Source organism: Carcharodon carcharias, chromosome 7 (genome assembly GCF_017639515.1).
Source record: "Carcharodon carcharias isolate sCarCar2 chromosome 7, sCarCar2.pri, whole genome shotgun sequence".
Taxonomy (NCBI): Eukaryota; Metazoa; Chordata; class Chondrichthyes; order Lamniformes; family Lamnidae; genus Carcharodon; species Carcharodon carcharias.
Genome location: NC_054473.1, coordinates 156,847,933 through 156,908,880, shown reverse-complemented (window position 1 = coordinate 156,908,880; position 60,948 = coordinate 156,847,933). Strand labels below are relative to the sequence as shown.

Here is a 60,948-nt window from a genome sequence, read left to right as displayed (position 1 = left end):
GCACCTACCCCCTCACATGGGCTTCAGTATTTCCTTAAATGCAATCCTTCCCTTTGGTCTGTCTATTATCTCATTCAGTCTCTTCAGAAATGCTTTATTCCCAGAATTGATTAAACCGTTCTTTACTTTAGCACTTAGACTTGTAAAAACAAATTTACCCTATTTCTTTACTTCCTTACACCTTTTACAAACTGCATATATCAACCCTCCTTTGAACTACAATAACTCAATTCAAAAACACTCCTGTTATTGCTTTGTGTAAAGCTCTGATTGAAGTTCCTCTTGGTTCATTAACATATCAAAACAACTTCGTACTGTTGACTTTAGACCCTTGCCTTCATTCCAGCTCTTAATCCAATTACAGCCTGACTTCCAGTGCATAAGAAAATATGCCAGGGTTATTACTAGAAGAAAAATATTAGAACTTGTTTTCTTGACACTATATCTCCCCCAAAAGTAAAAGTCTCTGCCTTCATTGCTGGTTCACAGGGATAAACATTGTGATGGTTTCACCAATCTCACTGACTTTGTTCTCATCACTCTTGGAGGTTGCATTGGATTCAACTTCTCCATGTTCTCTCTCAAACACTGTGCAGTAATGTATGAATCTTCAGAAACTATTGGTTTTCTGTTCAGGTTGTCTTCTTGATCATATGGGTAGTTAGTCCATTCCAATGATGATCTTCTTCTTCTAGATATGGGGCTGAATTTCCCCCCCTGTGTGCCACCTCTGTGCCTCAGGGAGATTTGTTTAAGGTTCAAACATTTAAATAAAGAATTGAAAATATTTTAAGACATGTCCCCTCATGCGACAGTATCACATGAGCGGGTTTGTTCACATGCGGTAGATTGGGTAGGAATTCCCTACTTGATTGAGCATCCCCATGAAGCTTTGGAGCTCAGTAACATTGCAGGGTGGTGGAAAATCCTTGACTGCCTTGGTCTTTTAGGGATCAGCCCTGAGGCCTGGTGCATGAACGATGTGTCCCAGAAATTTAACGGTTGGCTGTGAGAGCTCACTCTTATTGTTGAGAGTTAATCTTGCTTCTTCTAAGCATTGCAACACTGCTCTCACTCTCATATCATTCTCCAGTTAGGTGGACCTGTGGATCAGAATGTCATCCATGTGACACATGAACCCCCCCTAATCCCTCCAAAATGCCTGTCATTGTTCTCTGAAAAATTTCTGGAGCCGATATTATTCCAAAGGGTAGGCGATTGAAGCAATATTTCCCAAAAGGTATAAGTGCAGTCAGTAGTTTGGATTCCTCTTCCAAAGGTAGTTGTCTTAAGCCTCTGTTTGGATCCAACTTTGTAAAAATGGTGCTTTTGCTAGCTTTGCCAGACTCTCATCCACAAATGCCTTTGGGTGGATCTGCCTTTCCATTGCCTTGTTTATCTGTGTGAGATCAACACAGATTCGTATTGAGCCATTCAGTTTCAAACTTGTGGGTTTGGTTACAGGTGAAATGACTTCCTGATTTGATTTAATTTCTTGATTCTATTTCTGTAAAAGTGGGCGTGGAGCTTTCCTTGAGTTGAACAAGCACACTGGCTCTGCATCTGGTCTCAGTATGATGTGATAGGCTGTTTGCAATTTTCCCAGACCTCTGAGTAGTTTTGGGAATGTTGTCCTGAATTCTGTTGACTTTTCTTGGCTTCCTAATTCATCTACTTATAGATGAGTTGTAGATCTGTGCAAGCTTTTCAGCCTAACCGTGGACATTCTTAGTTGTGGATCACATACAGTGATTTCTTTAATTTCTCTTCCTTTGTACTAGAGTTGAGCAGTGAACTGTCCCTTGACCTTCAACTGAATGCCTCCTGGGTCGTGGAGTCTTACAGTCGATGGCTGGAAGAAGTCTAATTTTAACATCACTGTGACCAATATGTAGGAAGAAAAACAGAATGAGCAGTATAGATGAATAGTGAGCTTGTTCTCTCTGTAAGAAACAGAATAAACCAATGACCATCAATAACATCAGATGGGAGTTGAGAGGGAGCTGTTCAACTCCAAAGAACGAGAAAAGAGAACTAAGATCAACCAACCAAATGCCAGAACGATTACATCCAAAACAAAATCAAAGTTTACCCAGTACAACAGAGTCTACCACTTCAACTGAGATAAAGACAAGAACTGGAAGAATTATAAAGCCTCCAGACCATCTGAACCTGTAAACACAGAGACTTGAGGGGGGTACTGGGGAAAGAAGGGGTCATAGAAGTAATGCAAATATGTTGGGTAAAAACAAATGCATTGTACGAAAATATGAAGTAGGAGCAGGAGTAGGTCATTCAGCCCCTTGTGCCTGCTCCGCCATTCAATAAGATCATAGCTGGTCTGTTTGCATTTTGAATTCCATATTCCCATCTATCCCCGATAACCTTTGATTCCTTGCCTAACAAAAATCTATCTACCTCTACCTTAAAAATATTCAATGACCCTGCCTCCAGCACCTGCTGGGGCAGAAAGTTCCAAAGTTGCACACCGTGTTGGGAGCAGCGAATGCAGTAGACAATGCAGTTTCCTCTACATTGGAGAGACCAAATGTAGACTGGGTGACTGCTTTGCAGAACATCTTCGGTCTTTCCGAAAGCATGACCCAGACCTCCCTGTCGCTTGCCATTTCAACACTCCACCCTGCTCTCATGCCCACTTGTCCATCCTTGGCCTGCTGCATTGTTCCAGTGAAGCTCAGCACAAACTGGAGGAACAGCACCTCATCTTCCGACTAGGCACTTTACAGCCTTCCGGACTGAATATTGAGTTCAGCAACTTTAGATCATGAACTCTCTCCTCCATCCCCACCCCCTTTCCGATCCCCCTTTTTCCAATAATTTATATATATTTTTCTTTTCCCACCTATTTCCATTATTTTTAAATGTATTTCCATTCATTGTTTTATCTCTAACTTTTAGCCTATTTCGATCCCTTCCCTTCACCCCACCCCACTAGGGCTATCTGTACCTTGCTCGTCCTGCTTTCTACCCTTAATGTCACCTATTAGAACATTCCTTAGATAATATCACTACCGTCAACACCTCTTTGTCCTTTTGTCTATGACATCTTTTGGTTATCTCCACCTATCACTGGCCCTCTATCTAGCTCTACCTGTCCCACCCCCCCCCCCTTAAACCAGTTTATATTTCACCTCTTTTCTATTTTTCCTTAGTTCTGTTGAAGAGTCATACGGACTCAAAACGTTAACTGGGTTCCTCTCCACAGATGCTGCCAGACCTGCTGAGTTTTTCCAGGTATTTTTATTTTTGTCCCACATTCGTTATTCAGACTCCACACACAAAATTCCTTCACATTGTCAAACTGAGCTCCCAGTGCGATGGAAAATTATCCATTGCTGCACTGCTCACACACACTGAGCTCTCCCCATGCCCCTCCCCTTCCCCGCCTCATGCCCCTCCCCTTCCCTGCCTCATGCCCCACCCCCTCCCCGCCTAATGCCCCTCCCCTTCCTCGCCTGATACCCCGCCCCATTCCCGCCTCCGGCCCCTCCCCTTCCCCACCACATGCCCCTCCCCACGCCTTCCCTCTCCCCAACTCTTGCCCCTCCCCACGCCCCTCCCCCTCCCCCACGACCCATGCTCCTCCCCTACCTGCCTCCTCCCCACTTCCGGCCACCTCGCGTTCTGAGAGGCGGGGTTCCGGTGGGAGTGACGCAGGCGCAGTGCCGGTTCGGAGTCCGAGTACCGAAAGGGAGGGCGATCCGGATTTTGGGCCCAGGCGGCACCATGTCATCGCGGGTTCTGCGAAAACTGCGCGGGCAGCGGATACAGGAGCCGCTCAATCACTTGCCCGGAGAGGAGCAGGAGGACGACGAAGAGGAGGAGCGGCCGCTAGAACCCGCGCCGCGTCGAAAACAGCAGAGAAGCAAAAAAAATAAAGCGGCATCTGGAAACCTGTTCCAGCTGGTGAGAGAATTTGGGGGTGGGGGTGGGGGGTATAGGGAGGGATGTAGTGGATGGGTTGAGGGGAGAGTTGGGGATGAGGGGTGCAGGGAGAGTTAGGGGTGAGGGTGGGGACGGACGGGGGGTTGATGCGGGAGAGTTGGGTGGAGAGAGTGAGGCGAGGGGTGGGGAGAATAGGGTTATGATTGTGGTGGGGTGATAGGGGGCAGGGAGGGAGGGGAGGGGTGAGAGGGGGAGGAATTGGGAGGTGAAAGGGTGAGAGATGGGAAGTGTGAGAGGGTGAGAGCCGGGGGATGAAAAGAGGAGAGGGGTGAGAGGGAGAGAAGAATGGTGGAGGGGATGAGAGAGAGGGGAATGTGGAGGTGAACGGGTGAGAGAGATGGAGGGACGTGTGTGAGAGAGGGAGGGAGCAGGACCTTTTGATTGGTTTGTGACTGTGGCACGAGTTTGGTTTATCTTGACATCCAAAAACCTTTTCCAGAAAGTGCCTCTGTAATTGAAAGTAGTGAGGATCAGGGTTTAGAGGTGTTTGAGGAATTATCACAAAATGGGGGAATGTTATGACTAGAGATTGGAGTTGGGATTCTAGCACTTGTAACTTTTTACAATGCCTGGTTATGTCAAAGCACTTTGTAATAATTAATTACTACAAACATACAAATTAGGAACAGGAGTAGACCCCTCGAGCCTGCTCCGCCATTCAATGAGATCATGGCTGATCTGAATGTAACCTCAACCACACACATTTCTGTCCACGCCCCAATACCCTTTCACACTTTTGCTATCAAAAGTCTATCTAGCTCTGCATTAAAAATATTCAAAGACACTGCTTCCACCACCTTTTGAGGAAGAGTGGTCCAATCCTCTGAGAGGAAAACTTTCTCTTCATCTCTGTTTTAAATGAGTGACCCCTTATGTCTAAACAGTGATCCCTAGTTCTAGTTCCTCTCACAAGAGGAAACATCTTCTCTACATCCGCCCTGCCAAGTCCCTTCAGGATCTTAACGGTTTCAATTAAGTCACCTCTTACTCTTCTAAACTCCAGTGGATACAAGCCTAACCTATCCAGCTTTTCCTCATAAGACAACCAATAATAGTATTATTCTAGTAAACCTTCTCTGAACTGCTTACGCACTTACATCTTTCTTTAAATAAGCAAACCAGTACTGTACACAATAGTTCAGATGTGGTCCCACCAATGCCCAGTACAACTGAAGCACAACCTCCCTACTTTTGTCATCAATTCCCCTCACAATAAATGATAACATTCTATTAGCTTTCCTAATTACCTGCTGCATCTGCATACTAACCTTTGGTGATTCATGCACTAGGACACCCAGATCCCTCTGAATCTTAGAGCTTTGCAATCTGTCACCATTTAGATAATCCTCTTCTCTCTTCCTGCCAAATGAACGTCTTCACATTTGCCAGATCTTTGCCCACTCACCAAACTTATCTGTCACTTTGTAGCTTCCTTACGTCCTCTTCACAATTTATTTTCCTACCTATCTTTGTGTCATCAGCAAATTTAGCAACCATTCTTTCAGTCCCTTCATCCAAGTCATTTATATAAATTGTAAAAAGTTGAGGCACCAGCACTGATTCCTGTGGCACACCACTTGTCACATCCTGCCAACCAGAAAAATTCTAATTTATGCCAACCCCCTGTTCCTGTTAGCTAGCCAATCTTCTATCCGTGCCAATATGTTACCCCCTACACCATGAGCTTTTATTTTCTACAATGATGTGACATTTCTAAAAAATTCATTCATGGGATGGGCCAACATTTATTGCCCACTCTTAGTTGCTATTGAGAAGGTGGTGGTAAGCTGCTGCCTTGAACCGCTGCAGTCCATGTGGTGTACGTACAGCCACAGTGCTGTTTGGAAGGGAGTTCCAGGAACTTGACCCAGTGACAGTGAAGGAACGACGATATATTTCCAAGTCAGGATGGTGACTTGGAGGGGAACTTCCAGGTGGTGTTCCCATGTGTCTGCTGCCCTTGTCCTTCTAAATGTTAGTGGCTGTGGGTTTGGAAGGATCCCTGGTTGATTCCTGTAGTGCATCTTGTAGATGGCACATATTGCTGCTGCTGTGCAATGGTGGTGGAGGGAGTGAATGTTTGTGGATGTGGTGCCAAGCAAGTGGGCTGCTTTCTCCTGGACAGTACCAAGCTTCGAGTGTTGTGGGAGCTGCCAGGCAAGTGGCGAATATTCCATTACACTTCTGACTTGTGCCTTGTAGACGGTGGACAGGCTCTGGGGAGTCAAGAGGTGAGTTGCTCGTCACAGGATTCCTAGCCTCTGACTTGCTCTTGTAGCCACAGTATGTATATGGCTAGTCCAGTTCAGTTTCTGGTCAATGGTAACCCCCAGGATGTTTATAGTGGGGGATTCAGTGATGGTAATGCCATTGAACATCAAGGGGCGATGGTTGGAGCCTCTCTTGCTGGAGCCGGTCATTGCCTGACACTTGTGTGGCATGGATGTTACTTGCCTCTTGTCAACCCAAGCCATATGTTGTCCAGGTCTTGCTGCATTTGAACATGGACTACTTCAGTACCTGAGGAGTCGCGAGTGATGCTGAACATTGTGCAATCATCAGCAAACATCCCCACTTCTGACCTTTATGATGGAAGGAAGGTCATTGATGAAGCAGCTGAAGATGGGGGGCTGAGGACTCTATTTTAAGGAACTCCTGGAAATCTAAGTACAGTGTGTTCACCGCACATGTGACTACTTCAAAGAACTCCACTAAATTGGTTAACCATCATTTTCCTTTTACAAAACCATGTCGACTCTGCCTGATTGCCTTGGGTTTTTCTAAGTGCCCTGCTATGACATCTTTACTAATAGCTTCTAATATTTCCCTATGACAGATGTTAGGCTAACTGGTCTATAATTTCCTGCTTTCTGTCTCCTTTTTTGAACAAAGGAGTTATTTTTGCTATTTTCCAATCTAATGGAATCTTCCCTGAATCTAGAGAATGTTGGAAAGTTAAAACCAGTGCATCAACTATCTCATTAGCCACTTAGGGTGAAGTCCATCCGGACCTGGGGATTTGTCAGCCCGCAGCCCCAACAATTTGCTCAGCACCATTTCCCTAGTGATTGTAACTTTACCAAATTCCTTCCTCCCTTCCATTTCCAGATTTGCAGCTATTTCCAGGATGTTACTTCTATAGTGAAAACCGAAGCAAAATACCAGTTTAATTTATCTGCCTTCTCCCTACTTTCTATTATCAATTCTCCAGCCACGCATTCTATAGGACCAATGCTCATTTTGTTAACTCCTATTTAAATATCTATAAAACTCTTACTATCTGTCTTTATACTTTTGATGTGTAGTTGATAGCTCAATGCGTTAAGGTCTCAGAAACAGCAAATTAATGAATAATTGCTTTTGTATGAAGTGTTGAATACGAACCAGAGCACTCGGAACTGCATGCTGTTCTGTGATTACTGTAGGACATTTTACGTCCACCTATGTAGAAAAACCTTGACCTAAACTTAATGCCTTTCCCAGCAAATAATTTTTGTGTCTACATTATTTTGCATTGCAGAAGTTATAATTGTGCAATCCCAAGAACCAACCCTGAATTTTCCTAACAAGTGGAGGGTCTGAGTATTTTTGTTTAATATTGTTTTCTTTTAATGCTGCACAATACAATTGAACCTACTGCTTATTTCTTCCTTTTTGACTTGGTGAAATACTCTGAAATTTTGTTTTGTTATAACTGAATAGAAATTAATTTTACTCTGCTTCTGATAATGAAACTAGGGGTTGAAAAAGTTGTCCCTGGGTTGATCCATAATTTTAGTATCATCTACTTAAGAGTATCATTAGCAAACTCAGTGTTTATTGTGTGGATTTCAGTATTAGCGTGGCTGTTTTAAATTGTTTCATGAAATACATAAAAATGCAAGCATTGAATCCAGTGATGCTGATCAACTGATTGCTGTATATGTAGTTCTAGAACTACATTTACCATGGAAGATTGATAAATGTAAGAGACAGTGGATTTTATGGTTGCAACATATGGAGGTCAATAGAGCCCTTCTATAAGTTTTTGTATTTTTTCTATTCCTGTAGATAAGTGAACCTGATGCTGAGAATGATGAGGTGACTGAGGAATACCCTATAGAAGAACCAGATGGTATAAACCTGAGGCTCAATGACCCTTTGACTGAGGAGAATGATCAAACTAAAGCAACACAGAATGTAGAAAATGAAGAACTAGAAAAGAAAAATGAAGAATTGGGAAATGAATTTGACATATTGCAGGTAAAATTTAAATATTTCCATGTATGGGGTTTAGCAACTAATTTCAAACTTTACATGGGTTTTGTGAATTGTCCTTCATCCCTGAGCCCTTGAGGAATTGTGCCGTAAAGCTTTTGGTTTTTAACATGATTTTTAATAGAAAATACCTTAAATCTAAATAAAGTCAGTGTGTTTGTTGGACTCCTTAACAGAAAAGCTTTAGTCTCAATGCATTGTGCCAAATGTCATTACAACTGGTGGTGGTGTCATATATATTCTCGAACAAGGTTATGATTTCCTTCAAAAATGGAGCTGTGTTTAGCCTAATTTGTACCTTTAAATTCACTACTTAAGGGATTCCCCATTGGGAAACAGTCTAAATAAGCAAATAAAATGCATTTCCTTAAATTCAGGTCCATTGTAATTGCCTATAAAATCCACTTCAACGCTAGCTTTTTTTTTGGAAAAAATAAGTATGGTTTGCACCTGTAACAAGTGTGGTAGATGTGCATGAAGTTCAAAACGTCTTACCAACCCATTTGTTTTATTGTTAAATGGATGCTACGCATGAAATATTGCTGTTTTGTATTTACATGTTTAAAATAGACCATTAGTTTTTATTTCATGGAATACTTTTCAAGAAAAGTATATTTTTTGATTCTCAGACAAATTCAAATAACAAGCCCAAACGGAAAAAAAAGAGAAAGAAAAACCGCAACAGTACTCCTGCTGATACTCAGGTGATGTTGTGAGTGGTTGTTGTGAATAGTGATTAAGCAGCACTTTGCAATTCTGTTACTACACGTAACTAGTTTTCTATTTTAGTGTATCGTCAAAACGAAGTGAGCGTAACGTTTGCTTATAATGCTAATCTATTTAGTTGCAGGTTATTTTGAACTTACAATGACCAATCTGAAAGGGTCTCCTTTCTTGTTCAGTCTTAACAATAAGTAGAGTTTGCCTATAAAGTCTTACAAAATGTTTGTCCTTTTTCCAGGAAGGTGCTACTGATGACATTGATAGCATTCTGCAAGAGATTGATGGATCCAATGGTTTCCATTACCAAACACAAACTGTCAGTGCAGAAACGAGACCATTGCTGTATGTTGAACATAGGTGAGTAATAAAAATCACATTTTGATCATGTAAGAGGTCTAATGTCAGTTTTGATGTTTTGACAAACTGGGTGGCATCAATTTGTTGCTTTTTTATGAAGTTAAGTTATTTAATGTAGTTATATGCTGTGGCTCAGTGGTTGCACTGTCGCCTTGGAATCAGGAGGTTGTGGGTTCAAGTTCCACTCCACAAACTTGAACACAAAATCTGTGGAGTATTGCGGGAGTGTTGCGCTGTCCTTTGCATGACGTTAAACTGAAAACCCATCTGCGCACACAGGTTATTTTAAAAGATCTTATGATACTAGAGGAAGAGCAGGGGAGTTCTCTCTGGCTAATAGCTATCCTTCAACTAATGTCACTGTGGAAGTTTGCTGTGTGCAAATTGTCTGCTTTTTTCTGATATTACAATGCTTCAAAAGTACTTAATTGCCTGTGAAGCACTTTGGGACACCTGAGATTGTGAACAACATTATATAAACTCAAGGCTTCCTTTTTTATTTAATGTTCACTATTCTCTATCTCCTACTTAGCATAAATTTACTTTCATTTCCTGCAGGAATCTGAATCCAGAGACTGAACTAAAGAGATATTTTGGGGCCCGAGCAGTTCTTGGAGAACAAAGGTTAGCTGGTTGTGCAAGTTATGTGAACTAAGATATATCTATTGTTTTCAACCTATTTAAATCATGATATTCAGTGATACGTTGCATTACCTGATTTCTATTTAGTGCTTAACTCAATGTTTTTGCGTAACTGGGAAAAATGTTTTCAGTTTTGATTTCTGCTCAAATTATGTTTGATTTTAAGTGCTATTTGTTGAAATGTTTTTCACTTGTAAATTAAGAACTGAAACTTTCAGAATTTACTACGTTTTCCACTTAAAATCTTTTAAATCAGGTCAAAGCAGCGGCATCGTTCGTTGCACAGGAGTACGTGGCTCACAACACCAAAGGATACTTGGCCACGGTACACTAAAACAGGTAAATATATGCTAGCTACCTATACTGTTTTATCACACAAATAGCTGCATAGTGCAACAGTTAGAGCTGATTCAGCTGGGCTATGTTTAGACAGTGAAGAATGGTGTGAATGTCTACCGAACTACTGAAATTTCAGTAGTGCAACAAAAGAAATTATGTGGTAAAACAATTCTCATTTTTGAAATACATAGTTTTAATGTTTGCTGCTGCTTCCCTTTTCTCCCCTCCCCCCTTACTCGAAATTATGTTTTTTTTCAACTATGTACTCCACATTATTACCAGTAGTGTCCAAACTTGGAATCAATCCAGAACTTAACTTTTGCTTTGTTGCTTATAGGGATTTCTATGCAGCTGCTGGAGACAAAGGGAGGAGCTCAGTATTTTAGCTTTGAACACAATCGTGATTATCAACAGGCCCAGTTCAAGTTCTTGGATGCATTAGATTCTATGGATCCAAATAACATTCTGGTAGGTCATGAATAGATTATCAGACAAGCAGAAATTAAGTAAGTGGCAATTAAATTGCCTGATTTATGTAAGAAAGGAAAAAGGTTTTAGCAGCGTCTAAATTGTCTTTAAAGATTTCACTGTATGTAACTACAGTTGTATTGCTGAGTCAGGCACAAATAGGCTAAATCTACTCATTCTTTTAGCCAGGTGCACAAGAACCTTTTGTAAAAAGGTTGTTTTACAAAGATCATGGTCAAAATATCCAATTGGTATGCCCACAATTCTGCCATTATAGCAGTAGCATCTAACCAATAAGAGCTTTGTATTCTACCTTTGAATAAAATTGCTTAAAGTTGTAATCCCGCGCTGTAGTATACATATGGCGTTGAAAGAGTTTAATATTGGTTTTGTTGAATACAGTCTGTGAACATTAAAATCACGAAGACCCTGGACTGACTGGTTCTCTCCCGCCCTTGCCCTCGCCCTCCCACCTTGTTTAATACCCTGTCCAGTGGTATAACTACTCCCACCAGTGTTTTCTGACCCTTGTTATTCCTAATCTTCATCCATACTAATTCTACTTCTTGGTTTTCAGCATCATCAGAAAACAAGCAGTGAGGAAAACACTCCTTCACCAGTGCCTCTTAACTGCTTGTGGCTTTCAAAAAAAAAAGTACTAAAATGAATAGGAGCTGAATCCCCTGCTAAACTTGACTTGTCATTCGCATGTTGTGCGACATTTTAATCTACGGAAGTTGTTACTGACTATCAACATAACTGATGATTCTTTCTTCCCTGATTCCAGGCACTGCTCCGTGTGAACCCACATCACATTGACTCTCTACTGCAACTAAGTGACATCTGTCGGATGCAAGAGGATCAGGAAATGGCACGTGACTTAATTGGTGAGAGGCAGGCTGTAATTTCAAAACAGAATTGCTAACGCATTGCCATTGAAAAGAATAGTTCCACACCGGTCAGCAGTGCCTTTTCCTTTCCCCCAGCATTTATGGCCTAGCGAATAGGATAGTCCCTGCCTGTTTTCATCTGGCTGCAATTTACAATTTACCTGGTTGAAATTAGGAAAACTTCTGTTCTTAAACATTGTTGTAAGCTTAAGCTAGGATTTGAACTAATCTCCCATCAAGCAGCCACTTGATTTGATAAAGCTATTTAAATAATCTAGATATGTCTAAATGTATTTTCTTCATTTGTTCGCTTGATGTGGGTGTTGCTGGCTAGGCCAGAATTTATTGGTCATCCCTAATTGCCCTTGAGAAGTGGGACCTTGTACTTCAATTTTCCACAAGGTTTATTTTGCTATTAATGTATTATCTTGCATAAACTCATGTTTTTATGTGGTGAATTATCTGTAAATGGTGTTGATATTTTCAAGTTGTAACTGATCATTGTTGGTATATTCTAACTTGATTGAAGTTACTGTTCTATAGGCAAATTTGGGTAATCAAATTATCTCTAATTTTTAATGGGTTTGTGAATTATTTGGCTGAGTTTTATAGCTCAGTGGGCATAAGTTGACTTAGGGTTGTAAAGTGTTACAAAAGCAGGCCATTCAGCCAACAAGTCTGCACTAGTGTTTTTCTTGTAAACTTCTCACTCCCCATGCTTCTTTAATGGTTCATTTTTCAAGCAACAATCTAATTTACTTTGAAAATAATTTATGGACTGCTCCAGCAACAGTTTGTCATTGAATTCCACATTTCAACCACCATCTAAAGTAGCTTCTTTTAACCTCTTTAATTCTATTTGAGATCTTAAATTTATGTCCTCTTGTTATTGTCTCATCAATTAATGGAAACAATCTCTCAATATTTATCTTATAATCTTGAATACATCAGATTTTTCTAGCTGGCGTTAACTAAATCAATATATGGGGGAAATGTCCAGCTGCACTGTTGTGTAGCTGGAAGTAAAATTGCTTTATAGAAACATAGGCAAATTTTCTATCATGTTTCTTAGAAGAGCTGGGATGGTTTATCAAATATGTCAAAGATTATATACATCAGTAAGTTTTTTTTTCTCACTTTCCTCCATTCAGAAAAAGCACTATACTGTTTTGAAAGTGCATTTCACCCAGTGTTTAGCCTGACCAATGGAAATAGCCGGTTAGATTATCGACGAGCTGAGAACAGGTTTGTACTACACTTGTTAAAGTGTTGGATTTAATCTTAGTATCGCGAGCTTCTCTTTGAACTTTGAATTATTAGAAGCTGTGCTTTTTCTGTATTAGTTCTATGGTGCTGTGAAATGAATGCAGACAGGGTAGAGTTGTCATTGTCTAGGTCTGTTTGACAGCTTAAAAACTAGTTTTATCAAAGACAAGTTTTAATTTAATTTTTGCTGTTAACTACAGGGACAAATGAAAGCCTAACTGATCTTTGTGAGCCTTCCTTGAACTGTTCTTTTAACGTCACTCTTGAACAAATAAATAAAATATATTTATACATAACTTGCAGTAGTAAACCAGCCTCTTGTTTAAATCCACATGAATATTGGCCTAAAATAAAAATACAGGTGCTGTAAATTAAGCAGGTCAGGCAGCATCTGTGGAGAGAAAAAGAGTGTTAACATATCAGGTTGATGACTTCCTTCATATTAGCCTACCTTAATCCCATCCTTGTTATCCGCACCTACCATACTAGCAACACAAGGAGATATGTTTGCATGGAGTTGGTAACCTCGCACATTAATTTTTAAGTACAAGCATCTTGTGCTGATTCAAATTGGGACTAGTATTGGGTTTAACCTAACAGCTGAGCAGGAACAGGAATAACTGCCTTGCTGAAGTGCTTGTATGTCTTGATGAGAAAACATTGTGCTACTGAAATCGTTTACTTGTTCCTGTGCTCAGTGCTGAAGTCAACACCCAGTGTTCCCTTCATTCATATCTTCTTATTTTGGCTTTTCCCATGTTACTTGGGGTTGCTACAATGCTGGTTGGTCACCTTGATGTCAGCCATCATTTTTTTTTGGATTTGGCAGGTGGTTTTACAGCTGGATGTCCTTCCTGCCTCTAAGTTTCCCCATATATCTGGGGCTGGGTACTGGAGCATGGCTGACCAGAAGTCTGTCCTGCTCTTGCATATCAAAGGCAAATTGAAAGGATTTACAGGTTGGCATCTGTCCCATTCAGTGATATGGTGCTGTGAAATGAATGCAAACAGGGTAGAGTTGTCATTGTCTAGGTCTGTTCGACAGCTTAAAAACTAGTTTTATCAAAGACAAATTTTAATTTAATTTTTGCTGTTAACTACAGGGACAAATGAAAGCCTAACTGATCTTTGTAAGCCTTCCTTGAACTGTTCTTTTAATGTCACTCTTGAATTTTTTGGATAATTTACATCACTTAGTATTTGTACACAAGGCAATTTGCAATTGTGATTGACACAAATTGAATTGGAAGAAATAATCACGCATTTGTTATGCATGCATTTTCTTGCCGTCTTAAGTACAGCTTTATAGTTTAATTCCATTCTAGCTTATTGCATAGTCCACTTTTCCCTCCCCTTCCTATAGTTTAATTCCATTCTAGCTTATTGCATCGTTCACTTTTCCCTCCCCTTCCTCCTCCAAATGAGAGTGCTTATTTTTACTGTTTAACTAATTTCTTTTATCTGATGCAGATTCTCTCCCCTTTGTATTTGCACAGGTCATTCTTCCTTGCACTCTACAAGCATATGATATTTCTAGAGAAAAGAGGCTGTCCACGCACAGCACTGGAGTTCTGTAAGCTTATCCGCAGGTAAGAATCAGAAATCACTAGTTAACACACATTCCACTGATATAGCTTTGTCACCTTATTAAGCCTGAAATGTTCTTTGAGGGAAAGATGCACTAAATTAAATTCAACAACTGAGCAGAAACAAATACCTGTAAAATTACTAGCCAGTCCCAAATTAAATTTACAGTGAAAATGTACATGCCTATTCCACAAACCTAACATTTCATTGCTGCAAAATTTAAAAAAGCTTATCGTAAGGAATGTCTTCAGGAGGAAGTTGAAAGTTTGATGTGCAGTGAAGTTTAAATATCAGTTACTCTGATGTTCTCTATTTCAAGTGATTAAAAATATATATTTAAGTAACAACGTGAAATAAAATTCTGCCACAGTTCCTAAGCGGATAAGTGTGTCAAACATAAATCATTGTGTTACGATCCCCATAGAGAGTGATAACTTTTTGAAAGAAATTTGAACCACTGGTTAACAGCTGAAAAAATGACACATCAAGATTTCATGTTTTAAGTTTACTGCAGCAAATGACTAAAAACACTTATCTAAATAGTATCTTTGTAGGCAACTTTTACTTTAAACCACAGAACAATACCCTCCTTATTCTTAGCCCAATGACAAAACACATTTTACAGGTATACCGTACACTATCCTTTACGTAGACATTCAATTTTTCCACAATCAATTTAGTGATTCTTAGCTCCCGAAGGTTCATTCCTGTTCTTTTCTTTTCTCAGCCTAGTAACTTACATACTTAGAACTGTCTTTCACAATAAGGTTTTCTTTCCCAAAGACTCTCTCTAGCCCAAGCTGGGTGATATTTTGCACCTCGTTTTAACTCCCCATGAATTTGATCTTTTCAATTCGAGTCCAAGCTTCTACCTGCATTTCTGCTCGGCAAGCCATGAACAATTTCTTGGCCTCCAGCTGCTCCCCCTTTCCCAGATCCAGGCAGACTCCAAACACTGACAATGATGTTCAGTGATATTCTAGGAAAGCCTGTAACCTGATCTTAACAATGACTTGCTCTGCACCCTTCCCCATGGCAATGTGAATCGCATTGGCCTTATATCTGGGTAGAAATGCTATTGAGCTATCCTTGATAGCCAACTCTCTTTCATCTTTGAACTAAATGGATGGTTTAAAGCACAACTTTTTACAACGAGACATTCTAAACCCTCTTCTGGGACTTAGGAAACTCTGTCTGCACTGTTAACACACAGGCTGCTGCCATTGTCTCCAAGAATAAACACCTTGCACTTCCCAGTAAAATAGCCTAAGCCTTCATTTGATCTCTAACAAGAAAACCGCTCAGACTTTCTGTGAGGCAGACTTCAGAACATGTCACATGACACCTTTCATTTTACCTTAGAGACAGTCTCAAAACAACTATGTTATAAACTTCATAATTGTAACAATTATCATGATAAGCTGCCTATTCTAATCCATAAAGCCGTTGAACAGGATCATTGCAGATTTTCTTGCTCTTAACTCCAAAAATATGAACAATCTGGTGAACTGAGGGTGCTCCTATCCCCCATTTTCTCCTAGTTCTGAATGGTATTTACTGCTACTTTTCCTGAGCAGATTTTGAGCCTTCTGCAGCCAAAATGGAGGTGAAAGAACTATTTCCAATCCAAAAGCAGTCCTGCAATCAGAAACCCATTGACAAACCTTTATGTAATTTCACAGTTATTGGAAATGGAATGGAAAGAGTGATTGAACTTGTGTCCCTTCACCTTGATACCTGCTTTTAATAGAATGTTAAGAATTAAATATAATGTTATCATTTGATAACATGTGGTAAATGCGGGCTCACTCTTAAGTTTTAAGAATAAATTGGATAGATACGTAGATGGGAGAGGTCTGGAGGGTTATAGACTGGGTGCAGGTCAATGGGACTAGCGGAATAATATTTCGGCACAGACTAGAAGCGCTGAATGGCCTGTTTTTCTGTGCTGTAGTGTTCTATGGTTCTATTTCTTTTGATTAAGGTCTTTAACAATAGAAGTTGATGAAATGGGTTTTGCGACCATCAGAAAGGGAAAAAAATTCTGTACTCAGTCTTAAAGAACCCATCTCCTTCAGCCTACGTTAGGCCTCAAAAAATGAATATTAAATTCAATTTATGATTACTGTTAAGGAGGTCTTCAATTGCTCTATTCTATGGTACCTAAATATGTTTCATAGAAGATGCAGACCAGGACAATATTCAGGCTTGGGCTGATACATGGCAAATAACATTCATGCCACAAGTAACACAAGTGCCAAGCAATGACAATCTTCAACAAGATGGAATCAAACCATATTCCATTGGCATTACCATTTCTGAATCCCTCACTACCAACATCCTGTGGGTTACCATTGACCAAAAACTGAACTGGACCAGCCATATAAAAATTGTGACTGCAAGAGCAAATCAGAGGCTGGAAATTCTGCAGCAAATAACTTGCTTCCTGACTCCCCAAAGCCTGTCCACCATCCACAAGGCACAAGTTAGGAGTGTGATGGAATATTCTCTACATGGATGAGTGCAGCTTCAACAACACTCAAGAAGCTCAACACCATCCAGAACAAAGCAGCCTGCTTGATTGGCACTGCAGCTGCCATCTTAAACATTCACTCCCTTCACCACTGACTCAAGGTAGCAACAGTGTGTACCATCTACCAAATGCACTGCAGCAGCTCACCAAGGCGCCGTTGACAGCACCCTCCCAAACCTCTGACCTCTACCACCTAGGACAAGGGCAGCAGAGACGTGGGAGCACTACATGCAATTTCCCTCCAAACCACACACCATCCTGACTTGGAACTATATCGCCATTCCTTCACTGTCGCTGGTTTAAAATCCTGGAACTCCCTCCCTAAACAGCACTGAGTGTACCTACTGCAGCGGTTCAAGAAGGCAGCTCGCCACCACCTTCTCAAAGGACAATTAGGGATGGGCAACAAATGTTGGCCTAGCTAGCGATGCCCACATCCTGTGAATAAATAAATTAAAATAAAGATGGGAAGATAAATTTACTTTTTAAAATAGACTTTTTCTATCTAGACCAGTCTGACATTAAGTCTGCTAATGAGGCTTTGGGAAATAGGCATTATTATTTATTAATTGAAAATGAGACATTAGGAAATGAGGCTTAATAAATATTACTCTAATTCTGGCACAGTCTAATTCATAATGTCTGTATCTTTAGCCTGGACCCTGAGACAGATCCACTATGTGCTTTGTTGATTATTGATTTTCTGGCATTGCGAGCCCGAGAATATGCTTTCCTGACACGACTCCATGAGGAATGGGAGGTGAGAGCATGTCCATGGTTGGTTTGCTTGTCAGTTTTGATGTTATATTGAATTTTAAAAATGACAAAACTAATGTTTTGGTCTCTAATGTTTATTTCACTCCAAACCCCAATCCTGATAGTGTTGACTGGGTTGAAGTACAATTCTATGGGTGTTGATTAACCTGCATTTGTTTTCCCAAATATGAGCACCGCAATGTATTTTACCATTTGGGACATTATATCCATGTTTGATTCTGTCATCACCCAATAGGATTTACTCATTGGAGTCAGGATTGGGAAAACTTCATTCATTCATTTTTATTCATTCATGGGATGTGGGCGTCTATGGCTAGTCCAGTATCTATTGCCCATCCCTAATTGCCCTTGTTTAGGGGGCATTTAAGAGTTAACCACGTTGCTGTGAGTCTGGGGTCACAAGTAGGCCAGACCATGTAAGAACGGCAGATTCCTTTCCTCAAGGACATTAGGGAACCAGATGGGTTTTTATGACAATTGGCAACGGCTTCACAGTCATCATCAGACTTTTAATGTCATTTTTTATTGAATTCACATTTCACCATCTGCCATAGCAGGATTCAAACCTGGGTCTCTGGAATACTAGTCCAGTGAAAATACCACTATGCCATCACCTCCCCTTAAGGCTAACCTTTTTACTTCTCAATCCTTCATCCCATTCCTAGCTCAGGAGAGAGAGGCTTTGTGAAGATCTTTGGGAAACATGGTACTAAACAGATTAAGGTCTGTGCTTGAACTTTAGTTTTGCACTGACTACCATAGCATCCTCAATGCAACTTTGAAACTGAAAGAAGCTGGTAAAATCTCATTTTGTTGCAGATTTTGCTTGCAACATGTATTGTAATGTTTTGTATTGGCGAATAGAAACTGAAAGCTCTACATCTTGTTCTGTGTGTGTGGGTCTCTGCTGATCAATGTATGCAGTAGCTGAGCCATTAGAGGACTTGAACATATGGTCCGTTGTCTTCCTTAAAATTGAGTGCAAGTGAATACAGGAAAAATAAAATTCAATTTTATCCTGGTTTAATGCTGTGAAAAAATGAAAATGTGAATAATTTCTCCTTTAATATGTGAATATATGAAATCAATTTTATTATAATGCGATACCTAGCAAGTTAATTTGTCACAAAAGGGAAAACTATCTTTCAAAACAAGCTATAACAACATTGAATTGTAGCTGATTTAATGCTATTGGGTGTTTGTATCATGTTTGGTCTTAGTTTTATCAGTAATATCTTATTCATTTCTGTTGTCTCTCAGTTCCATTTGAATCTGTCTCAGCTCCCTAATTTTGCATTCTCCATTCCACTGGCTTATTACCATCTTAGTCAACGAGAAGATCTGTCAGATACTGAGCGTACTCAAAAGCAGGAGCGAGCCAAGCATCTGATACAAAATGCTCTCATTGTATTTCCAAGTGGTAAGTTGGCAAGGGTTGACCTTGTATTTTAGCTGAGAATTTCCATGGCTATGTATTCAGAACATGTTGTGTCAATGCTGTCTGTCATTTTTATAAATTTGCAGTTACGCAACTAATGGGAAAATAAGGCATGTATTGACAATTAAAACACTTGCATTAAGGAGGGTAGTTTGTTTCTTGTTTAAAAATTCTGTTAAATAATTATCTTATAAGTGGTCATTATACAAAAAGCAAAAGGAGGATACGTGACAAAGTACAGATGTAATTCAGGTCAGTTTCAAAATTGGCCCTTTAAGTGGTGAGCAGAAAGATTTGCACTGGACATATATAAAACTATGCACTTGCATTAACATCAGCATGAGAACATATCCGTAATTGAGAAATTATTTTACCTGATGCTTATCGCTAGCATTATATGGTTTGATATAAGGGAATATGCTGTTTCTTGTTTTATATTGATCGCATGTAAACCTTTTTAAAAAGGAATTATTTTGAAACTTGAGCTCTGCAGTTCCAAATAGTTCTTTGTGATTTTTTTTTGGGGGGGGTGAATAAAAATTTTTCTACTGTTGTGCAATGGAATATTCTCTCCTGTATCAGTATAGATAGTGTGCTTCATTTGATGGCGATATGTGGAGGGAATGCTTCCCTCTATTTCTCTCTGCCTGAGTGAGAAAGCTGCTGGAGACCAATCCCTGGAACTTTGTAATGTTCTTAAGCACCTTAAGAAACCTGAGGTGATTAAAGCGCAACATTTTTTCAACGCTTGTGGTGAAAGTATCTTGTCTCTGTTCAGCAGTGTGGCAAGAAATCACGATTGAAATTGCAGGCACAAATATAGTCTGGAAAAGTGCATGTTAGAACTGCAGTGCATTACATTACTGAGCCACCCTTGTGTGCCTTAGTCTGAGATAGACAGCTGCTCATTAGTGTTGCAGGGTTAGCAGGCTTTGTTGGCTGTTTCACACGATAACCAGAGGACTAATGAGAGATGACAAAATTAAGATGCAAATTGATCAGGTGAGAACTTAAAATTTGTTGAGGTGATCTCGCACCCCATTGATACTGTAAGGTTTCTGTTGGTGCAAATCTAAAATATATCTATCGATGCAAAATATGTATTATAATTGGCTTATTCTAAATTTGGTGTTTTGAGTGCTAATTTAGCATATGATATCTGGCTCGTTTTGCAGGGAAGGTCTAGTTCATCTTTGTCTCGATCATACAATGTTTGCATCTACAAATTGCCTGGGTTATAATGGAGGGATAAAAACAAAAAAAACTGCGGATGCTGGAAATCCAAAACAAAAACAGAATTACCTGGAAAAGCTCAGCAGGTCTGGCACTATCGGCAGAGAAGAAAAGAGTTGACGTTTCGAGTCCTCATGACCCTTCATGAGGACTCGAAACGTCAACTCTTTTCTTCTCCGCCAATGCTGCCAGACCTGCTGAGTTTTTCCAGGTAATTCTGTTTTTGTTTTATAATGGAGGGAACTGGGTGAAAGCACAGACTTTTTCATTTGATCAGTGCTGAATGGACCTTTGTTCTCTAATAGGATCAGAACTACTGATGGCTTTGGAAAATGATTGGAGGTACTTATGGTAACAGATTAAGAAAGGCAACAGCTTTGTATATGGAAACAGAGCAATGAATACCTTTTCAATTAAAGTTTGTACTATCTTGCTTAAATGTATTTAAAAACTGTTGTGTTCCCTGTAGAGACCGATAATTTTTAAAAAGACATTTGAATTTCTAGTGACTGTCTGGAAGGATCACAAGATAAGATTTCAAATTTTAAGATTTTTACTGTAATAAACAAGCTAAAAGCAACATTGTTTAAACACTATTCAGTAAGCAACCTATACTCTAAACTACTGTCAAGAAAACAAGAAATTTAATATTTTACTTCTGTTAATAGTCCTGTCATATTTCTTATGGACTGGAAGACAGGCTGTTGGGGGTGTAAATATGGTAATTGGATTAAGAGCCAGAGCGACTGCAGGAGTCTAAAGCCAACAGAAAGAAGTGATTTTGATGTGTTAATGAGCCAAGAGGAACTTCAATCAGAGTTTTACATGAAACAATAACAAATGTTTTTGAATTGAGTTCTTGTAGTTCAAAGGGGGATATATGCAGATTGTAAAAGGTTTAAGTAAGGTAAAGATAGGATAAGTTTGTTTTTACAAGCCTAAGAGCTAAAGTAAAGAATAGTCTAATCAAGTCTGAGAAGAAAACATTTCTAAAGTGACTGGACAATGAGAGGTCAAAGGGAAGGAATGGATTTAAGGAACTACTGATGCTTAGGGGTGGCTGGTCAGATCTCCCAGAAGACGGCAGGATAGCTGGGCCAAACGTCAAGAAGACAGTCTGAACAAGACCAGACCTGAAGACCGAGTTGCTGTCAGCCTCAGAGGACACCCTGAGGAAAAAGCCACTGTGTGGTAAAAATTACTGGAATTCTATAGATTTTAGAATCTATAAGGATAGTTGCTGACCAGATAAGAGGTCGGTTAGCTCTGAGGGTAGTATCTTGGAAAAGATTAAGCTGATATCACAGTGGCTTGATCCCTTCACAAAGCTCATCTGCATGACAGTGTGAATCACATGGATTGTGTGGAGAAATGCTAATTAGCTATCCTTTAGACTTCCAAATCCCATTCTATCTTGAAATTAGTTTAAAGCATAACCTTTTATGTAACCTGACATCCCTAATGTCTGTCTGAGACTAACTGTCTACCCATTGTCAACACCAATGCTCCTACCATTGTATACAGGTGTGAACATCTTGCACCTTCCCAGTAAAACAATCTGCATCTCCCGTTAACCTTTAACAACCAGCCACCCAGGATTGTTGGCGCAAGATTTAGAGCAAGTCATATAACCCCTTTCATTCCTCCATTTTACCTGAGTTCCAAACATCATAACCTTTTAACCTTTGTACTTGTACCAACTATAAGATGGACTTGCTTTAAAGTTAATATATTCAGTAAATACAAGTTCTTTGGCCTAAGATCAACAGTTCATTTTCGATTTGACATTATATCCATTCCCTTGGCGATGGGTTAGTAATAAATTGCCACAATAGAAAAAAGTAGCTACATATATATTTTTTTAAACACCTTTTGTTAACTGAATCAAGCATGTCCAGATATTGTCCCATAAAATAATGCCATGTCAAAAGCCTTGAGACCTTATTTGTATTCCTTTCCAGCACTAATGCCATTGCTGGATTTGTGTGGTGTGCAGGCAGACCAGGCTGTGTTGTCTCACGACTTTTTTGGATTTGAAGTACAAATAAGGTATGTGTCATAAAAGAAACTGCTTGAGTAATTTACTCTGTAAAATTAACAACATTTTGCAGGTGCCGACTAATAAATTCTGTGCAAGTGAGATAATGACCTGATGAGAATTGTTTTTGATCAGCAGTTGGAATACAAAAAACTGCTAGCAGTACAGACTGCAACTACATCTCTAGCTCACTACCCTGTATAACTGCACAAATATACCTCTTGTCCTTAATCCCCAAGTTCACTACGCCAAAATAAAATTGATTTGATGGATCATTCTGCCGTGTTCTAATCGGCTTGTGTATGCACACTTCTTACTGCATAAGGGTGACGAACTACCCACCAACACATCGCAGGTGACTGCCATTTGAGAATATATGGATTTATTCCATAGTACTTTCCTCTACAGAAGAAATACAAAATCTTCATAGGTAAAAAGAAAATTTCAAGCAAAGTGGGAGTCAAAGACAAATGTCCAGAATGTACTGAAGTTGGGCATCTTACGGTGCACAGCATGAGTTGGATTCTATTCCTCACCCTTGAGCTCAAATTTTCTTGCACCACAAATTGCTGGAATTATGAGATAATTACAGATACCATCCTGTTCTCTAGTTAGAACCTTTGCTTGAGATTCTATTCCTGATTATAAAAACATTAACTTCCAGATTTTATTGTCATCAACCTTGTATGCAGAGTTATGATAAAAATAATTGTGCATATGGAGATAGAGAAACATTGTTTAAATTTAAAGAAAATGGCAAGTCTTAAGGAAAGAAATTGAAAGTATTAAACTGAAATGAAGGTGAGATGTAAACAAAACTTGACCTGAATGTACAAATTCAACAATTGCAGGCCAAACCAAATTGAGGATGTAGTTACTATTGAGGAGGTCTATGATAAATTGCAGGAAAACATAATAAATTTGCAGAATGGGCGGGCAATTGGTAAATGAACTCCAAAATACATGTATGAAGTGATGCATTTTGGATAAAAAGAATAAGACCACCACATACACCTTAGACAGTAAGTGTCTAAAATAGATGAAGACGCAGAGGGATCTGGAGATGCAGAAGCACAAGTCCCTAAAAGGAACAAAGCATGTGAATAAGCCCCTTCTATAAAACAGCAAAAAAGCACTGGGGTTCATTTCTAGAGGGATAGAATTGAAAAGCAGGGAGGTTATGTTAAACTTGTATGGAACCTTGGTTAGACCAAACTTGGAGTAATGATTACAGTTCTGGTCTCCAACAATGAAAAAGACACGTAGGCACAGATGAACGTACAAAGATTTTTTTTATTATTCATTCACGGGATGCAGGCTTCGCTGGCTGGGCCAGCATTTATTGTCCATCCCTAGTTACCCTTGAGAAGGTGGTGGTGAGCTGCCTTCTTGAACCGCTGCAGCCCATGTGGCGTAGGTACACCCACAGTGCTGTTAGGAAGGGAGTTCCAGGATTTTGACCCAGTGACAGTGTAGGAATGGCGATATATTTCCAAATCAGGATGGCGAGTGGCTTAGAGGGGAACTTCCAGGTGGTGGTGTTCCCATCCATCTGATAGATGGTAGTGGTCATGGGTTCGGAAAGTGCTGTCTAAGATGCCTTGGTGAATTCCTGCAGTGCTTCCTGTAGAGTGTACACAGCTGCTACTGTACGTTGGTGGTGGGGGGAGTGAATGGTTGTGGATGTGGTGCCAATCAAACATGCTGCTTTGCCCTGGACGGTATCAAGCTTCTTGAGTTATGTGGGAGCTACACTCACCCAGGCAAGTGGGAGTATTCCATCACGCTCTTTACTTGTGCCTTGTAGATGGTAGACAGGCTTTGGAGAGTCAGGAAGTGAGTTACTTGTCACCGGATTCCTAGCCTCTGATCTGCTCTTCTAGCCATAGTATTTATATGGCTAATTCAGTTCAGTTTCTAGTCAATGGTAACCCCCAGGATGTTGATAGTGGGGGATTCAGTGATGGTGATGCCATTGAACATCAAGGGGTGATGGTTAGATTCTCTCTTGTTGGAGATGGTCGTTGCCTGGCACTTCTGTGGCACGAATGTTATTTGCCACTTGTCAGCCCAAGCCTGGATATTGTCCAGATCTTGCTGCATTTGGACATGGGCTACTTCAGTATCTGAGGAGTCATGAATGGTGCTGAACATTGCGCAATCATTAGTGAACATCCCCACTTCTGACCTTATGATGGAAGGAAGGTCATTGATGAAGCAGCTGAAGATGATTGGGCTGAGGACGCTACCTTGAGGAACTCCTGCAATGATGTCCTGGAGCTGAGATGACTGACCACCAACAACCACAGCCATCTTCCTTTGTGCTAGGTATGACTCCAACCAATGGAGAATTTTCCCTCTACTTCCCATTGACTCCAGTTTTGCTAGGGCTCCTTGATGCCACACTCAGTCAAAAGCGGCCTTGATGTCAAGGGCAGTCACTCTCACCTCACCTCTGGAGTCCAGCTCTCTTGTCCATGTTTGAACCAAGACTGTAATGAGGTCCGGAGCTGAGTGTCCCTGGTGGAACTCAAACCGGGCATCAGTGATCAGATTATTGCTAAGCAAGTGCCACTTGTTAGCACTGTTGATGACCCCTTTCATTACAGATGATCGAAATTAAATTGATGGGGTGGTAATTGGCTGGGTTGGATTTGTCCTGCTTTTTGTGTACAGGACATACTCGGACAATTTTCCACATAGCCAGGTAGATGCCAGTGTTATAGCTGCACTGGAACAGCTTGACTTGGGGTGCAGCAAGTTCTAGAGCACAAGTCTTCAGTACTTTTGCCAGAATATTGTGAGGACCCTTGTCTTTGCATTATCCAGTGCCTTCAGCCTTTTCTTGATATTACGTGGAGTGAATTGATTTAGCTGAAGACTGGTATCTGTGATGCTGGGGACCTCCGGAGAAGGCCTAGATGGATCTTCCGCTTGGCACTTCTGGCTGAAGATTGTAGCAAATGCTTCAGCCTTATCTTTTACACCGATGTGCTGGGCACATCCCCATTGAAGATGGGGATTTTTGTGGAGCCTCCTCATCCAGTGAGTTGTTTAATTGTTTGCCACTATTCATGACTGGACGTGGCAGGACTGCAGAGTTTAGATCTGATCCGTTGGTTGTGGGATCACTTAGGTCTGTCTACCACTTGCTATTTATGCGGTTTGGCACACAAGTAGTTTTGTGTGATAACTTCATCAGGTTGACATCTCATTTTTAGGTATGCCTGGTGCTGCTGCTGGCATGCCCTCCTGCACTCTTCATCGAACTAGGTCTGATCCCCTGGTTTGATGGTTAAAAAGCAGCCTCCTTGATTAATACCCTATCATTCAGTGGCTGCAATGTGTACTGTTTACAAGCTGCACTGTAGCAACTGGGCAGGGCTTCTTTGACAGCATCTCCTCTGCCACCTGGAAGAACAAGGGTAACAGGTATATTGGAACACTACCACTTACAAGATGCCCTCTGAATCTCACTATATCTTGGCTTGGCAATATATCGCCTTTATAATTATCACTGCATAAAAATCCTGGAATTCCCTTCCCTATGGGATTACCTGTACCTTCATGCAATGCAATGGTTCAAGAGGCAGCTCATCACCATCTTCTCAAGGGCATTTAGGGATGACCAATAAAAGTTAGCTTTGGCTGACACCCAAATCCCATGAATGAATTTCAAAGGAAAGTGACACTTGGAGATTATTCGAATATAGTCACTCATGATGCTTCCCATGTTTTCTGTACAATTACTGCTAAAGCTGATAGGGACAAATGTACTACTATCGCCAAGATGCTTTTACACAAAGTTACTCATTTTGGCAGTGATTAGTTTATTTCCACTACCAAATAGCAAATCATCCTGAATATGAATTGAATTTTGTGTAACAATATTAATTTAATTTATATGTAATACGTATCTAAAAGTAAAAGCAAAATACTGCAGATAGTGGAAATCTGAAACAAAAACAGAAAATGCTGGAAAAACTGAGGTCTAGCGTCATCTGTGGAGAGAGAAACAGAGTTACCGTTTCGAGTCAGTATGACCTTTCAGAGCTATAGAAGGATCATACGGACTCGAAACGGTATCTCTGTTTCTCTCTCCACAGATGCTGATATATCTCAGAGTTCTGCTTTTAAGGTAGGATCAGCAGAAATTATGACTTACTAATCTGTACCGATGAACCACGGCATATAATTCAAACAGATGCTTAAAGCTCATATAAATATACCATTAATGATTGAGGTATTGGTACAAGTGATCAGCCTTCATATGTCCTCCATAAATCTGTCTACAAAAAGTAGACAGATTTATGGAGGACATATGAAGGCTGATATCTAAACAGAAAGACGTGGCTTTATATGAAGCACTAGATTCTCAAATATGCCTTTGACATTAGTGTACTGTTGCAAATTTTCCTATTTTTCTCAACAACTCTGTTCCCATTTGTCCCAGACATGGAGTTCAAGAAAGATGGGGGAGGAAAGAAAGGAGGAGGGGCAGCAGTATTGATTAAGGGGAATATTATAGTGCTGGAGAGAAGGAATGACCTGGAGGAATCAAGGATAGAACCTTGGGAACAGAGTTGTTGAGAAAAATAGGAAAATTTGCAACAGTGCACTATATGTCAAAGGCATATTTAAGAATCTAGTGCTTCATATAAAGCCATGTCTTTCTGTTTAGAGATCAGCCTTCATATGTCCTCCTTAAATCTGTCTACAAAAAAATACCTCAATCATTAATGGTATATTTATACGAGCTTTAAGCATCTGTCTGAATTATATGCCGTGGTTCATCGGTACAGATTAGTAAGTCATAATTTTTGCTGATCCTACCTTAAAAGCAGAAATTTGAGATATATTTGGTTAGTGTCAAGAAATAACGGAAGTATCATTACACTACTGTGGGTACGTTCTTTAGACCACCAAATAGGGGGAAAGATATACAGGAACAAATTTACAAAGAAAATTACAAAGAAGTGCAAAAACTAGAGTAGTGATACTGGGGGGCTTTATTACAATTCAAATCCAAATTAGGATAATTAGTGTAAAGGACAGAGATGGAGCAGAGTTTCTGAAGTGTTTCGAGAGAATTTTCTTGATCTCTATGTATTAAACCCAACATGGAGGAGGCATTGTGGGATCTGGTTCTGGGAAATGCAGGTTGAGTGGATCAAGTGTCGGGGAACACTTAGGGAATGATAAAAACATTATATAGTTTAGGTTGGCTATGCAAAAGGACAAAGAGCAATCCAGAGTAAAAATACTTAGTTGGGGGAGGGCCATTTTCTGTGGGATGATGGTGGATCTCTCTCAGGTAAATTGGAATTAAAGATCAGCAGGCAAAACTGTAAAGGAACATTGAGCTCCCTTTAAAGAGGAGATAGTTCAGGTATAGTTGAGGCACATACCCTCGAGGGGAAAGGTAGGACAACTAAAGTCAGAGCTCCTTGGATGACGAAAGAGATAAAATAAGATGAAACCAAAAAAGGGGGCATATGGCAGATGTCAGGTTGATAATACAAGTGGGAACCAGGCTGTATGTAGAAAATTCAGAGGGGAAGTGAAAAAGGAAATGAGAGGCAAAGAGAGAGTATGTGAAGAGTGTGGCAACTACCACAAAAGGGAATTCATGTCTTCTGTGGGTATATGAATGGCAAAAGGGTAATAAGCAGAGAGATGAGGCTGGTTAGGGACCAAAAAGGGGACCTATACATAGAGGCAGAGGGCATGGCTGAGGTACTAAATGGGTATTTTGAATCTGTCTTTACCAAAGAAGAAAATGCTCCAAAGTCATAGTGAAGGAGGAGGTAGTTGAGACACTGGGCTAACAATTGATTAAAAAGATGTATTAGAAAGGCTAACTCTACATAAAAGTTGATTAGTCACCAGGACTACATGGGATACTGAGGGAAGTAAGAGTAGGAATTGTGGAGGTACTGGCCATAATGTTCCAATCCTCAGATACAGCAGTGTTGTCAGAGAATTGTAAATATTACTAGTACCGCTGCTTTTCTTGATTTATATTAATGACCCGGACTTGAGTATGTAAGACATAATTTCAAAATTTGCAGATGACATTTAACTTGTAAGTATTGTGAACATTGAGGAAGATAGTGATATACTTCAAAAGGGCATAGGCTATTAATATGGGCAGGCACGTAGAAGATGAAATTTAATGCAGGGAACTGTGATGGGCTACATTTAGGTCAGAAGAGTGAGAAGAGGCAATATATAGTAAAGGGTACAATTCTAAAGGGGGTAAGGGAACAGAGAAACCTGGGATATATGTGAACAAATTATTAAAGGTGCCTTTTAAGGGCAGGACAGGTTGAGAAAGTGGTTAAAAAGGCATTTAGGATATCCTGGGCTTTATAAGTAGAGACTTAGAGTCCAAAAGCAGGGAAATTTTGAAGAACCTTTATAAGACACTCGTTTGGACTTTGGAATATTGTGCCCAATTCTGGGCACCATATTTTAGGAAGGATGTGAAGGCTTTAGAGAGCAGAGAAGATTTACAAGAATGGTTCCACGGATGAGTGGCTTCAGTTACCTGGATGGATTAGGGAAGCTGGGGTTGTTCTCCTTGGAGAAGAGAAAGTTGAGAGGAGATTTGATGAAACTATTCAAAATCATGAGGGATCTAGACAGAGTAGATAGGGAGAAACTGTTCCCATTGTTGGAAGGGTCAGGAATCAGAAAACACTGATTTAAAGTGAATGGCAAAGTAAGCAGCGGTGACATGAAGAACCTTTTTTATGCAGCTTCTGTTTAGGATCTAGAGTGCATTACCTGAGAGGGTGGTGGAGTTGGATTCATGGCTTTCAAAAGGGATTTGGATAAGCACCTGAAGAGAGAAGATTTGCAGGGCCACAGGGAAAGGGCAGGGGACTGAGACTAGCTAAGTTGCTCTTGCAGAGAGTCATTACAGATACAACGGGCCAAATGTTCCCCTCGTGCTGTAAGCATTTTATGATTCTATATTGTTAATAACCTTCATATCTCCCTCTCCCTCCACTCCCCCACCCCCTGCTCCAGGCAGCCAAGTGCACTGAAGCAATTAGTAGCACTATTTATTGGAAGAAACTGGATGCTCTGGAAAGAAGCAGGAATCATGTCTTGGTTGGAAGCGAATGTGAAGGAGGTTTTAAGACGAGTAGATGCAAAAGATCCACTTGTACAGGAGTCTGAGAACAAGTAGGTGCTTCTTGAAACTACAGCCAAGACCTTCTAGTCTCCAGATCATCGGAGACCAGACATACCCACCAGGATGTTTTGCGGGACCCCTCAGAATTTCCAATGCCCTGACTCTGTGTGAATTGCACGGAAAGTTTGAACTTCCGATGGGCAATTCCCCTGCTCCCCAGGACCTTCCAAAATGTTTTGAACTCAGTTAGAGTTGGAGACTGGTTCCGACTTACTCACCTGGAAATGTTGTTCAGAAAAATCCTAGTCTAACTCCTGGGTAACAATGCAAATGACCCCCAGCCCCCCTCACCTCACCACCCTACCCCTTACCTTGTTGCTTCACCACTTCACATCCCGGCCCCCACAACACTCATTCACTAACACAGTAAAAAGCTGTAAAGCTGTCCCAAAGCTTTTCAGTATGTTAGTGAACACTTAACCAGAATACGGCAGCTGGTGCCATTAAAAAGGGGATGTGGCTTCTGCACGGATTCCCTTCGCTGATGTCTCCAAGGTTTCCTGCACTGACTCAGTTCCACAGGACTCTCCATAAGATGGCCAAAAAAATCAGAGGAAGGTAAATGGTTCCTTTTTTTTCTGACCAGGGTTGGAAATAGGAGTTCTGAGCCTGATTGGAAGATTTGGGCCGCCTTTTCCAGAATTTGAATTGTATGGTAATTCTGAAAATAATTAATGGTCATATGCTCATGTAAGTAGAGCAGCGTGAATAAATGAGAATTAAAGGAATTGCTCTTACTATCCCTGGCAGGACAGATTGAACAGCTATTCACTACCATTTTTCTTCAAACCTAATTCTGATTAATTTGCCTATAGTAAATTTTGTCCATAGTGCATCAGCTGGCTCTCAGCGTGATTAGCAAGTTCCTTTGGGGCATTTGCCTCATCCTGCCCCCAACTGTGTGTCTAGATGTTCAGTCACATTTAATATACTCTTCTCTCTGGCTGTTTGTCATTTTTTTTCATCAAAGCATGAGAAATTGAACACGTCCAGAGAAATGCTTGCATCAGTTCCACTGCAGGTTATCTTTCTCATTATATGTTTAATCTTTTAGAATACAATTTATTTTGGCCAGCATGTATGTGGCTGGTCTTCTATGTCATTCCTGCCATGGCAGTCAGTTTTTTTCTTCTGCTTTGGCAAAGGAGATATGTTCTCTCCAATTGGTATTTTTCTACTTGCATTATTCACCAATATATTATGTAAAACATTTTACCTGAATGACATTCTATCAGAAACATTCTTCATGATGCTATCATGACAGTTCCTCAACCCCATTGTATGGTCCCTTAAAATAAAATTGTTCTGCGAAAAACTATTTAAAAATTGTAAATATTGCAGTTCGCTTTCAAAATTCACTTCAGTAACTTTTCTTCCTCATTCCAGCTAGCTCATTGACTACCAGTGTAAAACGACCCTTGTGCTGGTTCAAAGAACATTGCGCAGGAAGCTGACCAGGCCCACAAAGTTACCACATCCCCAAATCAGATTAATGAACTCAAGTTTCTGCCGAGTTCCAGCCCTTTGAAGTGGCTCTTCAAATTAAGCTTCTTTAGGCACTAAGGCGTTAAGAGATTTTTAAAATTTTTTTTTCAAATTATTTACTAAGGCATTAACTATTGTGCACTAGTGAAACTAATAGACGATTCTGGAAAGTTTTTTTAAACTCATTTCCAGTGATTTAAAATCAGCTTATTCACAGGTGCTGGACTAGTCATTTTTTTATTAAAAATGGTTACTTTTTTGTGACCTCCCTTTTTATCTGTATTTATAAAACTTCACCAGATTACCATTCTTAAATACATCAATGAATATCTTTTTGATGCAAGGGGAAAAATATAAACAATTATGTTTTGTTTACACTGCCTGATTGCGCTGGTTCATGGAAGAGTCCATGTTCTTTGTGTCCATGTGATATGCAAATGGGTTTGAGTGGAAACTTGAAGCATAACTTCATTTTGGATAACTAACACAATTTAAAACGCAATTTTGCACTGGATTGCCCATTGCGTCCAAAGCGGAAACTCCACATCATATGCACGTTAAAGACAATTCTTTGCCTTTGAACTTGATAATTTTTATGAAAGGAGAAAGAAATATTAGTTCACTAAAATAACCTTATCCACTGAAATGTTTTGAAAAATCTAGACCCCTTTTTAGTTTTAGAATGTACAATTAACTTGATACATTAGAAATATGGTGAGTTGTTGAAATTAGCTCAGCAACAATGCCTTTTTTCCCTAATCCAAGTTTCAGAAGCACTTGTCCGAATTAGGGGTCTAATGTTTTCGCGGTGAACTGATTTTTAAAAAACTTAGGTATGCATTTTTTTCACTTTTAAAATTAAGTACATTACCGGTTCTTATCCCATTGAGTTTCTTTAATCTTGCTTTTAACAAGTGAAAACCAGCATTAGTTATTTTTCTTTTTTAAATAATGTGCTGCTGCTGAGATTTGATTTAAAAAGCATTGATGTATATAGTTTGTTTTCCTTCCCTTTCCTGTAACATTCAGGGAGCACGGCAGATCAATTCAATTTTTGACTGACAAGTGAATCAAGGGCTGTGGGGGGCCAGAAAGGAAAGTGGAGTTAAGGCACAATCAGATCAGTCATTAACTTATTGAAATGGCAGAGCAGGCTCGAGGGGGCCAAATGCTCCTCCTATTTCTTATGTTCTTGCGACATAAGATAGCTGCATCTTCGAGTCATAGAATTTACAGTCTAGAATGAGGCCGTTCTGCCCATCATGCTCTTTGAAAATAAACTATCCATGTAGTCCCGTTTTCTTGCCCTTACTATTTACCCTTTCATAGGACCATAGTTTAATAATGTTATAATCTGGATTATGAAGTTTAAGTATCCTTTGTGCGTGTTTTTTTCCCCATTCCAGGAGAAGGATTAGATACCAGAATGTTCCCCGGAATATCTATCGTCACATTATACTGTCTGAGATAAAGGAAGCTATTGCAACCCTTCCACCCGTGAGTGACGTTGACATTACACAAATTCTGTATTTGTTCTGAAAAACATTGGACTTAGATTTATTAAATTGTGTTCTTGACGCTTCAATCCACAAGTAGACTATCAAGAACTCCCTTTGTTTTGTCTGAGCTATTATAAGTTCAAAATAGTATTATAGCCTATTTTTAAAATTAAATAACATTGCTGAAAGTACAAGGCTCATGTTGCAGGGCACCATCAAATTAAAAAGAGCAAGAGAGAAGAATGAGTATGCCATAAATAGTGACTGTAGGTGATGCCAAATTTTGGTTTTAAAAGCGTTTGGTCAGGAAATGAATAGACCTACAGATTGTAAAGGAAAGGCATTTCAGTAGGAATGAATTTCAACATTTTGAGGTGTTTGAATGCAATGAGAGAGCAGATAGATGCTAATGGTATTCTAGAATCTCATATTTCTTGACTCAAATCAGACATGCAGCTGGTACCAGTAATTGTCTTGTGGCATTGTTCTGCCTATAATTTTATAGAAAACTAACTGCTTGAGAAAGATATATGGTGCTTGTAGAGCAAGGAGTATGAAAATCTCTAACTTCAATTATCTTCCAGGCTTTGGAGTGTGTGGGAGAGGTTTCATCACAACTTGCAAAATGCTGAATTAGACAGTTAAAGATTTTGTAGAGCATTGATTAAGTTTATCAAATTTCCCAGAAATTAAACTGGTGGCTAGATAGCAGGTTTTTGTAGAGTTCGTTTCAAAATCACTGACTCTTCAGTTACATTTTCTTTGGATGTGGACAACTTTGGCAAGATCATACTTACTGCTAATCTCTTAAATCAGCCTATTAATAATGGGTACTTTTGTATGAAGAATAACCACTGTGACATCCTTGATAAATATACAGATTAAAATTTGATTCTTATCATTCTTTTTCAGGAAGTAACTGCTCAGCCAGTGATGGGTTATGATCCACTTCCTCCACTAGACAGCATTGTCACATATAGTAGGCCTGAAAGGTATGGATTAGGATTTTTTTTAGTTAAATTAACTTGTCTACTAGTAGACTGAACATTAAAATTAGCAACTCTGCTTTGTTAAAATGCTTTGTCTGTTTGCTGTACCTGTTTTCACATCTTTACACAACAAATATTTTTTTGAATGTTAGCATATTAGCATCAGAAATACCGCATGTTATTTGAACATAGAGTTTGGAGCTAGTTAGCATTGCTGTAGAAAGAATATACGGGATGGGAGCAGGTTGTACACCTCTTCCCATGTGTGTTTAGTACAGACACCTGCGAGAAGCGTAGAAAAGTTAGAATGCAGAAAGAGGCTATTCAGCCCATCGTGTCTGTGCCAGCCAAACAGAGAAAATAGAAACTAGCCACTCATTTTAATCCCACTTTCCAGCACCTGGTCCGTAGCCTTGCAGGTTACAGCACTTCAGATGCAGATCCAGGTAACTTTTAAATGGATTGAGCATTTTAGCTTCAACCGCCAACTTTGGCAGTGAATTCCAGCTGCCCAGCACCCTTTGGGTGAAAAAGTCTTTCCTCGTGCCCCCTCTAATCCTTCTACCAATCACCTTAAATCTATGCCCCCTGGTAATTGAAAGAAAATGGTATATTTGATTAAATAACATATGATCAGGACAACATAGAAGCAAAGCCATAAATGTTACATTTCAGTAGGGCCCCTTTAGTGGGAAATTATAATATGATCCATCAATAGATGATATTCTTGTTTACTAAGAGGCACTTGATGAGATTTCTGAGATGTGGCTGGTTATTATGAAGGAGTGGATATATGCTGGGAATGTCCTGCTGGATTAGAAACAGTTAAGTTTAATGTTACTTTCAAAAAAAGGATGACAAAGACCCAGGCAACTACAGACCCATTATCCTTACTGTAATGCTTGGGCAGGAAAATAGCTTACATTTTAGGAGTAAACTTTGAAGATTACTTGTATGATAACATAGGAAATAAGATCAAACCTGGATCCAGGAGCTGAAAATTCTCCCTAACCAAGCTGCTTAGCCATTTGAGAAGGTGATATTCCAAGTGGTCTGTGGAAATGGCTTTGATAAAGATCTGGTGATACATAAACTTAAAGCAAGGTGAAGCTTGTGCATGGATTAAAGAAATTGCTTAGAGGTTGGAAGTAGTGGTCACTTGTTAATTATTGAGGTTGAACTGGTGCTGAGTTGAATGCCCCATGGATTGGTGTTGGGACTATTTTTTAACGTACTTAAATTCAGGGGTTCCATGCAAATTAACTTAGTGAATACCAAACCAGAGTAGGAAGAGGTTTGGTTATTGCTTGAGAAGACACATAATTACACAATGCATTTGACAAAAATATGCAAGAGGCTAAAATGTTGGCGGGTGAAATTTATTTTAGACAAGTGTAAATTACTGCGAGGAGAAAGAAAATAAGTGGGTTTTGCAGAAATGGACAGAAACCTAGGGACCTTATTCAGTTCAATGTCCACTGTGTCTACTCATTATAGAGTAATGCTTAACTAGACAATTGAACTACGTAGGCAAATCACAAGTAATCAGTAGAAGAAAGCTATGGTTACAATGCAGTACTCTGGTCAGACCGCATCTAGGCAGCACCTATTCTAATCTGAGGATATAAGAGAGACGTTTACTCCCCAGAAACAGTAAAGAAATGCTGGAAGATTGATCTCTGATGTTTCAGTGCTGAGTTATGAGAAACGACTGGGTAAACCTTGGACATGGAAGAATACAGGGCTTTAAAACGAAAATTAAGAATAAGAAGGTTATAAGAAAAGAACTGAGATTCCTTAAAGATGTAAATGTGGTTGAAATCTAATTATAAACAGCATATACCAAACGATTAATTTCTGGTAGCCCTCATGAGAAGAAAGTATTATGTCAACTGTCATAGTTGGTGCTACAATTACGTTTACTAACTTTGACATGACTTGTACATTACTTGCATGGAGATCTCAGATGTGCTAAAAGCCGGAGGTTGATGGCCTATACTGAACGAGACTAGAAGCAAAATCTACAAAGAGTAAATAATCACCTTGATGGTGTAAATAAATAATAAGTGCGGTCCCAAATTAAAACCAACAATTATAGAACATTTTTTTATAGTGAGAGAAGAAACTCCAGTATCTAAAGACTATTAGCTTGCCAATAATAATCAGCAGAATGGTGGAACAAATTTGAAAGCTACCTGTTTGAGAAAATCCTAGTAAATGGCAGCCAGCAGGGGGAGATTCCATCTTACCGTCCTCTTTTTTTTGACTTTTTTGAGAAAAGTGGCATCTCAAGGTGATACTTGTAAGTGCTCTGATGTAATGTACCTAAGCTTTGAGAAAGCCTTGAATAAAGTGTCACATGAAAAGCTGTCACACAAGCTTAAATTTTGGATGTGGATAAGTAATTGACTGAAATGGGGTACTATTCTAGTTAGGGGAATCAAGTCACATTGGGAAGATATACTATGTGGAATACCCTAGGGATTGGTGCTGGGACTGCTACTGTTCCTGATTTCTAGATTTTGATTAAAGGTTATTAACCTGAAGCATTAGCTTGTGTTTCTCTCTCCACAGATGCTGCCAGACTTGCTGAGCATTTCCAGAGTTTTGTTTTTATTTCAGAAAGGCAATTCAAATTGGTCAGATTTTCAGCTAAATTAGGAAGGGAGGGAACACTTACATTTGTTGAAGTTGCTACAGAAGGATCAAAACATTGGAAGAAAAACTAAAAGTCACAATTAATCAGCAATGTTGAACCAACTGTGGGTTAGAGGGTGGGATAGGCTGAAAGATCTGGGTGCAATAGTAGATTCAATTCTTATCATGTCCATTCACTGCAGAGCAGCAAAATGAATGCTGAGCTATAATGTCAGACTAGTAGAGCATAAGTTTGAGGACTCTTGCTAAAGCTTCCTAATATTTTGGTCTGACTGCACTTTAAATATCGTGTTCAATGCTGGTTACTAAACACAAAGAAAATACATAATTGCCAGAAATGGTACTGGTCCCTAGTGTTGGAGGCACAAGGTATGAGGAAAGGTTGGCAAATCCCAATTTGGCCTTGAAAGAATGTGATTAAGGGGGACCAAAGCAATGTGCTTGATGTGAAATGAAATAGAAAACGATTAATGTAAAGTACTATTTGAAGCAGTATTATGGGACAAAGTATAAACTGGTAAAGGACACATCCAGGACTATTACTGTACACCGAGTGATTGGTACAGGGTACCTAGTAAGGTAGTGAAAATAAAAAAAAGTTTTTTTAATACCCTGCTAATCATTCAAAAGTCAATTACATGTGTTGCAACATAGTTTTACAAAAACATAACTTAGACCCCAGGTGAGAAATGATATTTGAAGAAAATGCCTTTGCATATTTAAGTTTCTATAAATACGGTAGGAAGACCTATTAGTTTTGATATTGTAAAGTTACAATTTTAATTGTAATTGGAGCATAAAGATATTTTATTCAAATGTGCGTTTACTGTCATATTTGTCCTTTTGTCCAATTTTTAATGTGCTTACCTTCCCCTTTATCATCTCGGACTAACTTTTGAGATTGCTGAGCTACAGTCTTTTTTTCTTTCAGGGCAAATCAAGCAGCAGATGGGAGTACCTTGTCATTGTTCTTTCGATCTTTATTGCCAAATTTTAATCTCCAGGTATGTGTTAATGAAGAGGGACGGTGTGAATTATTTTTTTAAATTCAGAACATTATGGTAAAGTATATGAAACAGTATAGTCCTTTTTGTATTGTACAGATGAACACTATTAGAACAGGTGCAGCAAGTTCTGGATAATTATCTGACCTAGTTGTTCTTGATGATCATAAAAGAAAAACTATTTCAGTCTATAAAAAGTTGTTTGTTTTTTTACATTAATATTTTTCAAGTGTCACTACAATATTTATACACAGCTTTATAACAGGGACTAAGACAACAAATTATTTGGAGCTAGAGCCCCCAAATTCAGTGTTCTTTCTTTAGTGTAACTGTGAAAGTATTCTGTTTGAAAAAGGAAAAGCTGTTAAACAGATATTTTATTTTTGATATACATCCAGGTATTCGTGAATCAAATAGATTTGTTGGCAATATGGAAGTAGATGATCAAGGCTTTCGAGTTTTTAACTTTTTATTTTTTGTGAAGCTTTATCAATATCAGTATCCAAATGAAGTATGAGCGTGTCAGTGTGCGATCCTGAGATGTTAAACACCACCAGGTTTACAAAAAATTACTGCAAATATATAAATTTATTTTGAGGTGGATTGAAGTTGCATTATAACACCTAACTTCCTAACTGGATCATTTTGTAATTTATTTCATTCGCTCCCTCCACCACCCTGTCAAAAACATTCATTCCTGACATCTAGCATAATATGTTTTTCAGGAGGACAGGAGACCAAATTTGGAAGGCGAGGGGGTAGAGGTCCAACATGAATTGAATCAGGGAGTAAACCGACTTATGGCTGCAATGAGGGATATGTTGGCAAATATCCGTTTCCAGGAGCCACCACAGGAAGACTATCAAGATGGAGATGGTGACGGAGACTGGGACTAAAATTTCATGCACTAAATCTTCAGTGAACTTTATCTTATGTCTGTAATAATAGTGCATTCTATGACTGCTTACAAAGCCGCACCGCAGTGATATAGAAACATTTATTAAAAGATGCAATCATATTGTACTTAGTGCATGGATTATTATTGACAGTAAGCGCTAACAAAAGTGAAAGAAAGCACTTTGGCAAGAGTAATTTTCAAATGTGTAGAAGTAACTCAAAAAGAAAAATGAATTATGTAAATTCCAACTACCCGTATTGCAAAATTTTATTTTTGATTTATAAACCTGGGTAAGATAATATTTTTAAAGATGCTTTCAGTATAAAGGAGAATTGGTAGTGTCCAAAAAAGTTAAATTGCAAGTGCAACTGCCATTTTGTATTTATTGCAGTCTTAAGTTAAATATCTAATTAAGTAAATTGAAGTCAACATCGTCTCGAATTTGTACAAGTTCTCTATGAAAAAATGTCATTAGTAGAAGTGAGCAGCTCAGTTGCATGACAGCAGTGTGCCTGATTTGCACTATTGATTTCATAGTTTTGATTTACAGAAAAGGCTAACTGTTTGAGCCACTTCGTTACATATTTGAAGACAATAACTTCATTTTATCAAAGTTGGTGCCACATCTTCACTTGGAAGGCATGGGAGCAAGCTAAGTCTGCTTTGCTTAAATCTATAGAATGGATAAATACCTTTTACTGATAGTGTGTAGAGCCATAGAGAAGTCAGCAGTCAAACTTGTTACTTGAGAGTAATAAAAGAATGAACTTAAAAAGCTAAATCCATTAATACAAGACTAGGAAAGATGTAAGAACCAATTTTGAGGCCATTCTGATTACAGTAAGGCAACAGTAAATATTAATGAATATAAAAGCAACATGGTGCTGATGCTGGAAATCTGAAATAATAGGTCAGGCAGAATCTGTGGAGAGAAAAGCAGGGTTAATGTTTCAGACTGATTTTTTGTAAGGACTGTAATCGAGGATTGTCAGTCACTATTTAAAGGCCACTCCTTACCACTGAAAAGTATATAATTAAAATTTATTTATATTTAACACAGAACTAGGAATTCGTAGAGAATTATAGAGCATACTTCATAATCAGTAGGATAAATTTGTGAAAACAACTTAGGAGGCCTGAAGAGTCAAATACTGAGTTAACTTAAGGGATGGTTATCAATCTGAAATGTTCTCTTATTTCTCTCTCCACAGATGCTGCCTGACCTGCTGATCATTTGCAACATTTTCTGTTTTTATTTTAATAGAAATTTATTGTTGCCAAGTTTTACTGATGACACACACATTAATATATTTTATCTTCATATATTTCTATTTCCGTTGGAGTTAATTTATAATTTTGATTTTCTCTTCATTTTTCTATTTTCTTCCATTAAGCTAACACCTATTAACTCCTTGGAACATTGTGGGTTGTTTTCATATTTATTCTACTGATTATTATGAAGTATGTTCTGAATTCATGGTTCAGTCTTAAACATAAGTAACACTTTTTAATTATGCACTTGTCAGTGGGAAGGAGTGGCCTTTATATGGTGACTGAGAATTTTGTATTAAATTAACCTGTAATTCCTGGTGGAGGTCTTGTGGTACAGTGGGTCCCTGCCTCTGGGCCAGAAGCTCCGGGTTCAAGTCCCACTTCAGAACTTGATGACCACGGAAGGTGCGTTCTTAACATGGCCAAACAGGTTGATTATCAGCCTGTAAATCCTTCCAATACATCTGATAGGCAGTAAGAGTGGGAGAGTTTCCTGGTCAGCCATACTGCAGAAGACAACAGCAGACTTTACCATTCATATTCATGGACCAATCCAATCGAAGCCCATGGTCACCAATGCCCTCTTGGCATGGTACTTGGAAGGAGGAGGAGTAATTCTTGGCAGGAAAAGAGCTGTCAACCAAGTTGGCTTAAATTGAGCCCCACCAAAGGAATACAAACCACAATCGTAATTAAATGGATTTTTAAATGATTATTGAAGTGAGTAATTCTTCATCCTTTTGATTTAGTTTCACTTTAGCATGAGATTTCACTATATTTTTATGTATAGTGTTCACACCTTGGCGAAATTTCTGACCTTTTTGAATACAACAGACTTAACTTTGTCAAAAATGAAATCTGTCATTTGAACCCAGAACCTATGTAAGAATGAGTATTCAGATTTTTGTCTTGGTTTTCATTTTCAAGTTAAACTCATGCAACAAATTGGTTGCATTGGCATTATGCAAAGCAGACCATTGCATAACCTGTTTTCATTGCTCCTAATGTGATTGAATGCTAGTAAATTAAATTCTGAATTATGTCAGTGGGTTATTACAGAATATATTTTTCTGTGCCCATGTTGTGTACTAGAATATTTTTCTCCCAATTCCCAAAGTAAAAGGTGATATTGGAAAGAAAACATTTTTAAATCACTAAATTAGCAATAAAATGGCTGCTATTAAGAGAAATAATCATATCTTAAAAGAATGAGGAACCTTAAAATAGTGAGGCCTGCAGCCTGAATGCTGTCTGTTTGAGGGTCTTTAAGGAGATGGGACAAGTGCCAAACAAACGCCCTTGCCTGTACCTTTGAGTTTACTGAATTTTAGAACTATTTGTTTTGACTGCAGAGGGGTTAACATCGTTCCAATCTTTGATAGTACACATTTGGATAACTATAGGCCTATTAGGTTGACATCAGTAATGGGTAAGATGTTTAAGAGAAAATTATTAGGGATGTTTTATATTGCTACTTAGACAGAGGGGTCAGGTCAGGGGCACCCAACATGATGAGGGAAACCCCTTAGAGGTTGTCCAGAAGGACATTCAGGAAGCTTTTGATGAGATACGGCCTAAGAGACTTCTCTACAAGATAGAGTATTCTGGAATTCATGGGAATCTACTGCACTGGATTGAAAATTGGCTGAATGTCCGTAGGCAGGATTTGGATCTGCCTGGAGAACCTGTCACCAGTGGTGCCCTACAGGGGTCGGTGCTAGAACATTGCTATTTGCTAGTTTCATTATTGATCCTTGTGTAGATGTTAGGGGGAATTGTCTGCTGATCTGCAAGTTGTACCAAGGTGTGTGAGGTAAGATTGGAGCCTGTGATTGGCAAATTATGTTTAACTTAGAAAGGAGCTATGTTGTGCATGTCTACAGATAAAACAATTTATAGACATTCACCATCGAGGGAGAATTAAAGCCAGTGGGGAAAGAGACCTAGCCATTTTTGTATGTCAGTCTCTAATGGTTCATGACCAATACCATGAAACTATAGCTACATGAGATATGGTCCTAAGGTGTACTTAGAAGACCATTCAATATAAAACAAAACATAACTTTTAACCCTTGTACACACCTTAGGTCTTGGTTAAAATACCACATCCAAGTTTTGGTTTCCTCACCATGGATAACAGTGAAGCTTTGGAAAGGGTGCAGGGGATGGCAATAAGAGTAATTTTATCCAAGTGGACTCAAAAGAACTGCATTCCTCTAGAGAAGTGTAGATTCAGGGGTGATTTGTTTGAGGTTTATAAAAATAAAGAGGAGATTAAACTGTATGTAGACATTGTTTGAACTGAATAGATTAGATATTTGGAGTTTCTTATTTTCTACAGAATAGTGGATCTGTGGAGCAGGTTGCAGGGTCATGTGAACACTGATTTGCCGAATTCCTGTTTCTGCCTGAGGTGAAGATCATCTTGTCCAAGAGGTGGGTACTTTATAATGTTGCTCAGGGCTGGGTAGTCTTTTGGACTAGTTTTGATTTCCTAATGGGGTCAGAGAGGAATTTTCAAGTTTTTTGCTTCTCTAATTGGCTTGAGTTTTTATCTTTTTCCCCTCCTAGGAGATTACCTTGTGGGGAGTATAAGGTATCACATTTGTATGGAATAGGCTGAATGGCCCAAAGGTCTTTTATTGTCTTTGTGATTCATTATTTCCTTCTATGTCCTGTTAAATAGTGCAATATTAAATAGTAATCGATGTACACTCCAATATGGTGAAATGGTAGGATGGCCCTCAGTGGAATAATGAGCATAAATATGAGCATGTTTACATAGTAGAGTAGATAACCAGCAGTGATGGTTATAAGCTGTGTAGCTTTGAAACATCATTCTACATCTGCAGAGAATGTTATCCATTTCATGGGTATGTTTTGTGTCAGATGACAATTGTATATTATAGGATACGAAGTTGTATTCAGAAAAAGAAACTTGCATTTCTATAACCTCTTTCATCACCTCAGGCTGTGTCAAAGTGCTTTTAAAGCTAATTGCGCACTTATTGTGAAGTGTAGTCACTGTTATAAATACAAAGGAATAATACAGGCTAATAGTATACCACAAATATAGAAATGCACAGAAGCGTTTCGGCTCATCGTGTTCATGGCCGTCAAGAGCTATCCTGTCAAATTCCTCTTTCCAACTGTTGGTCCATAGCAATATAGGTAGCAGTGCTAACTGCGATGAGGGTTTCTCCCTCAACCACCATTTCAGGCAGTGAGTTCCAGTCCTCCACCACCCGTTGGTTAAGAAATTACTCCTCAACATTGAGGCTTTCAAAAGAGAATTGGGTAATTATGTGAAGAAAAAATTTGCACGGCTACGAGGAAAAATCGGGTTGAGCTGACCTTGCAGAGAGTGAGCACAGACAATGGGATGAATAGCCTCTTTCTGTGCTGCAAACATTCTATGATTCACCTCCCATCTAATCCTATCAGTTACTTTAAATCTAAGCACCTTGGTTATTGACCTCTCGGCTCCCTCTATCTAGGCTGCTCAATTTTATATACTTAATTAAATCTCCCCTCAGCTTCCTCTGTTCCAAAGAAAACAATCCCAGCCTATCCTTGTAGCTAAAATTCTCCATTCCTGGCAACATTGTAAATCTCTGAACCCTTTCAAGTGTGGTCACATCTTTCACACTATGTGGAATTGAACTGTACTCAGTAACTAGTACTTGATAAGTTCCAGCATAACTTTCCTGCTGTTATACTCTAGATTTTGGCCAATAAAGTAAAGTATTTCACATTTCTCTTGACCACCTTAACCACCTATCCTGCTTCATTCAGAGATTTGTAGACATACACTCCCAAGGTCTCTCTGCTGTTCTACACTTTTCAGAATTGTCATGCCCAGTCAAGGCATACCACTTTAAAACATGAACAACTCTGTGGAATTTTCTGGAACTGACTTTTCCTTTAAAAATGAACAATAATGTGCTGCAAAAGATAGCCACCGGGGATCATCGGACTTGGTCTGTGGATTCAAAACTCATTGTTTCAAAAGGACAAAAAAGAACATTCCAGACTAAGGAGGTGTCACTACCCATCTCCTGACATCATCCAAAAGGTATTCTTTGACTTGAATGGGTCATTCTGAAACCAAGACAGTGATCATCTCAAGACTCTCCCCCTTCACCACCACCACCACCCCCCCACCCCCCCACCGCCCAGCTCAACCCGAACCTAGGATGAATGTCTGTAAATAATAACCCAGGTTGTAGCTAATCAGTTTAAGCCGAACACCATATTTAATCTTTAAGTGCCGTCTGTAAAAGACACAGCAGCATCAGAAGGAGCAGCAACATCTATGCCTTAAGCACTGGAGACTGCAACATCATAAGGTCTGCAAGGAGTTCCTTCTGGAGTCCATCAATACAGCAAACAGACTTCCAGGTAGCGAGACTACAAGTAAGTAATTTTGTGACCTGCAGAGAATCCTGCAACAACTCTGGTATACGAGCTGCCTATTGAATTACCTAGACTGCACTTCAGGTGTGAAAACATCTTCATCAGGCCTGTGCTTTCCAAAACAAGCCAATCACGTGTATTAAGAACTATTTCTTTTGCCTATAATCTGTAACAGTGTACTATTCTGCTTAAACATACTTGCCTTTAACGTGTTCATGTGACTGGGTGAATGAGTGACTTCGTGTTAGGTTTTCAGGGCGAGCATGTGCATAAATAATGCTCTTCATTTAAACCCATGAAAAGCTTGATGGGATTTCAAGTTGTCCATACATTCGCATTAAGAAGCATACATTTTTTTCAAAAGCATACTAATTATGGACAGTAGGGAAGGGAACAGGATTCAGTAGTTCTTTCTGACCCTGTCCATTATATATACTCAAGGTCCCTCTGTTCCTCTACACTTCTCAGAATCCTACCATTTATTATGTATTTGTTGCCTTTTTTGTCCTCTCTAAATGCATTAGCTCACAATTCTGCAAATTGAATTCCATTTGCCACTTTTCTGCCTGCCTTACCAGTCCATAGATATCTTCCTGCCATCTACAGCTTTCTTCATCACAAACAACCTCAGGGCTAATTATCATATGAATCACGAACAGCAAAGGATCAGTACTGAGCCCTGCAGAAACTCTCTAAAAATAGTTTTCCAGCCACAAAAAACACCCATCAACTATTACCCTTTGCTTCCTGTCACTGAACCAATTTGCCACTTTCCCTTGGATTCCATGGGCCTTTACTGGCATGTGATACAATCTTATCAAAAGCTTTGCTAAAATCAATATTCTGTAGAGGTTGCAGTAAAAGTCAACCTTTGAAGCCTCAAAATCCCTCCAAAACTGGGAATCGACTTACACACCAAGTGTAAAAGTGAACCACTGGTGTGGGTGGTCACCAATTTTGTTATCCACCACACAGGGTCTGCTCTTTGTAGGCATGTCTTAAACTCCCACACATCACTGCAACCTATATTGCCTGCTTGATCATTTGCACCCAATCGTAAGGTACTGGTAAGTAAAACATCTGTTTATGGAGTGAAAAATTGAGGTGTTGTGGCTGAAAAGGGTTGACTTATATGCTGAATAATTGCAAAAACGTGATTTTTGGGACTGAAAAATCGGGTTGTCTTATACACTGGGTCAATTTATATGCTGTAATCTACAGTAGACTAAATCAAGCACACTACCCTCATTCACAGTCCTTGTTATCACAAAAAATTCAATCAGGTTAGTCAGACATTACTTTCCCTTATCAAATCGATATTGACCTTGATTAATCTGTGCTCCTCTAAATGATGTTTTATATTGTCAGATTTTTTTTCCAATAATTTGCCCACCAAGGTTAGGCCCATGCCTCCACATAGTTACCTTTTTGGTCTCTAATTGGCCTTACTGTTGGTTATCCTCTTGTTCTGTGTGGTTACAAGTTTTCCTTGATTTTACTTGCCAATGTTTTTTCATGCCCTTTCTTTGCTTTCCAGATTTCCATTTATGTTCTGAAGTTGTATATGGTACATATAGTTAATTAATTACAACAGTAACAAGGTCATGAGTTGCAGTGAGCTTTTAAAAGTGGAATTAAAGTAAGGAGATTTAGGGGCCAAGTTTGCAAGAGGTGGGTGGAGCTAAGTAATAGCAATTCGGATTTAACATCTGTATTTTTATGTGTGTATATAAAGACATCTGATGTAATGAAGTGCACTGGGTGCCTGGTAAGGGGTGAATTAAAAGCAGTGAATGTTTATGCTGCGTGAGAGATTACAACTTTCCAGTGACCGGAAACTGGTTATTGTACCGCTTATAAAACTGAATTTAATGATCATGAACGATCTGGGGAAAGATTCTAACCATTGAGCGCTTTGTGAAGTGCCTCTAGAGCGGGCCGACCCCTGAGCAGCAGCCGAGTCCTAGTGTGGAGCCAGCTGACCCTGCAACCAGTGACTAGATCCCAGTATTGTAGAGCGGGCTGACCCTGTAAATTGAGTTCCAGTGTTGTGGAGTGTGTTAACCCTGCAGACTGGGTCCCAGTGTTGTGGGTTTTTGCTGCAGCTAGTGGCCAGGTCCTAGTGCCATGGAGCAATCTGACCCTGCATCCACTGTCCAGGTGCCAGTGCTATGAAGTGGGTTGACCCTGAGCCAGTAACTGGGTCCCAGTGCTGTGCAGCGGGCTGACCCTGCATCCAGTGACCAGGTGTCAGTGCTGTGGAGCAGTCTGATTCTGCAGTCAGTGTCCGGATGCCAGTGCTGTGGAGCAGTCTGATTCTGCAGCCAGTGACTGGGTGGGTGCCAGTGCTGTGCGGCGGGCTGACCTTGCAGCCAGTGGTCGGGTGCCAGAGCGTGTCGTGGGCTTACTCTGTGGCGATTGCTCCAAAGCGGATTGACCGTGCAGCCAGCGGCAGCTCTGCAGCAGTTGGCTCCCAGGCTCGGCCGCGCTTGCGCCACCCAGCTTGTTTACTTCTGGATTCCAATAATTTATTCAACTTAACTTGATGTCAAAACGCCAAGCAGCCAATCAGTGCACCTGATGGCCCCCTCCGGTCACCTCCCTTGTCCCGTGCTAACCAATGGAAAAAGTCACCGGGCAGAATAGTTTGCATAATATTATAGCCGATAACAGTGACCAATCACAAGCTAGAATCCCTTGTCCGTCAAACCATTTGGGCGGGACACGATGTTGGCGAATGATTGGCTGGTGGGAATGTCAATCGAAGGCTGAGCGAATGGGAGCGGCGGTGGTGAGCTGTTAAGTTTAGGTGTGCTCAGTCAGCTGACAGTCGGAGGACGGATTCGCTTGGAGGGGAGAGGAGAGACTGACTTGTTAACTTGGGCCTGTATTGAAACCGAGCTCGGGCTCTGTTCAGTCAGGGCTGTCACAGTTCATAATGCCGTCAGAGAAATCCTTCAAACAGAGGAGGACTTTCGGTAGGTGCCGAGGTCGATTTCCAACAAGTAGTGGGGAGGAAGGCCCCCTGTGCGCGGCGCTGGGTTACGGCCAGTGCCGCGGAGCCCCCCACCGCCTCACAGGCCTTGTAAAGACCGGTCCCTCTGGAGATTTCGGTCTCTGTCCTTGTCGAACGCGGGCGGGGCGGATTCTCTGCAGCTGAAAGCTCCCGGAGCCGTTAGTTTAAACCTAGGCGGGGGTGTTGGGGCTCGAGCTGGGGGGGAGGGAGGAGAGCAGAGCTGTGGGGGGAGGGGGAGGAGAGCAGAGCTGTGGGGGGAGGGGGAGGAGAGCAGAGCTGTGGGGGGAGGGGGAGGAGAGCAGAGCTGTGGGGGGAGGGGGAGGGGAGCAGAGCTGTGCTGGGGGGGGGGTGGAAGAGGGGAGGAGAGCAGAACTGTGGGGGGGGGGAATAGGGGAGGAGAGCAGCTGTGGGGGGGGGAAGAGGGGAGGAGAGCAGAGGTGGGGGGGAAGAGGGGAGGAGAGCAGAGGTGGGGGGGAAGAGGGGAGGAGAGCAGAGGTGGGGGGGAAGAGGGGAGGAGAGCAGAGGTGGGGGGGAAGAAGGGAGGAGAGCAGAGGTGGGGGGGAAGAGGGGAGGAGAGCAGAGGTGGGGGGGAAGAAGGGAGGAGAGCAGAGGTGGGGGGGGAAGAGGGGAGGAGAGCAGAGGTGGGGGGGGAAGAGGGGAGGAGAGCAGAGGTGGGGGGGGAAGAGGGGAGGAGAGCAGAGGTGGGGGGGGAAGAGGGGAGGAGAGCAGAGGTGGGGGGGAAGAGGGGAGGAGAGCAGAGGTGGGGGGGAAGAGGGGAGGAGAGCAGAGCGGGATGGGAAGGGTGAGAGCAGGATTGGAGGGGTAGAGTGGAGTTGGGGGGAGAGCGCAGAGTTGGGGAGGGGGGAAGAGAGCAGAGGGGGCTTTGTTGCCCTTTTAGCATTTTATTTAATGTTGCAACTGAAATGCTTGCCCTTGGTTGCCCAACTTCATTTTTTAAAAACTAAGCGAGAGTATTCCATCTGAGAAAAGGCCACCTGACGTGTCAAGTTCATGCCTGCCTTTTTTTCCTCCAATAATTTATATAGATTTTTCTTTTCCCACCTTTTCTATTATTTTTAAATGTATTTCCATCCATTGTTTTATATCTCCCTTTTAGCCTATTTCACCCCACCCCTCCCCCACTAGGGCTATCTGTACCTTGCTTGTCCTGCTTTCTACCCTTATTGTTTAGATAATATCACCACCTTCAACACCTCTTTGTCCTTTTGTCTATGACATCTTTTGGTTATCTCCATCTATCACTGGCCCTCTATCCAGTTCTACTGGTCTCTCACCCCCCCCGCCCGCCCCCCACCAAACCAGCTTATATTTCACCTCTTTTCTATTCTTACTTAGTTCTGTTGAAGAGTCATACGGACTCAAAATGTTAACTGTGTTCCTCTCTGCAGATGCTGCCAGGCCTGCTGAGTTTTTCCAGGTATTTTTGTTTTTGTCATGCCTGCAATGGCTGTATCCCTATCTCTTACTGATATCTTGAAATTACTGCTATGCAAGGCTGTATTTGAAGTAAACATGTTGCATCATGAAAAATTGTTGCATCGAGTATCTGCTAATGCATGCTTCAACCACATTATTAATTTTATCAAAAAGCTCACAATAGTCAAGATAAAATCAACTTTTCTCCTCATCCCATGGAAGATGGTTTATTACAGCCCTGTTTTCTCATGTATTGTTGACATGTCAATACATTGTGTTTTATCCTAACTCCAGTTTGAATCAAAATTTTTCCTTGCATTGTCCTAGTCTATTTATAATATTTTTGTAATTAATGGAAATTGCAGAAGAGTTTGAGCAGTGGTGTATAGATTAGAGCCTGAATGGTCATTGTTGCTTTGTCCTTTATAAGCAAAGGGTGAAAGGTTATCGAAGTATTTGGGAACATGGTATTGAGATTACATTCCAATCAGCCATGATGTTATTGAATGGTGGAGCAGGCTCGAGGGGCTGAGTGGCCTATTCCTCCTAATTCATATGTTCGTATCCAACTGTAAAGCCACTAGATGCTTCTGAGCAGGAATCAATGGATAGTTAGTGGCTATTGGATTGTAAGAACAGAGAATTAAGCATCTTGAGTCTTGAGATCTGAAGTGGATCTCTGGCAGCTGGTGCAGAAAGAAGTGGATAAGTTTTCTTTTCTGCTGAGAAACATCTTGACATTGACATTTATTGTGAATGTCAATGGTGGGTGATAAGTCGGATTGATAGAGGTTTTTTGCTTGGAAAAAGCTCGGGGGTTTATTGCTTCTGAAGTTTAAAATTTATGGGTAGATTGCTAAAATAAGTGTTTTTGGATGAGTTAAGATTCATTTGCTACTTGGATGTTATATTTGGTCAATTACAGATTTTTAAGGCTTCTTGTGTTTAAAGAAAAGTTGTGCTAAATAATTCGTTTGACATTGCAGGTAGGAAAATCAAATTTTTGAAGATATTTCTACATTAATTTGAGGGGGTATTTGGAGTTTTGGTGATTTGTGTATGTATTTTTATAGCTATTTGATTGGGAAAATTGCCACCTTTATTTTACAACAAGATTATTTCAGACAGTTGAGCTTTTTTTGTGTATTATCGATATAAAAATAACATCTCTTCAGTGCAGTTTTTCGGAATAAATCTCCGACTGATAGAATGGCAGGATTGGATTCCAACGTTTCAAAGCAATAAGCCCAGATGGTGATGAAGAGTCATACAGACTCGAAGCGTTAAATCTGTCTTCCTTTCCACAGATGCTGTCAGACCTGCTGAGTTTTTCCAGCAATTTTTGTTTTTGTTTCAGATTTCCAGCATCCGCAGTATTTTGCTTTTATATTATGGCAATTCTATGATATCTACACACGTAAAACTAATTCTATATCAGTAACTTTCTTTTCACTTGTTCTCCTAGCACATCCATACTTTATTTTACATTATTACCCAGGCCTGATGCAGATTTTGTTCACAACCCACTACTGTTAGGTTGCCTTTTAAAAGTCAGGTGCATCCGAGTTGGACTCAGTTATTATGGGTTCATGTTAGTTAGCGTTCCAGCGTTCACTGCCAAAACTAAGTTTGTTTGAAAGGATTGACTAATTAGGTAAAGGGAGCGCAGTAGATATGTTCTATATGGGCTTCCAAAAAATATTTTTCTCAAAGCTTGTTGAAAAAATTCAAATGTGCTTTTGTAGTAGGAAATGTGGATAGGAAAATTAATTGACTCAGAATACTTGGGGTAAATGGGTGTTGCTCAGATTGGGGAGAGTTCGAAATGATGTTCCCAGTGGGTAGTTCTGGGTTCCACTTTTTATTTCGATTTGTATACACAAATGATTTGGTTTAGGCACAGAGGAGGACAACTTTAAAATTTGACCCAAATTGGTGGTTTGGCAACTGCCAAAGTGGATTCAAGACATCAGGAAGAATGGTATTGGCAGACAGCTGTCGGATGCAATTTAATGTGATGCAAGTGTGAGGTAATGCATTTTGGGAGGAAAAGCAAATGGGAGTATATGCAGTGAAAAATATAAAATCTGGATAAACAGATCCACGGATGCAAATAAATACTTCGTTAAAAGTGAGCACAAGCTGTAAAACCATTGGCGCCAATAGCATTTTTTAAAAATGGGTACAAAAGTAAATATTGAATTTATCTCCAGCATTGATTAAGCCACAAATTGAATAATGTATGCTATTTTGGGTACTTCATTTAAAAAATGTTAAAGTCATAATGCACATTATTGATTTACATGGATGTCGGGGATCAGATCGTGTAGTTAGGAAGAGACGTTAGAGATACTGTGACTATTTCCATTGAAATTGAGGAAATTTGAGGTTTTTAAAATTCATGAGCCATTTTTTCTGTAGTGAATTAGGAAAGATTACTTCCTGTCAATATAAGTTGTGATGTCGATTTAAATTGTGACAGGGGAAAGTTGGACATTTTCTTCACGTAAGCTTTTGTTGGAACGTGCAATACTCTGCAACAGGCAGTGGATGCATCCAAATTCATTGCATTTTAAAGGTTATTGGGTAAATGATTAAAGCAGATGATATGGGGTGTAGGGAAAGCAATGTACAGTAGATTAATTTTGTTGCTCCCGGGAAAATCCATCTCAGACACCAATGGCCAGGTGGCTACTTTTATGTTGTAAATAAATATGGTTTTTTTAATGGATTTTTCTTCATGGGATGAGTTGCTGGCAAGGCCAGCATTTGTTGCCTATCCCTAATTATCCTTGAGGTGGTGATGGTGAGCTGTCGTCTTGAATTGCTGCTGTCTGAGATGTAGGTACACCCGCAGTGATGTTAGGAAGGGAATTCCAAGTTCTTGATCCATTGAAAGCGTGAACAGTGATATACTTCCAAGTTGAATGGTGTGTAGCTTGGAGGGGAACATACAGGGGGTGGTAAAAAAAATTGTAGCTGGTCTGGCAGCATCTGTGGGGGGAGAGAGTTAACGTTTTGAGTCCAGTATTACCCAAAACATCCAATATTACCCAAAATATCCAATATGATCCTTCCTTGGAACTGAAGAGAGCTAGGGATGCGATGGGTTTTATGCTATGGAAAAGGGGAAGGGCAAGAGAAGTCAGGGATAACTTGGAGGAGGTTGGAGTAGATTAAATGCACAAATGTCATCGAACACAAGGCAAAAGGATGGTAATGGTAGTGTTAAAGACACACAGCATTGGTCTAGAGCTTGTGTTAATAGCAGAATAAAGGTCAACACTGCAAGCAAATACAGGAGAACAAGATACAGACTGGCACTTGGGTGGGGTTTGAGGGGGGATAAGATGGAGGAGAGAGTTCATAATCTCAAGTAGTTAAACTTGATGTTGAGTCCAGAAGGCAGCAAAGTGCCTAATCGGAAGATGAGGTGCTGCTCTTCCAGCTTGCTTTGGGCTTCACTGGAGCATTGTATTAGGTCGAGGGTAGAAATGAGAGCAAGACGATTTGAAATGGCAAGTGAATAGAAGGTTGGGGTCATGCTTGCAGACTGAGCAGAGGTGTTTCACAAAGCAATTGCCCAGTCTGCGTTTAGTCTCCCCAATATAGAGGACACTGCATGTAGATTTGGGGAGGCAGTGGTGCAGTGGTATTGTCACTGCACTAGTATTCCAGAGATCCAGGCTAATGCTCAGGGGACGTGGGTTCGAATCCTACCACAGCAGATGGTTGAAATTTGAATTCAGTAAAAATCTGGAATTAAAAGTGTGATGATCACCATGAATCCCTCGTAAAAACCCTTCTGGTTCACTAATGTCCTTTTAGGGAAGGAAATCTGACTGACATGTACTCCAGACCCACAGCAATGCCCTCTGAACAAGGACAATTAGGGATGGGCAATAAATGCTGGCCTGTCCAGTTATGCCTACATGCCATGCCACCTGCTACAATTGAATTAAAAAGAATAAATTGAAAGGAGTACAAGTAAATAGCTGCTTTACTGGAAAGGAGTGTTTGGGACATTGGACAGTGAGGAGAGAGGAAGTAACGGAACAGTGGTTAAACTTCTGTGATTGCAATGAGGAAGGTGCCTTGGGAAGAGGATGAGGTGATAGAGGAGTGGACCAGGACATATTGAAGATCCCTTCAGAATGCTGACAGGGGAGGGAAGAGGAAGATGTGGTGGCATCATGCTGGAGTTGGCGGAATGGCAGAAGATGATCCTTGAATACAGAGTCTGGTGGGGTGGAAAGTGAGGACAAAGGGAACCCTATTGTGGTTCTGGGAGGGGTGAGGGCAGAAGTGTGGGAAATGGTTAGACACGATTGAGGTTCCTGTCAACCACACTGGGGGGGGAATACTCTGCTGCGGAAAAATGAAGACATGGCCGAAGCACCGTAGAGTAGCATTATCAGAACAGATGTGACAGATAAGCTGGGAGAATGGACTGGAGCCCTTTAAGGAAGTAGGGTTTGAGGAGGTGCAGTCGAGGTAGCAGTGGGAGTCGGTGGGCTAGTAATGAATATTGGTAGACAGCCTATCCCCAGAAATGGAGACAGACAAGTATTGGAGTTGGACTATGTGAGAGAGATTGAAATTGGAAGCAAAATTGATTAATTTTTCTAGGTCCGGACGAGAGCACAAAGAAACAATCATCAATGTACTGGGAAAAGAGTTTGTGGGAGGGGGCCTGAGTAGGACTGGAACAAGCAATATTCCAAAGACCCCACAAAAAGAAAGGCATAACTAGGGCCCATGCGGATACCCATAGCCACACCTTTTATTTGAAGGAAATGAGTTGTTAAAAGAGAGATTGTTCAATGAGAGAGCAAGTTCAGCCACGCAGAGCAGGCTAGTGGTGGATGGGAATTGTTTGGGCCTCTGTTTAAGGAAGAAGCAGAGAGCCCTCAGCCTGCCCTGGTAGAGGATAGAGGTGGTGGTGTTCCCATATATTTGTTCTCCTAAGCGGTACAGATCATGGGTTTGGAAGGGGCCATCAAAGAAGCCTTGGTGAGTTGTTGCAGTGCATCTTGTAGATTGTATACATTGCCGCCACTAGTGGAGGGGATGAATACTTAAGGTGATTGATAGGGTGCCAATCAAGTGGGCTTTGTCCTTGATGGTGTGGAGCTGCACTTATCCGGGCAATGGAGAATATTCCATCACACTCCTGACTTGTGCCTTGTAGACGATGGACAGGCTTTGGGAAGCCAGGGTTATTTGCTACAGAATTCCCAGCCTCTGACCTGCTCTTGTAGCCACAGTATTTACATGGCTGGTCCTGTTCAGTTTCTGGTCAATAATAACCTACACTATGTTGAAGGTGGGGGATTCAGCACTGGTAATGTCAGTGAATGTCAAGGTTAGATTCTCTCTTATTGGAGAATTTCATTGCTTGACACTTGTGTGGTCCAAATGTTATTTGCCACTTAGCCCAAACTTGAATGTTATCTAAGTTTTGCTGCATATGGAAATGGACTGCTTCAGTACCTGAGGAATCTCAAATTGTACTGAACATTGTGCAGTCATCAGCAAACATCCCCACATCTGACACATGATGGAAGGAAGGCCATTGAAGCAGCTGAAGACGGTTGGGCTTAAAAACTACCCAGAGGAACTCTTGCAATGATAAAGAAACAGTGATATATGTCTAAGTTGAGATGATATGTTACTTGGAGGGAAATTGGAGATGATGGTGTTTCCATGCAGCCCCTGCCGCCACCTAGGTAGTGGAGGTTGTCTGTGTAGGAGGCCATCTAAAGAAATCATGATGACTTGCTGCAGTGCATCCTGTAGCTACTTGGTGATGGAGAGAATGCATGTTTAAGCTGGTGGGTTAGATGGCAGTCAAAGCTCAGTTGGGTGGTTTGAGCTTTTTGATGTTCCAGCTGCACACCTCCAGACAAGTGGAAGCATTCCATCACACTGCTGACTTATGCCGTGCCATGTGGGGAGAGTTTGTGAAGTCAGAAAGTGAACCACTTGCCACAGAATAATCGCTAATAATTATATTTTTACTCACTGAGCAGTTCTTAAACCTTGGCTTTATGTTTCCAATTTTCTGTTTGATTTACTCGGGTGCGGCACTGAATTCAATACTGATATTTACTAATCTGTGGTTTTTTGATGTTGCAAAGTGAATGGATGTCATTTATACTTTTAGAAAAGTTGTTTTGGCTTTTTTAACAAAAATGGTCATGAAAAGGTGGTTTCCTGGTTGGATCTTTTCTCGTCTTTAAGAGTTGAAGCTTTCAGATTTGGGACATGGAGGTTTAGAAACCTAGATTTACAGCAATGAAGGAGGCTATTCAGCCCATCATGCCCATGGGGGACCTTGTGTTTATTTGTGTACGTAGAGGGAGACTTGTTTGGTGTATGTGCTGCTAACCGTTGCTGTGTATTATGTATTTAAGCCTATTTTTGTGTATTGGGGCTTTTTTTATCAGGCTCTTTTTTTTGCAAGTATTGGGATCTCTAATGGGGGTTGCTTTGCTATGGTAGGTCTAATTTTTTAGTACATTTTTTTTGTGTACGGTGGGTCTTGTTTTAGCCCATTGTGTTTTTTGCATGTCTGTAGGAAATTGCATTATTACAGACGTATCTTTTGGCCACTTTTTGGTTTTGCTCCATGGTATTCCACGGCCAGGTGAATAGAGGAATTGCTGGGGTCTCTTGGAGATCGCCGGACTATTCTGAACTAGAGAACGTTTGGGGATGAGGGCAAGTGATGTTTTATTAATCGCAGTTTGAGGTTTCTGTAGCTTGGTTTTCTAAAATAATTATTATGTTACTTTACAGAGCAGAGAGTGGAAGATGTGCATCTTATTCGAGAACAACATCCCAACAAAATCCCTGTGAGTACTCTTTGGGGAAATTTAAAAGCAAAATGGCTTTTGTGCCAAAAAAGCATTTTTAAGTTATATAATAGTGTACAGTAAAATGGCAATTGAGCATTTGTTTTAACATAGCACATTTATTGGTTCTTTGCGATATAGCATGTCTTTGGTCAGTTTGGCCTAGCAAGTTCTTTGTATAGATTTCACTGAATATACAAATGGATATGCCCAAAAGCGGACACTCGCTAACAGTCCTGTATAACTTGCAATATAATAGACAGAAACTGCACCTTAAAACCACCTGCGCTCTCAACTTACAAACAATGGGCAACCTCCAAGTAAACTAACAAGTAAAAACACCGGACCTTCAGGTAAGTGAGAGGTGGCAAAATGTATAATAGCTTTAATGTAATGGAGATCTGTTTAACCAATTTGCATAATGACCGAGAAACCATTTTATCTCTAGGATTAAAATAAAACTTGCAATATCACAAGGACAGAGGGATTTCTCTGTCACAATGCATGCTGGGTAAAGAGACCTCCATTACACTGGTCAGGTGGGGAAAGCCATGAATCGGGGGTGGGCTGAAATTGAGGGGCTCAAGCTATGGGTAGGGAGGTATGGGGGGTTGGCAGGAAGGAAGGGAAGAAATGGAGTTAATGCTTTCCTGTCGCCACCGCCCCCCAACCTGCTCTTTTCATGAAACCTCTCAATAGTTGTTGGTACAAAACCACAAATGAAGAATCTCAGCTCTACTTAGCTTTTCACAGATACCCTGACGACACTCAGCTCCACATCACAACGACCTCTCTCAACTCCTGCACTGTTGCTAAATTGTCAGACACCTTATTCAATGTCTTCCAATTAAATATGGGGAAGACTGAAGCCATTGTTTTCAGTCTCTGCTCTAAACTCAGTTCCTTAACTACTGACTCCATCTCTCCTTGGCTACTATGTGAGATTAATTCAGTCTGTTCCTAACCTTGGTGTCACATTTGATCCTTAGTTGAGCTTTTGATCTCATATTTGCACCATCTCTCTGTAACGTCGCTCAACTTCACCCTGTCTCAGTTCATCTGCTGCAGAACCCTTCATCTGTGCCTTTGTTACCTCTAGACTCGACTTTCCAACACTCCTGGCTGGTCACCCACAGGATAAACTCAAAGTCATCAAAAACTCTGCTGATCTTGTCATAACTCAGCAAGTGCTGACCTACATTGGCTCCCAGTCAAACAATGTCTTGATTTTAAAATTCTCATCCATGTTTTCCAATCCTTCCATGGGTTTGCTCCTTACTATCTCAGTTACCTCCTCCAACTCCACAATCCCCTGATATACCCATGCTCCTCTAATTCTCACCTGTAATGCATTGCTGATTATAATTGCTGCACCATTGGTGGCCATGCCTTCAATTGTCTAGGCACCAAGCTCTGAAATATCTCCTAACACCTCTCCCCCTCTACCTCACTTGTCTCTTTTAAGACATTTAAAACCTACCTCTTTGACCAAGCTTTTGGTCATTTGACCTAATATGTAACACCTTTTTTATAATGTTTCTGTGAAGTGCCTTGCAAGGTCTCATTATGTTAAAGATGATATATAAATACAAGTTGTTGCTTTGGGACCTTGACTTTTATAAGATAAATCTAGTAACATTTATAAAAATTGTTGGGTTGAATGATCATGTGATCAGACATCCAGGAATACTCCAGTATGTTGTGTACTGATGAATTGGTCACAGCCCTCTTCCCATTCTGCAGCACTTTTAAGCATTAGTACCTGCAGCACATAGAGGGAGGTTGGTGGGGGTGGTGGGAAGGAACACCACAGGAGATATAGCCAGTCCTGAAGTATTTGGCTCATCCAGTTTACTGTGCATATAATAGTTTTGAAAATAAGGTCATGTGCAAATAAAGGACACGATACAAGCTCTTTGGGTGTTCCTAATTTACAGGTTTCATTGATTCTTTCTTACTTTTTAAAAAAAGTAGAAATAAGGTTTATGACAATCTTTTTAATACATTAAAAGCCACACTTAAACAGTTAATGAGCATTCTTGGTGCTAACTTGGTATATTTTTCACTCCACCTATGTAGGACAAATTGTAATTTATTGTATAATTGATAATCCCTTTCATGTGCTTTGCTCCTCCTCCTTCTCTTCCCCCCACACACCCACTCCGCACTGTTGTTCTGTGCTGCCACCTCAAGCTTGAACGTCCCCCTGGATAAGCCCACAGCTACCTTCTGCATGGCTTGGCATTCTATGTAAGATTTGTCTATACATTAATGCTGCCTCCTTGTGAACAGGAACACCCAACTCTTTCATCCTTCCCCATTACCAAACTTGTCATGCTGCTCACTCCATCCACCACAGACTCTGCCAGTAGATCAACACTCACTGCTCCTCTCTACATTTCCTTCTCATTTACCCGTGATCAAGCCCTTATCCACCAAGGCCTCATTATGCACAAATGCATCGACAGGGCCTTGAATGAAATGTGGCCCATAGTTGGTGACACCTTGTCCCTTCCTGAAGGTTTCCAGCCTGTCCATATTTTTCATTACCTGCTCCATCCAAACCACTGGGGTAGTGGTGTGGCTTTTACTATTAAATCACAAATTAATCTCTCCTCGCTTCTCCTGGTGCATTCAGATCCTTTGAGCATCTCTCTTCCCTCCTTTCAAAATCCTTGATATCTACCTGCACCCCGTTCTGAGTTTCTCCTGGTCATATTCTCCTTCAGCTTCAGCACTGATCAGTTCATTTCAGGTGGTTTTCATCTTCATTTGAACTCCTTGCCCTCTCTGATTTCACTGTCTGGCCTAAACTTCTCCCTCCATATAATAACTTCTACCCATATTCATGGCCAACCCTTCAAAGTTGCCATCTCAGTGGCCCCTCTACTTTCATGGTCTAAACGGCCCACATTCCACTCATATCTGTAGTTTCAATGCAAAAAAAACCAAACTCCCACCTGCCTAGATACTGGCCATCCACGTGTCACACCACCTCAACAGCTGTCAATCTGCTCGACTACACTCATCTTTGATATCCTTATGCCCAGTAGAACTCTCCCTCAAGCTCTTGGGATGCACACTTGACCAAATCTGTCAACAGACTTAGCTATCACTATTAGATTTAGTTGGACTACATCAAGCACTCTCAAGGCACACACTCCTCTGTAAAACTGCTCAATCCTGCAGGATCATTCTTGTTAGCATGTATAACCCTTGGCTTCTTCACTCCATCACCATTTCTTTCAAACTCCTATGTTGCCTCTAACGAGTATAGTCACCAGTGTTGCTCTAATTTCTCTTAGCTGTTTGCAGCCTGTTTGTTGCATTGTCCCTCTAAAATTGCCGTTTAACTATACATGTTCACACCTTAAAGGGAGCACTGGTTGTGTACATCCTGTTTGTTTCCTGTGCAATATGTTCTGCATTGTTGTATGACCACTCACCCACGCAGCTAAGAGGGAAAATCAATAGTCACTGATGTTGGGTAGGAAAACATGGTAGTCAATTTATGCACCAGATACATGACCAGTTCATTTTTTTTGTAATTTTGTTTGAGGAATTAATTTTTGGCAGGAAAACTCTCCTTTGTCTAATGCAGTGGAATCTTTAACATGCATCTGAGAAGGAAGAGTGGGCATCAAGTCTGATCGCACTGACAGTATGTATGACAGTGTAGTGCTGCATTTTTGCCACGCTGGTGTGTTAGCCTAGATTATATGCTCAGATCTCTTAAGGTAAGGTGGGGAAGAGCACCTCTTTTGACTAGGTGCTTTACAGCCTTCTGGACTCAGAAATACAATCATTTTATATCTCAATCTCTGCCTCCATTTTGTTTCTTCCTTGCTGGTTTTGGTTTTTCTCTTCTCTTTTTGCTTTCATTTGCAGTTGTTCATGGCTCTGCCATTAATGCATCTCTCTCTACATCTTTTGTTTCTTTTCTTGTCCCTACCCCACATCCTCCCTTTGTTCTTTTTATCCACCCTTCCCCTTTCACTTGGTTAAAACCTATCGCATCTATCATGATGAAAGGCCATCAGTGAAATGTTAACTCTTTGTCTTGCTACAGATGCTGCCAGGTCTGTTCAGTATTTTCTGTTTTTAATCTCTAAAGTGGGGCTTGCATTCATGATATTCTAATTTGGAGGCAAGAGTACTACCACTGAGCCAAAACAGACATAGACTGAACCATATGATACTTTGCTTTCCATTTTTCAGGTCATAATTGAAAGGTACAAGGGAGAAAAACAATTGCCTGTTTTGGACAAGACCAAATTTCTTGTCCCTGACCATGTAAACATGAGTGAACTGATCAAAATCATAAGGTAAACTTTTAATTTTAATTCATGTTTGAGAAATAAATTGCTGCTTTGTCCTTCACAAGTGTTGGAATATTCTGTTCTATGATTTTGTGTACAATGGTAACAATTTTTAATCAACAAAAATTTGATTATTTGGGCTGTGATAATTTGAGCTCATGCCCATTGCTTTCAAGTCACTATACGTCTCTTAGTAACTGATATTTGAAGCCACGTTACCTGGGGGCCATGAGCTGTTTTACTGCATGCCACTTTGCTCAAGAAATGGTGATGAATAACTTTGTTAAAATACGCCAAGATTTAATCCAAGTTTGTTTTTATTAGTTCCTTCAAAGGGTGGGAATTTATTTTAATGTAAAGTACAAATTGAGGTCATTAAGCTTTTGCTCTTCAAAGTGATCATTGCTTAAATAGATTGACCAAAAACACTGCTGAATCAACAAAATGTTTTTGTGCTGAAATGGTGCTCGTTCTGCTTGAGTCACCAAACCAAAAGTTACTGAGAAATAAGAATCAAGTATTTATTTGCTTAATATATTGACACAGGTGCACATCTAAATTCCAGGGGGATTGGGCACAAGTTGGCGAGAGTTTAAGGCTTGGGAAGACTCAAGTATGTGAAAAGGTCTGACTGAAATTTTCCCAGCTAAAACCATGCTGCTGAGCAGATAGCTCTAGTAAGCTTCCTGCTGATTGTCCACTCAATCACACTGCTCATGAACACATTGGTTTGCCATTAAGATAGCAAAACATTCCAAAGTGTTTCACAGGAGCATCATCAAACAAAATTTGAACCACATAAGGAGATATTAGAATAGCTTGTCAAAGAGGAGGAGAAAGGGAATTATGGAGGGAGTTCCAGAGCGTGAGGTCTAGTCAATGATGGAGCAATTTACAGCTGGAGTATACCAGAGGCTAGAATTAGAGGAGCGTAGAGACCCGTGGAGTTGTCGAGTTGGAGACCTTGGAGACCACAATTGCCTCCTTAGTCACCAGGGCTTTATCTGCCTCTAGAATTGGAACAAGGGGCTGTTTACATTTACCTGTTTAAAAAGTGGCTTGTGACCTATTAACATTCATTAAGTTCATATCTGATTTTATACTTAGTCAAAAATGTAGACAAAGTGGGGAAAAAATCAGTGTATAAATTTCCTACTTATTAAGGCTAAATACCATACCCAACTTCTGATTATATATCCTATTAACACATTGTTTTGTACTTAAGAACTATCATTTCATGCTAGAACTACCAAAATATTTTATACATACAAGAGCGGAAGTTTTGTAAAAAAAAAATTAAATAAAAGGTTGTAGAAATGATTAGATGAGTTGGAGATTAAGTAGTTTACAAGACTGTCCTTGAAAAGTAAGGATATACAA

General features: G+C 40.2%; 2 protein-coding genes across 2 annotated transcripts in view; both read left to right on the top strand.

Annotated features, from left to right (window-relative positions):
* The first annotated feature begins 3,648 nt into the window (after nt 1–3,648).
* On the top strand, nt 3,649–38,371 carry tcf25 (transcription factor 25 (basic helix-loop-helix)). Its single transcript, XM_041192410.1, has 18 exons — nt 3,649–3,927; nt 8,017–8,208; nt 8,853–8,927; nt 9,185–9,303; nt 9,862–9,927; nt 10,202–10,284; nt 10,622–10,752; nt 11,540–11,639; nt 12,794–12,887; nt 14,405–14,497; nt 17,683–17,788; nt 19,066–19,225; nt 22,438–22,525; nt 29,550–29,708; nt 32,610–32,700; nt 33,615–33,694; nt 37,281–37,353; nt 38,079–38,371. Exons 1-18 carry the CDS (start codon nt 3,748–3,750, stop codon nt 38,247–38,249), a joined length of 2,061 nt encoding a protein of 686 aa, XP_041048344.1. The 5' UTR covers nt 3,649–3,747; the 3' UTR covers nt 38,250–38,371.
* An 8,372-nt stretch (nt 38,372–46,743) lies between these two features.
* Nucleotides 46,744–60,948, top strand: part of map1lc3b (microtubule-associated protein 1 light chain 3 beta) — a 17,900-nt gene continuing 3,695 nt past the window's right edge. Inside the window, exons 1-3 of the mRNA XM_041191329.1 lie at nt 46,744–46,917; nt 55,194–55,249; nt 59,468–59,574. Coding sequence (XP_041047263.1) covers nt 46,878–46,917; nt 55,194–55,249; nt 59,468–59,574 — 203 coding nt within the window. The 5' untranslated portion in view covers nt 46,744–46,877. The remainder of the gene's footprint in view (nt 46,918–55,193; nt 55,250–59,467; nt 59,575–60,948) is intronic.

Bases quoted from the DNA above. Each gene is read 5' to 3' on its own strand.
- tcf25 (XM_041192410.1), top strand. From the start codon at position 3,748: ATGTCATCGCGGGTTCTGCGAAAACTGCGCGGGCAGCGGATACAGGAG. The intron at 8,928-9,184 runs GTGATGTTGTGA...TCCTTTTTCCAG, and splicing joins GTACTCCTGCTGATACTCAG to GAAGGTGCTACTGATGACAT. The intron at 19,226-22,437 runs GTAAGTTGGCAA...ATTCCTTTCCAG, and splicing joins TCTCATTGTATTTCCAAGTG to CACTAATGCCATTGCTGGAT.